Raw genomic sequence first — 72,089 nt, forward strand, 5'->3', positions numbered from 1 at the left:
AGTACATTGGGGATTAAGTGTGAAGACATGAATATGGATTCAAACTTAATTTCAGATCACAGCTCTCCCCATCTTGTAAAGATGCTGGATAAACATTGGTCAGGGGCCTTAGGACTTGTCTGTGGCATCAGTAAAGAACAAAATGGCATGAAAAATAGCAAAGAGAGTTCTTACAATTTGCCAACTGTGACTTCACTGGGTCAAGGACACATCCGTTTATTTCCCTTGGTGGATCCCATTTATAACAGGGAGAAGTCAGGCAGGGTAGAAGAAAGCGCTTGCTGCCCCCATGTATGTGGGTGTGGTTTCCAAATGTGAGATAATACAATGAAAAGAACAACCTGGAAGCCCTCTTCCCTTGCTCCTCTAGGAAGGAATTTTCTAGAATACTCTTTGAAAGTGAGCAGTAGCTCCCCTCTCCCTGGCTGTATAGACAGCGGTGACATCGGAACAACGTTTCTTTAATTCTTTTGCATAGATTTCCAAGGGACTTTTTATAATATCATTTGTTCAATTCAAGTCTAATGAATATAGATTCATTTTCTGCATTATAGCTATTGATCTTTGGCCATTGATCTGGGGAAGGGAGTGTTGCTGCTCATAAATCCCTCCATTTGGATTGAGGGTCCCTCTGGGGCAGAGATGGGGAGATGCAGGCAGCAAGAGATGGAAAAGATAGAGCATTGGATGAGACTAGGGAAATGCTTTGAGGATGGAGATAGAGAGGTGAGGAACAGACTGGTCACTGCCCCATCCGATTAATCCTTTGATTTATCCTATCCAAGCCCTAAGGTCTCCCATCCCTTACTTTTCTGGTGCCTACAATTTTTCTTGTTGTTGTTGTTGTTCTTCTTCTTCTCCTCCTCCTCCTCCTCCTTCTCCTCCTCCTCCTCTTCTCCTCCTCCTTCCTCTTCTTCCTCTTCCTCGTCCTTTTCCTCCTTATCCTGTTCTTCCTCCTCTTCTCTACCTTTTCAGTTCCTTTCTTTCACAAAGCCTTTTCACATTCTCTTCTCATATAATGCTAAAAATCTTCTCACTTCCCCCTCAGCCCTCATTGTTTAACCTCTTAGGCCACTGACACTTTGCATTGTGTACATGTCTTCATTTCTGGACTGTAAAACCCATGAAACCCAGAGAGCACCCCGATTCTCTTTTAGCACTATGGACCCATCGGGCCCAGCAAGGCTCACTTGTTTAATGAATGAAAACTTTAAGGGGTAAAGAGTGGGTCTCACATGGTCTCCCTCTTCTTCTCCTTCAATCCATACTACATTCTTCCTTTAATTAGCCGTCAAGTTTCACCAGTTACTTTTTATAACGAAGTGGAGTGGATTGAGGACAAGCTTATCCTGGGAGACATTCTCTTCTTTCTCATCAGACTCACTGTATCAAGTTGCCAATCAAGTTGCTCTCAAATAAGAGAGCCATAGTATTCTGTTAGCAGAACACATGAACAGAATTCTCTTTCTTTTCTGTCTCTCTAGTCCAGCAGACGTTAAATAATTAATTGTGTCCAGTTATTAATGAGAGCACCCTGGGCCCAACTCCCATTTCTCCTCTCATGAGCTTCCTTCTTTTCAACAATTTCTTCAGGTCTTTGCTCCTAGGAGTTTCTATTCCCCTTTTCTCAATCCTCAACTTCCTTAGCTAACTACCTTGCTTTCCTGAGGACCGAGAGATGCAATGGTAGTGATGGTAGCTGAAGTGTGGGAGTGGACAGTGTCTCCTCTGGGTGTCAGACAGAGGCAACCTCACCATTACAGGTGCCCTGGTGGGATGGAGAGGAAGTAAAGGCCGTAGAGTTTGCGGGCATCTTTTCCTTAACAAGAATCTTAGAATGGGATAATAAAACTGATGGATGAGAGAACATTCTAATATAGTTCCTAAAGCAGCGCTATTTCCACAAGACTCCTGAGTTTAAAATCTTTCCAGGTATGTCGTCTGGATAGCATAAAGTCATATTCTTGGTGCTTCATTCAAAGCCTGGCTTCCTCCATGTCTCTGGGTCCATTTCACTGTTCACCATTGGTCAGAGAAGTGGTCTTGCTATGATGCTTGGAGTGGAACACAGAACACAGATACCAAAATGATAGGTGTGCAGAGAGCTACACTCGAAGATGCCAGAGCATCATGTGTGAGCAGGTGGACTAGGCTCAGACATGTGTAAGAGCTTGTAAAAAAGACACAGCTTAGGCCATACTCCACCTTTGTCCATTATTTAGTTTCTTCTTAAGAGTTGTGTTCATCAGGGTCTCATCAGAAGATGGGGTCCATTTTAATCACACAGGACATTTTAAATGTGCCTAGTTCACATAGAGACTGCCAGGTAGCCAAAACCTTCAAACTACTAGTGAAGACAACAGAAAACAGCAGAGAATCACGGACATAGCTTTCAGACATCTCAGAGGGAGACCTGCCTGGCTCAAGCTGGTGTTTCTGCATTTGCAGAATGGCCCTGTGGGGATAAGACTCAAAGCTTTCAAGGAGGTAGGGAGTCTATGTGGCTGAGGGGCATCATAGACTGTGTTGGGAAAGCTTCTAATTGTATCAGCCAATGGCTGCTGTGAAATGACTGCTGCCCAGGGTTAATTTACAGAAACAGGAAGCAGATGATAACTCAACAGGAAGCTCAAAGTCTTTTCCTCCTCTTCCTCTTTCCCCAACCTCCCATGTCTCTCTCCTCTTTTTCCTCCCCCTTCTCCTCGTCTTCTTCCTCATCCCCCTTGTCCTCCTTCTCCTCTTTCTCCTCCTCTCCTCCTTCCCCCTCCTCCTCTCCCTCTTCCTTCTCCTCCTCTCCTTCCTCCTCCTCATTTCCCTCCCCCTCCTCTTCTTGTCTTTTTAGTCTTCTTCCTTTAGTAGCCCCAACTGAGAAGCCTCTTATGACAGGAGCAAGGCAGACTTTAGAAGGATGTACTTCAGCCAAAGGGACAACAGTTCCACAGATTACCCCCTTTGGATGCTCAACATTCATGCACTCTTTCCACATGATTTGAATTGATCCAAATTGTGTTAAAATCTGTTCTTTCACCTACCAGGATAAAATCACTGAGAAAGACATTCTCATCATTTCCTCAAAGTAAAGACATACAGAGTTTCAGCTTTCACTGTGGCCATCTCTGGGTGACAACTAGGCTAATACTAGGCCATTTTAACTCTTCTGCAAGGCAGTGCACGTCCCCCATTAGAATATTTTTATTCTTTGAAGAGTAAAAGTGAAGGTAATTTCCAACATATTATAATGCAGTAAGTGAAAGGGGCATGCAATAAAATACTCCACACACAGAAAGGAGCAAGTAGACATGGCTGCTGTCAGCCTTGTTGATGTAACTGGTCATAGAGTGAGTGTGTGTGTGTGAGTGCGCGCGCGCGTGTGTGTGTGTGTGTGTGTGTGTGTGTGTGTGTGTGTGTGTGTGCGTGCATACATGTGTAATCCTCCTTTCCCCACTACGTGTTTTTCTGACAAGGTGCTCTCCAAGTGTTCATTCCTGAGAGGTTTGGACCTTAGAGTTCTGGTATATTTTTGGTTGCTACACTTTCCATCAGTTTTTACTCTTATTATTAGTTGTAGGAAGTGTGGGATGCCCACAGCAAATGCCCTGAGCTCTCCAGAGTCTTTTCAGAAACCGTAGTTATTCTTTAGACCAATCACCCTGAACTAATAGAGGAATACCCCTTTCTTTTCCTTTGTGTGTGCATGTGTGTAAGAGAGATTTTTGAGATAAGATCTCACTATATAGGCCAGGCTAGCCTTGAACTCCCAATCCTCTTGGCTCAGCCTCTGGAGTACTAGGATTACAGATGTGTGCCGCCATGCCTACCTAATCCCCTTTTCTTATCTGTTGATTCAGTGGCACAAGGAACATAATAAGCCAGGGAGGGGATCTCAGTTCCTAACTCAACAACACCATGATTTTGTGTTTGTTTTGATTCCATTTTTTTTTCCTTCTGGTGGAAGTTTTTCTTCTTTAGGATCCAAGGTCTCCAGAGGAGCAGAGCTTAAATTTCTAATGATGGGGAGCAAAATCTTAAGAGCGGAGTGAATTATTGGGGTAATGATGAGAGGATTCACTCCCATAGCTACCCTTTGGCTCTGAGATATATCGGTTCTGGCTATGAGAGAAATAACACTGTATCTTGGTCCTTGATTCCATATACTGTATTCTGCATGACAGAGCCCCATCACTTCAGAGCACTGTCTCTCAACTGGAACCATAACTGAGACATTAGATGTTCACCCCACCATTCTTTTAGACCAGTTGTTTCTGGGTGATGAGGGATATAATAAGAGGAATTCCATAGTCCTGAGCCCAGGGCCACACTTCTTTTGCTGAGAAATGAATTCCTTGATTAGAAGCAATGTTGTGAAGAATACCATGATGGTGAATAAGATGTTTCTGAGCCCACAGTGCTAGCAGGAGCATTATAAGCAAGGCCAGTGAATCCATAACCTAGAATATGCATCTATCTCAGTGAGGGCAATTCTGCTTGCTCCTTGATGGAAGAGATCCAATGTAATCAACCTGCCGCCAGATAACTGAGTGGTACCCCTTGGAAATGGTGAGTGCTGACATCTGCTTCTAGCTGGTTAGGTATCTGATGAGAGGTAGTTCAATCCCATGAATAACCTTCATCCTGCAACCACGGCCTCTTTGTACTGATACTGGAGTGGGTAAGAAAAGAGTTGACCATCCAAAATTAGGTTATACTCTCCTGCTACCTATCAGGGTCTGATTTGCACTGGAAGCCTTTGGGCGAGATTCAAATGGGACATAACTAGATCTCCCATGTGTCACAATTGGCACGCAACCACGTTCAATGAAAGGTCACTGCAATGACAAATAAAGTCCGCCCCAAATGCAGCTTCTGAGACTGTGAGTGTTGGAAAAGCCAAGTTCAAGCTCAAGCCAGACAGGTGGGTGTTTTCTTACCTGGCCTTCCTCATGGAAGTGTTTCTTCCTCAGGAGTCCCTGCAATATGATATGACTATGATTTTCCTGGCAGTTAGTCCTGGCTTCCTCATGTTACTTTTCTTTACTTGAAAATATATGCTAAGGACAAGTTTAAATTGGTTCTTGCATGTGGCAGAGTGTGTACATTTTCACATCAATAAAAGCTAACTCCGTGGTTTTTACTCAAATTAAATAGCAAGATTACTCAAATTAAATAGCAAGATATGGAGGCATGGATGACTTATGAAGAGAAACTCTAGGTTTGAGACCTTCTTTTGGGTCCCTCTCTATTTTCCTTTAGACAAATCTCAGCACTTCTCCCAGCATCCCATCCCATTCAATATTCTGCCCTAACAGCACACTACTGCTTGATATTTCCTGCTTCTGTGTTTCTGTTAGTGTTCCATTTTTATGAAAAGAGGTACCTTTGTCTTCCTTAGGGGGAGGTACAAGCCCAGTCAGTCAGAGTTCCCCTCAAGGTAAGAGCCTAGTTACAACCTCTGAGAATACTCAAAGCTGGAGTTAGCACAAGGTGCTTTGGTGCCCCAAGCTTCAGCTGGTCCCAATGTTCTGGTTGATAGTCATCATTGCCCTCCTCCTGAAGCATTCTGGAGGATATTCCTCATTCTAAGATGATCATTCTCACTGGGCTTGGGAGAGCATCAAGTCAAGTCTTTCACCTGCCTTAGTTAGGGATTCTATTACTGTGATAAAACACCATGACCAAAAGCAACTTGGAGGGGAAACAGTTTCTTTCATCTTATAGCTTGTAGTCCATCATCCAGGGAAGACAGGGCAGGAAGTCAAGGCAGAAACTGAGGCAGAGGCCATGGAAGAGTGCTGCTAACTCTCTTGTTAGCTGTGGCTTGTTCAGCCTGCTTTTTTTTCTAATGGTTCTAATGCCCCCTCCAGAGTTCATGCTAAAATTTAATCATTATTGTAACAGTGTTAAGAGCTAGAACCTTTCATAGGTGAGAGGACCATGAGCAAGGAGCTATAGGGAGAACTGTAAGTAGAGGGGTTAATGTTGGCATCGTTCTCTCAGACTTTCCAGCCTCTGGAATTGTGAGCCTTAGCTCAGTTTTCTGTAATTTACCCACCTTGAGATATTCTGTTATGATAGCAGAGAACGAACTGAAATGGAGGACAAGTCCAGTGGGGAGTCCAGTCCAGTGAGGACACACTGATGTCCTTCCTGAGAGTAAGGGATCTCTAAGTGTTCGGGTGGTCCCCTTGAGAGGCTGTTCTGCAGCAGGGTGGGTTTCCACAGCTGAAATGGCAGTCACTGGTGAAAACATCTGTGTCAGTGATGGTGAGAAGGAGGATGTGCTTTGGGGGCTCCCGAGCAGCCACCCCCTTTTGACCACTGCTGCTTCCTTCATGGGATCTCTGCATCAGCACCGGAGGAGACTGGATGCCCAATTCCCCCAGGGAAACCCGTCTCCTGTAGAGATTTCCTTCAGTAGAGGGTCGTCTCTAGTGGGTGTGAGGAGAAACAAAGGTCTGCACGCTTGCCACCTACTGTCATGGGTCTGTTTACATATTTCTTCACCAGGCCTCCTTGATGCTCAACTTTTAACTGTGTTCCTTCCTGGCTTTTATTAGCCAAGCCAATTGCCACTCAGGAGTGCTGTGTATATGTAGCTCAGGCTTCTTTTCCAGTATTTCCAGTACAAGACAAAGCCCAGATGCTCCCAGTGGGCCCACCACGGATATTTAACACTAGAAATATGCTCTTCAGTCACTCCTGAGCACTCTTAACTATACTTTTCGGCTAGTATTAATGTACTGTTCTTTTAATAAAGCATCCTGAGGGCTTCCATTTTCCCTCCTTGGCCATAGATACTATGAGCTTGTAAGTAATAAATGTGAATTAAGCATAAGTGAACAGGGGTATGTATGGCTGATAGAGATGTCCCACATACTGGCTAAGGTAATTGTGACATAATGAGAAATATACATTGGGCTCTTCTCTTGGTTCCTAGGATGGAGCTTCTAAGGCACTTGGAATCTCCAGAGTGATAAAGGGGCTTTATATATAAATGAGATAATGGTACCTAAGAATCCCACTAGGTTCAGGATGAGGAAATGTTATCAGGGGAATCGAACTTTCTTAGAGAGTTAGAAATTGCCGTCCTACCCCTGGCTCCCAGGGAGAGAGAAGTTGGATGTTCAGGAGAGGAGAGTTAAGTTAGATATTCAATTCAATCACCAATGGGCCAATGATTCAGACAGCTGTGTTTACACAAGGAAAGTGCCACAAAACCCATAAATACAGCACTTTCGAGCTGGTGAATACATCAAGTATGAGAGTAGAGCCTGAGAGGACTAGAAGCACGGACCCTTGCCTACATGGTACTATTCCTTATCTAGCTGTTTACCTGTATGTTCTATATCTTTTGTAATCATGTAATGATAGTAAGTAATGAGTTTCCTGGGTTCTGTGAGGTGTTATGGTAAACTGTGTAACCCCTGGCAGTGGTGACTGTGTGAATCCCCAATGTTTAGCCAACTGGGTCAGATGTCTCAAAGCCCCGAGACTTAGAATTGACATCCCAAGTATGACAGTCTGTGGGACCGAGCCATTGACTCATGGAGTCTCATGATGTCACTCTACCGTGTTGGGCTTGAATCAAAGGAGGGAGCACTACTTTGTGTCTAAGGAGTTGGATAACTGGTTTTTGATATGGAAGAAATGCTACACATTTAATGTCAAAAGTGTTGTGAGTAGAGAAAAGGAGAACAGTTTTTTCCCTTTAGTAATTCCCTTTAGTAATCCCTCATCTGCTCTGGCTAAACCTAAACCATGTTATGTCTATTGTGTGATGTCATGTCCGGCAACCCATAACTTGGTCAGTCTGGCAGTACCCAGATCATTACAGATGTCTCTTGTATATTGTTCCCTGATCTCACATGAGCTCGGTCTGAAGTATGGCCCAGTGTCATGACACGAGTCACTTCCATTAGTACTTAAAAAAAAAGAACAAAAACAAAAGCAATCTCTCCAAGACATCATTATGCACGTTGGTTCCTTTCTGCCTCTCTGTGTGGCCTGAGCAACCGATCAGCTGGCTCACACACAGCTGGGTGTGCTGAGAACCTGTTCCTGTTGAAAGCCTTCTGTGATGGTTAGAGTCATCCACTTTATTGGACTAAGAATGTCTAGGAGATTAAAGAAGCTCCCGTCTGGATGTGTCTGTGAGGGCATTTCCAAAGGACATTAGATCATAAGGGCTATGAGCTAACGGTTGGTTTAGTCCATTGATAGATTCAAGGTTTGAACATACTTTTGGGAGGTGGTAAAATTGCTGCAGGTGGTGGGGTCAGGTTGGAGGAAGAAGGTCACAGGGAGCAAATCCTCCAGGCTCTGTCTTTTCCTGGCTTCTGTTGCTACTGTTCTCTACTTCCTGTCTACCATGATGGGTGCTTCCCTGACACACCGTCCCTGCCAGGATGCACTAAAATCTCTGAAACCAGAAGCAAAATAAACCTTCCCTCTCTTCCATTGTTTCTCTCAAGTATTTGGTCCCAGGGACAACAAATCTAATATACTTTTGATTTGAGAATGGGTCAAAGCCAAGTTACCCAGTGAGATTCTCATTTCAAATGCTTTTCTCATAATGGTAGGAAGTGTGAGTAACAAGAACTTGCCTTATGTCTTAGACAGAATGTTTCTGTCTGTTGCAGGCACTGAAATCCTAAAACCTTCATCTGCATACCAGAAATCTGATCTTCATGGAATTTTTCTCAGTGCATTTGTTTCCCTTACTTTAGAAACTTTAGTAGCAATGTGACATTGTTGTGACATCTGTGTTAGTAATGACCAGTGCATTTATCTCACTTAACCAGGTTAGTTCCATCATGGTGTGTGTTTGAACTCACATGGAGAGTAGTGTGTGATACTAACTTTTGTAGGTTAGTTTGCTGTCTGTAACCTCTGAATTTATTGCTTTCATTAAAAAGAAGTCTAAAAGAAATGAAAAAAAAGAATCTGAGTTTACTTATAAGTTTATAAGTCAGCGTATTAAGATTGACTAATGAAAAGCTGAAGAATGAATGATCCAGAAATGAAAATACTGCATTCTGTATTCTGGATTACTGTTGAAAACAAACCCTTGATCTCAAACTTGCTTCTTTTCCTTGTGAGGTTGAGATTGATTTCCTCACAGTGAGTGTCATGTCATTAAAATAAGTCATAGAATATTACAATATTACTTGTGAACAAGATCGTTATTAGCCCAGCCTAGTTTAGATAATTTTACTAAAGGGAATCAAAGGCTCTTAACTATATTTAATATGGGGAAAATCAGTATTTCACCCATAACCTTTTATTTAGTTATAAGTGAAGAATGACACAAAATCTAAGAATCAATTTGTAATAAACTGGAAAAAAATCTCTTACACTTTACAGAATGTTTGAAAAACAATTTTTAAGGGTAATTTCTACTTCAGCACAGCAATGCAATCATTACAGTGGACCCCTTAACAGCCTGTAGAGTGTCGAGGTCCTGTGTAAATGTAGCTCTTGGAAAAGACTGTGTGGGTGCATTGCTACCTTTACCATGTAAGTGCAAATCTTAAATCCCGTTCCTACTAACGGGATCAAAAATCTGTTGACCAGGTTTGTAGTTATATTCCAAGGTGAGTTCATAATCATGTACAGAGACTACATGGGCCTCATCAGCTGTAATCAGGGCTACCATCTAGTTAAGCTTGGAGTAGTTCATCATCACCTATCACAATCAACTAGGTTTTCATAGGACCAAGATAGGTCAACTACAAAGGAACGTAACATAGACTGTCAACTCAAACACTATAAATAATCATTGTTGTTGGTGGAAACTTTTTCAGTTCTCCTAGTTGCAGCTTTGTTTCTGGAATATAGTCATGTGACAGATGACAATCTTTAGGCCAACAAATTGTGCATATGCTGGTGGCCCCAAAAGTTAATATCACCTAGTGATATTGTAAACATCTTAGTTTATATAGGTATAATCTACAATATTTGAATAATACTAAGCCACCTAACGGAGTAATCTCTCTCTCTCTTTCATACCCAGTTTCAATATTTGCCTATACCCATTATAAATTAGAAAGACATAACCATCATAATCTTTGTAAGGTCCTAAGGGCACAGCTGGTATCTACACCTACCTCCTCCCACTACCCAGTCCATATCCCTTTGCCTTCAGTGAGTATCTTCACTAGCAAGGCAACTCAAGATTTCATTTCTGAAGAGTTTGTGTCCTTAGCAACCCTCCTGAATCAAGTTGTAGTTTTGAATTGACTTAAATCATAGGGCATGAATGTGCTAAGAGAGGCCTTGTAGGCTCTCCTGTCTTCCAGATGCACTTTTTCTTATCTCTGTTGTATATCAACAACCCAGGTTCCACTTGGTAATTAAGATTGATCATTTGGGCTATGACATTTGCATATTCTCCTTCTGTTGGTTCAGAGATGTGAGGTTGTGTAGCAGTTGTTAGCAATGGAATCAGTGTTTTCTTCACTTGAGAAGCCTTGTTCCCTTCCGATGTGAGACCTCTAGGCCACCAGAGCTAAAGTTACAGGGTTGAGAAACAGACATTTTGACACCTCTCAGAGTGTAACAACTAATGAAAACACTCCCACTTTCACTCCCTGATTCCCACGTACATGGATCTTGATTAGAGGAAGGACACTGCCATTTATTAGGCTTTGGTTTAGAGCACAGCCTTCTGATGAACCTTGCTTGGCCCAGCTCTTCATGAAATTGCCATCTAAATGACTCCATAAACCAAGCACAGATACCTGTGATGACCCATTGCCATTCTCTAAGATCCCTCCGTGTATTGAATAGGTAAGTTAAACAGAACTCTGGTGGGAAGCACCTACATCCTTTGTGCCTTAGAACAAGGTAACCTAAAAAGCAGTATGTCAGAAGGAGAAAGTGCAGGCTTTGGGGGTCACCTCTGACCCTCCCTCATAGTTCTCCCCTGAAGCATGGCCATCAGGGAGTTCTCTGACTCATCTCACTTGAAGTAAGTCATAAGGATCCATTCCAGAAGGGCTTTGCTTTATACCTAGGGCCATGGTTGGTATTGTTGATTTGACAGAGTCTAAGAATCACCTCTGAGCATGTATGCCTTTGAGGGATTGTCTTGACTGAGTTAATTGGGATGGGAAGACCTGCCTTCTGTGGATGGAATTATTCCCTGCCTGGAATCCTGGACTGGATAAATGGAAGACAGGAACTGAGCAGCAGCGAACACTATTCTATGCTTTCAGATCATGGGTGGGATGTAAGCTTCAAGTCCAGCTGCTTTGACTGCCCTACCATGACCGGCTATTGTCCAGAATCATTCTTTTGCTCTTAAGTTCCTTCCATCAAAGTATTTCATGACAGCAACAGGAGAAGAAAATAAGATCTGTCCCTCGTGCCCTGTTAGTACCATTAGTCCTTACCATACCTTTGTTCAATTGTCAAACTCTATTGCCTATTGCTTGTTTCATGAGATTTTATATAAACATACCCAATTTTCTCAAGGCCTTTAGATTTTTACTTCCAAGGGCTCTCGTGTTCAGTAATATTTTGGTTACATGAATTGTTAGCCTTTCTTGTTGCTCTGTTTTGTTACAGGGTGTTGGCATGACCCTTGCGATGGGTGAGAGGCATCTCTCTCTCCCCTATAGCATTAGTCTTGGACTTCCTCCAGAAATGCTGATGACTCTTGGTTCACTGCTTCTAAAGGGAAGTGCAGTTCTAGTAGCTTCCACTTGACCTTTCCCACCATAATATTCTTCCCTCCACAAGACAGGGAAGATTGTGGGCATTCTGCCAGCTCCCGGGTATGTCTGTTTCAATTGCAAATCCCAGAACTGGGAAAATAACTATAAGACCAGTTCAGGGCTTGACTGGACCCACAGAGAGATGATCTGGCACTCAGATTTGATCAGTTATCTGGTTTCCATAAGATCCTGCCTTGACTGGTTAACTATAGTGACATTTTTGGTTCACTGAAAATGAGTGTCAGTTCAGAACCAATACTCCCAAATCCCTAAACACTATGATTATTTGTTTCTCTTTTCTCAGTGCACACCCCCCTTGTAAAAGGCTGTGTATCCTTACAGGGAATGCTGGGAGAAAGATTAGCACAATGCATTTTTGGAGAACTGTAATAGGATCTTTCCTTAAAGATACCTTGGTTCTTCTCTTTCATTCAGAGTCCTGAGTCTATAAACTGGCTCTCATGGCTCGAAAAATGAAATGATTAAGGGTCCATGACTATCTGTACAATTAACATAAGAGATCTCCTCCTTAATCTTAAAAGTCTTCTGTCCATAGGATCATGTAAGAGTTTAGTCCTACAGGTCTGTTTCTTTTCTAAGGTAATGTCATGGATCTCTGAAGTCAAACTCTGTTGCCTATTGCAGTCACCATTTCCACCTGGTCTTTGGTAATTAAGTGGTACCGCATGGGCTGTGCCACCCAGGGTCCCATGATACCCATTGCACTGAGGGATCTCAGTCCAGTGGTATCAGTGTCTACTGTAATTTCAGACCTACCATAAAGAGTGACCAATGAAGTCTTTGAAGAGCTGTCACTCCCCTCATATACTCATTTCTCACAGTTTTAGAAATATATATTATATGTATAGAGAATTATGTATTATATATCCTTTTGGGGGTAGGTAAATAGGTCGGACATGATAAATTTCCCCATGTATTTGGATATCTTCCCCTATAATATACCAAGGCAACTTTGACGTCTTACCTTCAACTGCTCTAGGTCATATTTGGATCCACATTTCAACCAGTCAACAAACCAACCGAACAACTCACCAACTCACATAATCACCTACCCAGTAAACCAACAATTAAAACCCTTTCTAGCCCATTAAGCTAAACTTGAGTCTAGACTACCTGCTTGGTGGAACCTCATCAATAAATGTAGCCTGATTCACCTTTAAATCCCTCCACCCTGCTCCCACTGTTGTAATATCTGCTTCTGCAAATATTTCCCAGACTCCTATTTGTGTATATTGGAAAATTACTGTAGCTTTAAAAATGTGTAATAACTGTCCCACAACTCATTTTGTCTCTTTGGCCTTTGGGATGGGTTGAGACTTGAGTCTAGGCTATAGATCTAGAAGTAGCGTTGACAGGGATGGATATATAGGTGAGTAGGAAGTGCCGTCTTAGAGAAACCCATAATAGGACCTCTAAGAATGTGGGAGGACCCTAGTCAAGCTTAGTAGGACTCCTATAGATTCTGCACAGTGTACTAAGAAGACTACAAAGTTTAGAGGCATAAAGTCCTCAGATGAATTATGTTCTGCCTATATACCTTTATTTCCGTTCTCAGCATCATGTGTCTTCCCATCTGCTCTCCTAATCTTATCAAGAGATACCCTGAAATTTGAAAATACATTTTGTGCTATACTTTAGCCACTTGTATGAGGTTACTCTGGATTTGGATTTCAGAATTTAGTCTTGAGGATATAGGGCATGAAGCTTCCTTTTAGGAAAGGTAAACACTTCCAGGATTTCATTCTAAGGTTAAAGAGAGCTTTTGAGAGTTTTAGGACAAGTAATTACTGTATTGATATGCATTTTCTTTAGCCCAGATGTTAATGGTATCTTGTGGGAGAAATTGAAGAGATTATTGTTGTGGTCCTTTTGTAAGACTATATGACTTGGACCAGAGTGGTGGCAGTGGAGATGTAAAGGAGTGAATCCACGTGTAATAACATTCGAAGATAAAGTCATTAAGGAATTGGTGGCAGGCTCTCAGGATAACAGAAAAAGTATCAACCATGACTTATAGGCATTTTGACTGAGCATTAGGTAGGTGGTGGTGACACTGGTCAATGTGGGAAATACGATAGTTACAGGATGAAGAGTTAAGTATAAGCAGGCTTTTATACATCCAGGTGTAGGTGTTGAGCAGGTAGCTATATTCTGCAACACATTCATCTAATTCACTCCAAGCATGAGTCCATTATTATGTAGTCTATACTTAAAGTTTGCCAGACTATCCTCTAAATGTCCCGTGGTATTGTGGTTTAAATGTGCAATGCCTCTTGTGTTTGAACTCTTGGCCCCCAGCTGTTGGCACTGTGGTGTGGAACCTTTAGGAAGTGGAGTCTCACTGGAGGGAGTGGGTCACTGGGGACAGATCCATTCCCTGGACAGGAGCCCCTGGACTGTCTAAAGTGGGGAAAATGAGTTGAGCGTTGTGTAAGCATTTATCAGTCTCTGCTCTTGGTTGTGCCCATGATGTGAGCAGCTGCTTCTACTGTCTTGACTTCACCACCATGATGAACTGTGCTTTTGAACTTGGAGCCAGAGTAAGTCTGTTCTCCTGAAGTTGCTTTGGTTAAGGTGACTTATAACTACAATAAGAAGGTAACTAAGATGGGCAGAAAATTCTTTTCCTGATATAGGGCTTGATGTGGTGGCCTATGTTGGCTTTAGCCATGGTATCACTCCAGTCTCTTCATATGGGATAGTTTCTCAACTTTAGTCTTTGACAACATTGATGGCTTCCCATGTCAGGTGTTGTATGCCTCTCTATGTTGGCTTTAGCCATGGTATCACTCCAGTCTCTTCATATGGGATAGTTTCTCAACTTTAGTCTTTGACAACATTGATGGCTTCCCATGTCAGGTGTTGTATGCCTCTTGGTGTGGTTATGTGTCAGGGTTTTCTCACAGGTAATTTCAGCTGCAGAACTGCACGGATTGTGTTATGCGCTTTGGTTTGTCACAGTGAGAAGCATGTGGAAATCAGTTCACCCCACCCCCTGACCTCCTTTACTTTGACCGCTGGTTATGCATTGTCTTCCAAACTTTCTTATAAGTTTACTGTTTTCCTCTGGGTGATGAATTAGTAATCTATGGGGAGATAGTTTGACTTCTGTACTTTGTGATCGTAAATACTCTAGTCCTCATCCAATTTGCACTTAGTGGCTTTAGTGTCTATTGACTGATCCGTGCACGAATCAATGACGTTTTGATATTTTGCAAAATGACTTTTTAAAATGAATGATTCCCCCTACATGCATTGGTTGCCATACCACTGAAAGGAAGAGCTACCACACACCACTGAACTGAACTATGCCTTACTCACCAGACGAGGAGCTCCCCGAGAGCAGACACTATATAATTCAACACTACCATAAATGCTAAGTGCAAAATTGATGCTCAGTAAATTTGTATTGAAGTGAGCTACATTAAACTCACCCTTCAAATGTGGAAGATATTGAAAATCCCTGCCTCTGTGGGGTTCTGTGAGGCCAAAGGATCTAGTGTATGAGGAAGCTTTGTAGCCGGTGATGGGCTTGGCAGTTGTTAGCTGGGGTCCTTGTGAGGTGCTTAAGTGCTGTCTGTCTTGGGCAAGATACAGAGAAGTCCTGATACCTAGGAGGAAGGAAGTGAGAGTGAGTGACTATGAACAGGATAACATCTGAAAAAGTGGAGAAGGCAGCAGGGCCCCCACCTTCTCCCTTTTTGACTTCATGGGTGGGTGGGGTGGGAACGCCTGCTTTGCTGATTCCATTTCCCTCCCATCATCTTTCTGCCTCAGCACTCTAGCTCTCCAGCTTTCTCCCCTCTAGAAATCTGGAAAGTTTCCTGCAGCTGTCTCTTTCCTTGAAGAATATCTCTAATCGCCCCGCCTGATTGGGTCTCGTTAGCAGGCTGGTGGCATTGATTGTACTCAATCAGCGTCCCTTCTGCCCAGCTGGGAAAATGTCCCATTTGTTCCCCCTACTCATCTTTCTACAACTATTTTACAGTTTTTCTGCAGGGGTGGAGGGAACCCTTAGTCCCAAAGGCCAATATTTTCTGCTGTCTTTGCTTGTGGGACTGTTTATGACTTTACTTTCACAAAGCCTTTCTGCTCTGTCTCAGAACGTTTCTGGAAATGTCCCATGGGGTTGCTAGGACACTTGCCACCCACCTCCCAGCTTATCAACAACAGTGACAAAGCATTTACTCACCATTACAGTTGGCAAAATATATTTGCATAGAGGAAATCTGTGAGTCAAACTCATCCTTCAGCATAATAGATACTGTTACCATGGTCACCAGTATTGGTGGATGAGAAAACCAAGGTCCAGGGCTGTCCCAGATCAGAGGTATAAGAAGTGGCAGAGATGAGATTCCAACTCAGATACATCATTGGTTACAAAGTGGGGTTTTATTCCAATACTCCAACCCTCACCCCAAGGCCACATGAAGGATGTCTCTTCCATGGCAGAAGCTCACTCTGATTCTGGGACGTGAAGGTGCCTCTGTGGCACAATGAGCAGATACCATTATGCCTCTGGGTGGAGCAGGCAGCTTCCTAGGAGCTTTGTGATGTACTTTACATCCCTTCCTTGATGATCCAACACCACAGAGAGGCAAACATTCGCATTATTCCTCTAAATGAAGAGACTTGAAGGTTGGCTAGTTTTTCCATGATGGGATGATGGAAAGAAAAAGAAAGTCTAAGCCATGATTAGACAGGTCCCATGACCAGTGGGCAGCAGAAATGACATCTCAAGACTTGGCTTCATGTCCAGGCAATTCATAGATGGTATTTGCCTCAAGTAAATGCAGTGTGGAGACTGAGAAAGTGGAACTAAAGCTTCAAAGAAGAGAAGGCAAAAACACAAGACACAGCAGACTCAAGATTCAGTATGTATCTTGGGTATTAGGCCAGAGTTCTAGGTGTTTCTGCAAATATGCTGCATTCTGTGGAACCTCTGACAAGACTGGAAACAAGAATTCCAAGCCCTGTGGTGAGACTCAGCCCTTCACACGTTCTGGACAAACAGCCTGGACTCACATCCTGATTCCTTTGCCATGTCCCTGCTTCTGCCGTTTGCATTGTTTGTGTCATTCCTACGATGGTTAATTGTGGGGGTATTGTGTTCCCCAAGATATTGTACACCCTAATAAACGTATCTGGAGTCAGAGACAGAACAGCCACAATATTAGACATAGAGGATAGGCAATGGTAATACACACCTTTAATCCTAACATTCCAGAGGCAGAAATCCCTCTGGATTTCTGTGAGTTCAAGGCCAGATTGGAAACAGCCAGGCGTGGTGACACACGCCTTTAATCCCAGGGAGTGAGGCATAAAGCAGAAAGATATATAAGGGGTGAGGACCAGAAACTAGAAGCATTTTGGCTGGTTAAGCTTTCAGGCTTCTAGCAGCAGTTCAGCTGAGAGCCATTCAGATGAGGACACAGAGGCTTCCAGTCTGAAGAAACAAGATCAGCTGAGAAGTAGGCCAGGTGAGGTTAGCTGTGGCTTGTTCTGCTTCTCTGATCTTCCAGCATTTCACCCCAATAACTGGCCTCAGGTTTGATTTTATTAATAAGATCTCCTAAGATTCTTGCTACAGTTAATCTTCATTGTCAACTGGATGGGACTTGGAGTCACCTGGGAGATACACCTCTGGATGTGTCTGTGAGGGTGTTTCTAGAGAGGTTTAACTGAGGAGGGAAAACTCACCCTGAGTCCAGGTGATACCATCCCATGGGTCAGAGTTCTGGACTTAATAAAAAGGAGAAGCACGTTCTGCATCAGCATGCGTGTCTCCGTTCTTCCCAAGTGATGATGTATGACCAGCTGCCTCACGCTCTTGCTTCCCATCAGGATGGACTGTATCCCTTCTTAAACTGAGAGCTAAAATGAACCCTTGCTTCCTTAAGCTGCTCTCGTGTTTTGTCACAGCAAATGAGAAATGCTAATTAGTACAGTACCTTCCCTACTTTTTCCTGTGCTCTCAACCTGTGACTGCAACTTCTTTATTGGTCACTGTGAACACTTGAAAATAACACCCAGAGAAACCTCGCACTCATCCCCCATCAATAAACTATTCAGGGTTCCGGAGACTCTAACAACACGGGCAGTAGAATTTATTCCTATCTCTCACCAACTATGGGCATTTGGGCCATGCTGCTGATACATCGCATCAGTTTTTAATAAGAGGATGATAGCACACCTTGTGCAGTTGTTATGAGAATTTAGTGAGAGGTAGTGGTCCTTCCTTATCAGCAGAAGATATACCTCAAGTCCCCATTGGTGTTCTAAACAACAGATAGAGACAAAAATCTGATATGCATTATGCTTCTGCTCTGCCCACAAAGCCAAACATAGCCCTTTTCATGTTCACCAAGCATTTGTCACACACAGTGCTCACAGTAGTTTGAGGTGTAATAGCCAAACTAGTACAACCTCTTTTTCTGTCCTCATTTTCCCTGAAGGGAGGTTAGCTCATACTGTAGATCTCAGGGATCACAGTTCCTCTTGTTTAATGCATGACAAGTACAGCTGATAACCGAAGGGCTGCTGAGTAGTTGTGGGGAGGATAGCATACACAGGTTGGGTATGTGAACTAAGCAATAAGTGATTCACACCCTAATGGTCTGGATCATGATTACTTCAGATTTCATCATGCTACACAGAACAGAGCACAACTTAAAACATTTATTTCTAGAATTTTCCATTTAATAGTTTTGGACTGCAGTTGACTATGGGTAACTATGAGACCATGAAAAGCAAAACATTGGGTGAGGGGGACTATTGTACTGGGTATAAAAACAATGCCCTCCCCGCCCCCAAAGTAATCTTACAGCTTTGGGGGATTCATCGTACTTCTATATACTTCCACATATGTTGTGTTTCAGAATTGTTTTATTACTCTTACTTGATTTCTCAGTAGCTAGGCAGGCAGGTCCTAGAATAGCTGTGAATATGGCCCACCACATTTGTAGAGAAATTGTCATAGTGCAATGTCAAAAGGCTGGATACTCCTGAGAGGGCCAAGAAGTCTGTCTTATTATCAGTATTTTCAACATGTGGCACATTTCCTAGAGCAGTTGCTGAAGAAATATGGGGTGGATGGATAACCCAGGGCTTGAGAATTAGAAGAGAGGATACTGAAGATGAAAAAGGATATGAAATTAAACAACACAATCGTGTCTGAGTTTAGCTTCTTAGTGTTCCCTACAACTTATGAGGCAAGTATCATCATTCCTACTTAATGGATGAGGAGTTGTCAACTCAGAAAAGCTCACCAATATGAAGAGGCTGAGCTAAGATTCAAGCCAGGTCCATTTCTGTGTCCTGAGCTTTTTTTTTTTTCCTCTGTCCTGGTAACACCTCAGCCACCTCAATCTATTCTACCATGGACATATCTGCCTCAGTTGGACCTCAGTGCTATAGTGCTATTCAGTTCTACAGTTTGATGATGCCCAGAGTTGAGCTTTGCTTGGGGTCCAAGCTGTCCTTATTCAGAGACTTGTGGGACCAAAGTGTGTGCAGGGTTCTAATGGCTGCAGTCCAATATTGCTTTCTTCTCTGTCCTCCGTGCTCAACATCTATTCAATTGGATGGGGCTCCTGGAAAGGTCAAACCCATTTTCTGTTTCCCATTAGAGAACTGATTTTTTTCTATATTGGCATGGGTAGCTGATTCCTATAACTAGGAAGGACTGAATGTGGCCACCAGATTTGGCACCAGATTTAAGACTTTGTTCATGAAAACAATGAAGACAAGATGCCGTGGAGGGGTGGGTTCTTTTTTCTTCCTTTTTTTTTTTTTTTTTTTTTTAAACGGATTTAGTTCACTTTATTTTTCTTGTATAAAAACCCTTATGTGGTGGCCACAGCTGGAGCCTGGGTCCTCTGAACAGACACTCTGGTGTGAGTTTTCACAAGATGGTCAGTGAATTCCTGATAAGGAGATTTGGTGAACACAGTCTCTTTCCAGAGGTTGGCGGTCAGGTAGCTGTAGGTCTTGGAGATGGCATCAAAGGTGGCCTTGGCCAAGTTGCCCGGGGTGGCAGTGCAGCCCTGGCTGACGTGTAGCTGTCATCAACACCGGCCAGCAGCAGCTTCTTAGGCACAGGAGCAGAGATGATGCCAGTGCCTCTGGGGGCAGGGATGAGTCACACCAACACAGAGCCACAGCAGCCTGTCACTTTGCACGGAACAGTGTGGGACTTGCCAATCTTGTTCCCTCGGGGACGATGGACAGCTTGGCCAAGATGATGGCCCCTGGGATGGCAGTGACTACTTCCTTGGAGCACTTAATACCAAGACCAACATGACCATTGTAGTCCCCAATGGCGACCAAAGCCTGAGTCTGCTTCTGCACTGGCATGCTCTTTAGAACCTCATCCTTTAGGGATGCGCCCAGGAAAAAGTCAGTGATCTCGGATTCCTTAATGGGAAGGGAGAACTGGTAGATCTCCTCCAGGGACTTGATCTTCATGTCCTTAACCAGGCGGCCCAGCTTGGTGGCGGGGATCCAATCCTTGTCTTCAGCTTTACTCAATGAGCCCAGGGGCCTCAACCACGACCACGGCCCCTAAGACCACTGCCAAATCCTCTGTGGAAGCCGCCCCAGCCCCCTAATCCTCAGGGTCCCCCTGGCCCTCCGGCTGCACTGGCATCGTCTGCCATTTGGTGTTTCTCCGAAGGGGCGGGTTCTTTTGTTGTCCATTTGGGTCTCCAGTTCTTCCCAATTATGTAAGCCAACGCATTTATCTTTTTGTTTATGTTCCTATGAGTTGGGACTTGTCATTGGCACCCAACAGGTGTTGACAAATACCCTTGCATTTATCCACCCTCCCACAGAATACTCCTCACATTTCATGTTAGCACACATTTTCCCGGCTGCCAGTGCAGTGATGCTTGAGAATTGGAAATGGTGCCCTGAAAAGGAGGTGCAGAGTTCAGAAACAACAACAGGTATAATTTAGCTGCTCAAATGTACCAGTTTAATTCAATTATTTCTGTATTCTTCTGTCTACTAGACTTGAAGGCACGGGCCACATCTTACTCCCTTCTGTGTCGTGTGTGGTCCTTGGTGCAGACCCTCCTACACCGATGGTGTGAATAAATGATCATCAGAAACAGCTCTTTCGTTTGGGTATTTGTCTTGATTTCCACGGGCACTTTAACAGCACCTACTATGGGCTTCAATCTGTATGCATGGGCTTTCCAGGGGTATCATGTCATCTCCGTTTCACCTCTCAGGTCTCAGAACAGGTGGGGCTTCATGATCTGTCTCTCTTTGTCTTTCTTCCTTTGCAAAGTACAGAGAATGCCCCTCCAGTCACTCAGCAAACACGTCGTCAGGATGTGATAAAAATACTTTGGATCTTTGTTTTAAAGTCTTGTTAAATTTTCTGTTTAAAAATGTTTTGTTCACATTGTGATAGGAGGTCTTTGGGCAATCAGTTCTGAGGAGCAGTCTTCCTCCGGCAGTCTGCATTCAAAGCAGCATGGAGAGAGCTGGTTGCTAGGGGCAACACTAACTTCTAAGTGGGGATCTCTGCATGTGGATATAAAACCAATGCCCTGGGCCCCTGCAGGAGTGGGGTCCTATCACAGAAGAAGAAATGAATTGAGAGTGATGGAGATGCCCGGGACTGGGCTGGTCACCCTTATTAGAGAATACTGAAGCTGCCTTGGCCACTCGTATATGATATGAGGCCATGGCTCAAAACACAGCTGGTGACCGTCCTTCTTGTGACAAGGCTGCTAGGAAGGTACAAAGGGCTCAAGTGACCAGAGTTACTGCCCCCATGCACCCCATTCCGTGCAGCAGACCCAGTCCGAGGTAGGAGTATTGTACCATTGGCTACTTATTTTTATGATAAGCATACAGTGTGCATTCATTTATCAAACCGGCATGAAATAAAATAAACTCTTTTCTCTTGAGGTGCAGCTTCGTGCATTGTAGCACATGTATGTCCTTGGGTTGTCACCACTACAAGAAGGACATGGCACAATTTTGTCACCTCTCAGAACTCCCTGTACTCTGCCTTTGCTGTCTCCTTACTTTTTATTTTCAAGAATGTCATACTAGTGACATCACAGTGTCAGCTTCCAATCTTAGCTGAGTGACACAGCACAGTGCCTTGGAGGCTGTTCCAGGCTGTCACGTGTATCCAAACTTCATCCCTTTTTGTGGCTGTATAGTATTCCATGTACTCCAAAGTCTTCAAGTACTGTTAATTGCTGTTCCCGAATTCTGTATTTGCCACTTGCCCAACTTTCTGACCTCCAAATCATGCATCTCACATTTGTAGTCTCTTGCAGACACATACAGAGTAGCACAAAATTTGAGTTGCCTGGAGCACTTGAGCAAGGTGACCCTCTGTCTCCTTCCTTCCTCTCTCACACTGAAAAACAGAGAGCAGCCTGTAATTTTTGTGATCTATTCGATGCCAGCTTGCTGTGTGTGTTTTTGCTTGGTGATTTTGTCGTTTAAAATGAGCCTAAGCACAATGATAAAGAACATTTCTACCTTGTGGAGAAAATATGTGGGTCAGAGAAGTTTGGTTTGGTCATGAATGATAGTGTTGTTGGCTTGGAGCTCAATGTTAATGGTGTGTATAAAATAAGGCGTCTTTAAGCAGAAACACAATAAAACATGGTTGTGTATTGATCAGTTAGTGGAAACGCTATGGCCAGAGCCTCCTGGAACCTAACTCTTTATTTCTCCTAGGAACAGTTCAGTATTTGCTAATTAATTCGGTGGGGCAACTCCACAAGAACATCACTACAAGAGCAATGCGAATCAGGGGTGAGATGACTCCAGGGGTCAAGAGCTTGCTGCGTGGGCATGAGGACCTGAGTTCAGATCCCCGGCACCCACCTAAGAGTCATATGTGATAGTCCCAGTTGAGGAGGCAAAAACAGGGCGATTCCAGGGGCTTGCTGGTCAGGCAGCATAGTGACCCCCAGGTTTAGTGAGAGACCTTGTCTCAAGAAATAGGGGGGAGAATGACCAAGTCAACTTATGGCCCCCACATGTGCGAACACTGGGCAACTTCCCCACACTTGTGCATACACATGTGTATGCCACATATGCCAGTCCACATGGGAATGATGTGGGAAGCCATGTCTTCAAGCTCCAGATTCAATGTCATGCCCCCTCTTTTCTGAAGCTTCCAGAATGGCACCAGGAAGAAGGCAAGGAGGCTCAGCCAGCATGAAAAACCGCTGTTTAGTTTATAAGGATACTTTGCAACGTTATTTCCACAATTCTCCGCCTTTCTTTCCAAGACAGATGGCTTTTAAATGCATGCAGATTACAGGCTCAGATAAGATTGGCAGTGGGTTGTGAGTAACCCAGTTCTACTATTCATAAAGCCCCTTTCTTACCTACGGGTACATTGAAGAAGTATATGAGAGATACTTTAAAAGGGAAGTCTTTAAAAAAGAGAGTCCACTCTCATTTCTGTGTCTGGTCCACAGCTAATAGTGACATGGCTGTTGGCCGCAGCATGGTTCTCTTGAATATTCTTGTCATTCCAACATTGGCATCATCTCTTAGTTCTCATAATTGTGTCACGGTGACTGTCTCTCATTTTCACAGGCTCCCTACAATCATCATGGAAGCAAGAAGGGACCACCCACACTGGCAGGTTCCTAGGTTCCTGTAGAACAAGCTTTTTATCCTGAACACTGGGTTCTCCAGGTCAATCCTCATAGGTCATGATGTCCAATTCACTAGTTGGTAAAGAAAGTTCTAGACTCCCTAACCTTCAGAAAATGAATGAGGCCATCTTTCCTACTCCTGTAACTTATGAACCCAGAAACAGTGGAAGTGGTCCAGTGAGATGTGTAAAGGAGAATCTGGTCCCCTGTTGTAAGAACTCTGAGGGTCAGCAGGACCCCAGGGTGAGGCAGGCTTTGTAAGGAGGGGGTGCTGCTGCTATGTAGCTCCTAATTCTTTCTCAGCCACCTGGGTGCTCCATTGTATGTGGAGAGAGGTCTTGGTTATTGCCTGGCGTCAAGCCCTTCCTGCCTGGCGTCTGCCCCAAGGAAGGCAGACAGACTCTCTGGTTAGTGATCTGGAGAGTGCACTGAACACGTCCAGCGAAGCTCCCTCCTATTGGCTTCATTTTGATAAGGTCAAATGGATTTCAGAACCTCAGTTGCCTTCTGCCTATCTGTGATATTGACCACAGCAGGGGTAGCCTTGGCCATCACTATCATGATGCAGAGGTCTGCCAGGCTGTTTCTGTCACAGCATTGGGAGTGCCCTGAGTCTGGACTCGGTCACACCCACCAACTTAGCCTTTAGTAGCCACAGAGGTCGCTCTCTATTACTCACTGGTCGTCATTGTCGTTCTCCTTTGTCTCCTTTGGGTCTGAAGGGAGAGGGACCTAAACTGTCTCCCTTGAGAGAGACAGAGAGCCCGGGCATCTGCCACAATCAGCCCCATCCCTCTTTTCTAAACCCGGTTTCAAACACGCCGGTTCTAGACAGCGCCTCTGGTGAAGCTGCAGGATGGGGCCCAGGTTCTGAAATAATGGGTTATTGTTGTAGATGGGGAACGTAGTGATGTCCCTGAAAGCCTGGCCATAGGAAAGAGAAGTGAGTGGCTTCGGTTTGGAGGTCCTGGTGTGGCCTGGGAAGTGCCACAGCCTCTGAGCATCAGTTACCTCCCTGGAAGAATGGAGGTCTGCCATTATGCCTGTAATGCTTCTCTGAGGACCCATGAGTTGTACAGGAAGCCTTGTCAATTAGAAGGCCGGCGTAAACAGAACAGCAAGCTTAAATAAATAAAAAAAAAAACCCAAGCTTTCTTGGGATTGGGGTCCAGGTTCCTCAGGGGTTAGGGAACAGAAAGCTCTAGAAAGTGTATTTTAAACCTTGGATCTCTGACTTGCTTGCAAAGTTGTGGTACTTGGGGTGAGGCCTCGGACGCCCTGTCCTCACAGGGGCCAGTTTCAGCTATTCATTCCTGTGTGTCTGAGGGGAGAGTGGGACTGCGCCGTGAGAGGAAGACCTGGAGAAGGAGCTTGGGGAAGGCTGCAGTTTCTGTGTTCACACACACACACACACACACACACACACACACACACACACACACACACACACACACACACCATGAGATTGCGGCATCCATTTCCTCTATCTGCACAGAGGCACTGTGGCTCTGATGGGAAGCCCACCAGTCCCCACAATCACTCCCCAAATCCTGCCGCTCACCCACCACCGGCTCAGTTTCCAGCTCTCACCAGCTCCTGGTGATCTGGAGTGCCTGGCAGTCCTGTGACAACCTGGACACCATATCTCTAGAGACGAACAGCGATAGAAAAGCCATCACTCCTTCTTGGGTCTCCGTTTCCCTTCTTGTCTTGGCTGCACACCGTCTTCATCTCCTCCGTGGTGCCTCAGCTTGCCAGTATCACTCTCAGAAAGTTCTTACCCAAACTAATTCACACCCCGCACTCTATCGGGTGTTGAGGCTTCTGCTCCCCGGGAGTGTGCGCTCGCATGCATGTGTGTGTACATGCAGGCTTTGCTCACATCAAACAAAGTTGTTAGATAAAAACCCAGGCTCACACTAATGATAAATTAGGGGACAATTATTCCCTTTATAAAAGGATTCCTGATAGAGTTCCCCTAGTGCGTTTATAATGCAATTCAATTTACACCACATTCAGCAGTGAAGGGAGGCTCTCTCTGAATAAACAGGAGCTTGTGTAGGCAGAGTTCCGAGCACCGTGGAAGGAAATAGAGATACCAAAGACATTTTTATTGCTGGTAACGATGAGTTATACTAGCGCCCCGGAACAAAGGCGACCCCACGACAATTTCTTCAGCTCAGGAGCACTATGATGGCTTATAGGACTACGGAGGAAGTGCCTCGCTGCTTATGTGTCTGCCCCAGGCTGGGAGCACTCAGGGCATCTAGGAGCCAGGAATATCGGCTTTGGTGTCAGGTACAGAGAGGGAAGACAAGGAAGATACCATTCCTGGGTTTGATTTTTTTTTTTATTTTTTTGAGATCATTTAGGCTCAGGGTACCTGAGCTGAGGCAGTGGGGAGACACTGACTGGAAAGGATTCCCACGCAGCTCAAGGGCCTGACATCTAGCACTTTGCAGACATCCGTTTTTCTATATTGCCCCGGTGTCCTGTGCCAGGACTAGAGTTCGAGGTGTTCTGAAAATATTGCACTCGCAGGGGTTTGCTGGCCACAGAAGCAGACAAGAATCTCCTCTTTGAGGCTCCCCGGAAAGTGATGACTGGCCTTCTCCTCAAATGTCTCCCTGCCATTTACAAGTTTCATCACTACTAGAAGTTTGTGAATTCCAGATTCCAGATGGGAGAACATCAGGAATTCCTGACTAGAGCTGTGGGGCTGGGCTACACGTGTGGCTGAGGCAGAGGTGTCCCAGGGGCCCACAGTGGACAAAGGCACTGGAGTTGGGGTGGAAGGCAGTGTGTGGACAAGAGACTCTGCAAAGACACCCTGGCGGGGGAGGCCTTCAGATGCCTGGGTCTTTTGACACACCAGGGAAAGCATGCCAGCCCTTAGGTTTGGCCTCAGAGGTCACCACTATCATTCTGCATTTGTGGGCACCCTCTGACTCATTTTTTTTTAAAAAAGATTTGTGTTTATTTGTGTGTGTATGCACGTGCAAAGAGGGCATGAGATTCCCCTGGATCTGGAGCCACCTAGTATGTGTGCCAAGGACTGAATTCCGGTTTTCTACAAGAGAGACAAGCATTCTTCACTGCGGGGCCATCTCTCCAGCCCCCTAACTTGTGATTTTCTAAGCTGTGCTCAGGTACAAGCTGTCAGCATTGGAGTACCATGCTCACAGACATGCTGAGGCCTGCAGTAAAGAGTCTGTGCCCACCCCCGAGTTCTCTGTGCCCCTGCCTCATTGCTTTGCTACAACCTCCATTTCGCGTCAGGGTCATGAGAAGGCTACACAGCTCACCCAGGCTTGGGGCAGCCTGCCTCTGCACCCCTCTACTTGCTGCATCCTCTAAGGAATCGCTGGCGTTGAAGCCCCAGTCAGCAGGGGCAGAGAGGGAGCCTGGAGCTGATTAACTAATCTGTGGTACTTAAGTAATTTATTATATTTAAGCTGGTGCTCGCAAGCCTCAGCAGTGCCTGCATGCACTGGGAAATAAATGATGGGCTGTCCAGAGATGCGTGGATCATCTATGTGATTGCTGGCTTCATGAGAGGAAGGTTCAAGGCTCTCTCTTCTTGCAAATTGGAAATTAGGCATTACTAGAACAGCAGACCAAAAAGCTGTGGTGGCGGCGGCGGTGAAGTAAGTGATGGTGGTAGCAGCGGTGGTGGTGGTGATGGTGGTGGTGGTGGGTGGTGGTGGTGGTGGTGGTGGTGGTGGTGTGGTGGTGGTGTGGTGGTGTGGTGGTGGTGGTGGTGGGGGTGGGGGTGGGGTGGGGGTGATGGTGGTGGTGGTGGTGGTGGTGGTGGTGGTGGTGGGGTGGTGGTGGTGTGGTGGTGTGGTGGTGGTGGTGGTGGTGATGGTGGTGGTGGTAGTGTGGTGGTTGGTGGTGTGGTGATGGTGGTGGTGGTGGGGGTGATGGTGTGGTGGTGGTGGTGGTGGTGGTGGTGGTGGTGGTGGTGGTGGTGATGGTGTGGTGGTGGTGGGGGTGATGGTGTGGTGGTGGTGGGGGTGATGGTGTGGTGGTGGTGGTGGTGATGGTGTGGTGGTGGTGGGGGTGGTGGTGATGGTGGTGGTGGTGGTGGTGGTGGTGGTGATGGTGTGGTGGTGGTGGTGGGGTGGTGGTGATGGTGGTGGTGGGGGTGGTGATGGTGTGGTGGTGGTGATGGTGGTGGTGGTGATGGTGGTGGTGGTGGTGGTGGTGGTGGTGGTGGTGGTGTGGTGGTGGTGGTGGGGTGGTGGTGATGGTGGTGGTGGGGGTGGTGATGGTGTGGTGGTGGTGATGGTGGTGGTGGTGGTGGTGTGGTGGTGGTGGTGGTGGTGGTGATGGTGTGGTGGTGGTGGTGGTGATGGTGGTGGTGTGGTGATGTCAGCTGTGGAGGTGGCAGTGGCTTGGCTTCAGGGTAAGGGCTGAGTGAGGAGCAGCTCCTGGTCTAGGAGAGGGGAAAATCCCAGCCATTGTTTCCATATAGTGCAGTCCAAGCGTCTCTGAGTGAAAGTGAAAGGATGGGGCTCTTCTGACCTATGTGGATAGGAGGTGAGGGTTTTTCTGCCTCCTGGAAAGGGTTAAGTGTCACGGAATGTCCAGCTGTGGCCTCAGCCTGCCACTAGTCTCCAGGCAGCAGTGGCTTCTGTGTTGAGTAAGACTCTTTCTCTTTCAAGTTTCGGTTCCCTCATCTGGGGTAAGATTCAGGGCTGATTTCTCTGCCAGGCACAGTAAACATACAATATTGTTTTAACTTCTTCTAAGGCCAGAAGAAGAGAAACATTTAGGTTGAGAAAAATATTCTAATATATATATATATATATATATATATATATATATATATATATATATGTATTAATCTTTATGTCAAATCAGTTGTAAACTATAATTTTAGGTGTGTGTGTGTGTGTGTGTGTGTGTGTGTGTGTGTGTGTAAGAGGAACAGGAAGGCACAGGTACCCAGGATATACGGGAGAGCTGCCATTGGACAAGACCATTCTAATGTCTCTCAGCTGTCCACGGGCTCTCCTTGGCCTGCCTGGGCTGTAGCCTCTGGGCTTGGGATGGCCTCTTGCTTGCTTATCTGCCCTTGCTTCTGCAGAGGGGCTTTGTGTCCAAGGAAGGAGCCGACTGTCCTGCTGAAGGGCAGTAGGGAGCAGAAGTCTACTCCAGCCTCTAGCTCTTGCTTCCTTGTTCACATCCAGGAATTAACGTAAGAGCAGCCCAGAGGCACCGAGTACCTGCTCCAAACAGGTCACGTCTATGGGCCCCTGCCTCAGCCCTTTGGACCCCTCTTATCCCCACCTTCTGCTTGTCTGTACCTACAAACACATTCGGAAGGCCCAGGGTAGGATTCTGTTTCTTTAATGTGGCAATACTGCCTTTTGGGTGTGGGTAGATGCCTGTGCTGCTGAACCCCAAGCACTGGACAGAACCACCCTGAGAAGCCCCGGCGTGTAGTTGAATGGCCTCTCCACCAGGTGGCAGGCTTGCTCTACACAGATGCCTTGGCTGGAGTACTTACCTGGCAATGGCCAGAGGGGTCTGAGGGTGCCAAATCAGCCTGCGGTCCCAGGATTGTTCAGCTCAGCATGTGTGTGGCTTCAGAGGCAGGGCCCAGACCTCTCAAACTGTCATTGGACTCCTGCTGGGTTCCGATTTCTAGGGGACGTTGTTCGCAAAGTGCCTAGAGGCTGACGGCAGGTGTTTGAACAGAGCGCCCCCTGGAGTAAGGAGGGCTGACTTGACCAGAGTGGAATCGGCTATCTTTGGTGACTTTGCACTCTGGTTCTGTAGTGAAAGGTAGCTCCTCGCTGCTGGCCCTGGCTTGGGGCACGGTGTACGCCTGTCTATTCCGGTGGTTCCTTCATTCCTACTTACTGCCCAGACATCCAGGAGTTGTCCACCTACAGCTGACAACCTGAGCCACCTTATCTACCTCACAGGAGCATGGAAGACAGCGTCCTTTCTCCAGCACCCCGGGATCTCTCTGAGGGACCCCCGAAAATGAGACACTGGCCAAACCTGAGCGAGCCTAGGATCCTCTCTGCATCAAGAAGAGACCCAAGCCCTGGGCAATGGAGTGCCAAGGAGAGAGGGCCATAGGCAGGGACAAGACCAGTGAGTCCTGGCCTGGTTCACTGGGAAGCGAAGGTGGGGGGCATGGGGTCCTTAGGGGCGGGGGAGGCACACCACACTGGCCCCTTGGTCTCCAGCAGCTCCAGAGGCCTCCGTCCCTGAGCCAGTATTCAGAGTTCCCTGCCCCATTGCCAGCCCAGCCCGCACTGCCCGAGAGCCCGTGACTCATGCTACTTCCGGCAACACTTTCTGCTCATCTCAAAAGTCAAGAGGCCCAGAAGACCTAGCTCCGTCATCCACCCGCACCCCCGCCCCGCACCCCTCCCCGCCCCCATCCCGCGTGGACTGAATCCCAGCCCCACCCCTGTCCTGTCTCACCCCTCCCCCGATGGCTCATTTGCTCACCCGTGGGCACCCTTCCCTGAGATTAGGAGAGTTGCACCAGCCTGGTTGGGGGGCGGGTCCCATTAGGGCGGGATGCTTCTATGGGGTCTGAACTACAGCAGATGCAGAGGAAGGGGAGCAGAGAAAGAAGGGTTGGGATGGAGAGTAGAAAAACAGAAGAGAGAAAGTGGGGAGGGGAAAGAGAGGTGGCGATGGGGGTGGGTGGGATGGGGGGTGGGGGAGGGGCAAGGTGGGGGAGACTCCAATGTAAATATGTTTTTCCATACCCTGATGGAAGACATGAGGGACAGGTCTGGGGAAGCCCTTGTGTGTGATGGTGTTGGGGAGACATCTGAGGGGAGACCGAAGGAGAAAAGGAAAGGAAAGAGAAAAGGAAGTAGAAGAATAAATAAAAAATGACGACAAAGGGAAAGGTAGAGATGAGGTGATACAAACTGAAGAAGAAGGACAAAAGGACACTGGAGTGAGGATATCCGGCCAACAGAAAGGGGTTAGGTGGCACCCCAGCCATGGGGTGAACTGCGGGGTGAACCTCCACACGCCTGTGCACACAGGCCTGAACGCACCCGGCTCTGAGGCATGGAGGGGGGGGTGTCTCGAGCTGCTCCGCCCTCCGAGCCCCCTGTCTTGCCTGGGCTCCTGAGGCGGGGTGGCCTCCTCAGGACGGACTCTTCTGTGCCTGTCCACACTGCCCAGTCCACAAGACTCCCACTCATGCTCAGATGTGGAGGGGCCAAAATCTTCACTCCTCACACTTGTCACCCCAAATTGGATCTAACAGCCTCTCTCCCTTCCTCTCTCTCTCCTAGTTTCCTTAGTAACTGACAGTTCCCCAGTGAATGCCAGACCCTGGGTGACAGACCGCTGTCACAGTCTCTCTCTTGACTGGCCCTCCCCAACCCACACAGACTCACAGACTTGGGCGGGGGTGTGAGGATGCCTGGGTAGGCTGGGGGTAATTAATACATGTACCATTTATTCCCCCACTGAGAGGAAGCCTTAATTACTCCACGTGAGGCTGGGGCATGCCAGAGGAGGTGGCTACTGGGGGGGAGGGATCACGGGGGGGGGGGCGGACGGGACTAAACGCTGTCTCCTTCCTTCTTCCTCTCTGTGCTTCTGTCTTGGGTGGGAGAGGTGTGAGGTGGGACTGTGGGAATGAGGGGGTACTTGTACGTGGTGGGGGAGGGAAGCAGAGGGTGAAACCTGATTGTGTTCATTAAGGCAACACAAAACTGGGAGCCGTAATAATAATTAAATTAATTATAAAAGCAATTTGCTTTTGAAAATTTGATTTGACAGCTTACTAGTGGCTCCACTCATCTAGCAGCCCTGGCTTAAAAATAGTCGGAACAAAAAAACCAACCAGAAGAAGAGGCAGCCAGTTTTAATTAGATGCTGGGGTTGGTAAACAGCACCACCCTTTTATTGGGGCTGACTTGGCTTTAAGGGATGTCTGGATTGGTTTGGAGAAAGGCAGGGAAGGTGAGGAGCTTTTCTTCCTCCTAAGAGCAGCCAGAGGCTCTGGAGGCCCAGGCGCAGGCGGATCCATCTGGGAGGGCTCCCTTCCTCCCCCACCGCCTGTCCTAGCTGCCCAGAGACCTTTACTGGGGTTTGCCCGTCGTGACCTTGACAAAGATGGCTCTGGGTTTTTGGGCTTGCTACACTTCAGCTTTGTTCCTATGTGAGCATGCATATGTGCATGCGCTTGTGCGTGTGCGTGTGTGTGTGTGTGTGTGTGTGTGTGTGTGTGCGTTAGAGAGAAAATATTATATAGACCACATCTATCAAAACTCTCCCAAGGAGGAGGAAGTGAGCCTGGTTGCAGTGCTGGTCACACTCTCTAGAAAACTCTATGGTCTCGGAAGCAGAAGTTTTGGTGAAGACCAAGGAGGCCGAATCTGACAGGCAAGGCGGCTGTCTCCTTTCGGACTTTGGAGTCCAGGCACCCTGGGCTCCAGCCTCCAGGGCCTGTGCTGATATCTTTAGTGCCTCCCTTCTCTCCCAGGACAAGCAAGCATTTCTTGCTCACCTGCCTGTCAGTCTCTCCCACCCCCTCCCTAAGAGGTGCCGGGATTTGATTCATTCCTGGTCCCACTGCCTGGCACAGAGCCCAGCGTATAATGGGCATCCAGTAAGTGTCATCTGAGTGGAACAAAACCCCAGTCACTGGCACCCTCTGACCACCCCTACCAGCTTCTGCTTGATTACGTGCCTGCCTCTCTCTCTCTCCTGGGCCCACACTCCTGCTTCCCATCAGTCCTCTGCGGCTGAAGCCTCTCTCCAAGGTCACCTGTGTTCCCCTGCCTTCTTCCTTCCCTCCCTCCTCTCCTCCTGGCTTCCTCACAGCTCTGGCTGGCATTGTTGGCCACCCTTTCGTTCAGCTGCCTGTGGGGTAGGGACCCATAGGCCTGCCTTGCTCCTGGTGATCAGAAGAGGACTCTGGCCATCTTTGGGGTGTAGGGTTATCGTCACACAGATGCTGTCAAGATGCAGCTATGACTTTAGCACCACAGATTTTCGCAGAGTCTGGTTCCTGGTCCGGCAATGCAGCTGGAGGGGGTAGATTTGGGTTTTCAGACAGCACAGAGTTCAGCATACAAAAAGGTTCTTCATGGACCTTGTCTAAAATCTCCCTGCTCCTTCCCTCCATCACTTTCTCTCTCCCCTCCCCTTCTTTCTTCTCACCTCTCTCAATAGCCACTCCCCAGGAATCCATGCACCTGTTCTCTCCCTGGCCTTCCAAATTAGAATCTTCTAGCAAAGCCCTATGTCTTTTGGCCTTAACAATTCCTCTTCTCCCTGCTCCCTTGGGCCCCTGTCCCCCTCCCCTGCCCCTGACACCCTGCCAACACTGAAGTGCATGTTGTTGAGCTCACAGCGACACTCTCCTCGGTGCCTGTAGATTATTTGATGGAGTTCTTGGTGCAGGGTTCTAGGTGCTAATCTGTTGGCTACATAGGTCTGTGATGCAAATCCTATGGGGCCATATTCCAGAAGATGTGGAGGAGGGAGGTGGAAGCCCGGGCTTGTCTGCTATGGAGGGAGTTCAAGGAGGAGCCAATGAGAGCAACATAGGAGGAAGGAAAATGGGTGGAGGTTAGGAATGTTCCTGAATCTGGAACAGGAACTGAGAACTGGGCAAGAGCCAGAGAGGGCCCCAGTAAGCTGACAAGAATCTCTAAAACTGGGGATGTGCCAGAAAGTAAGGAGAGTATTGATATCGAGGAGAGGAAGGCCAGACTCATCTCAGAGGCTGTGGGAGGGGCTCTGTACTACAGGTCTGCAACAGTGTCAGAAAATTCTAGCTTTGGGAGCATATGGGGTATGAATGAGGGTGTGTGTGTGTGTGTGTGTGTGTGTGTGTGTGTGTGTGTATGTGTTTTGATATACTGTGTACCCCAATAAAGCTTGCCTGGGGATCAGAGGACAAGCCAGCCACTATATTAAAAATAGAAGTCAGGCACTGGTAGCACATGTCTTTAATCCTAGCATTCGGGAGGCAGAGATCCATCTGGATCTCTGTGAGTTCAAAACCACACTGAGAACATAGCCAGGCATGATGGCACACACCTTTAATCCCAGCACTAGGAAGGAAGTAAGATGGCAGGGCACAGACATGTATGTAAAGTGTGAGTAAACAGGAAGTCTCTCTCTTGAGGTCAAGGATTTCTTAGAGGTAAGAACGTGGCTGGCTTGTTTTGTTTCTCTGATCTTTCAGCTTTCACTCCAATATCTGGTTCTGAGTTTTTTATTAATAAGACCATTTAGCAATTCGTGGTGTGTGTGTGTGTGTGTGTGTGTGTGTGTGTGTGTGTGTGTGTGTAGAGTGTGTTCAGAAGGTAAGGGAGAGAAGCAGATATCATATAGCTACAACTCCACTGATTACAAATTCTATGGCAATCACTTCATCTCTCTAAGCCTCAGTTGTATCATTTGGAGAATGAAGAAATTTGTAGTATCTCAAAGCTTTCTATGAGGAGGAAAGGAAAGATCACTTACAGACCCTAGCAGGGGTCCTTAAATGCACTCAGTGTTTTATAGGGTGTTTGGGACTGTCACTGTTATTAACTCAACTTCTTAGATAAAAACAGAAACTCGTGTGATAGAGCAGGAAGAGACTTTGACCTAGGCCAACAGTGTCCCTTTATAGCTGGGCCATACACAGGCTGAGCACTTGGATGACTTGTGCAAGGTTGCCTGTGGGTTCACTCGGTGCTGAGGCTGGACCCAGGCCCCCTGGGCTTCTGATCTAGTGCCATGACAAGATAGTTTGGGGTTCTGAGGTCAGTTTAACATTAGACAGAAGATGATGAACCAGGCTGCCATGGGGTGGGAGTGGGACAAATTCTAGCCTTGACTATGAGTAACCCAGCTCATGGGCTCATGGGATAGAAAGAGGATGTTTCCTTCCTTTTTGTCTCCACTCCCAGCATTGACTGAGCAGGCCTTCCTGAAGACAAGATTCTGCAGAGAACAGTCAGGTGCATAGTCCTCTGGCTGAAAACTCTTCGTACATTTCTGCTCATACAGTGTGTGTGTGTGTGTGTGTGTGTGTGTGTGTGTGTGTGTGTGAAGGGGGGGTGCAAAATCTCACTACTCCAGTTTACCATATGCTCCAATATGATTGGCAAGAAGATACCACCACCGTGGCTCTTCCTGGATTTTGCTAAGAGAGAGGACAAGAGCTGGGCTTCCCCTGAGACACGTGAGCTCATAATTTTGTCCCTAAGTCCAAATCCAAGGCAAATCTTACTTCTGCATGATATGATGTTAGACAAGTTACTCCACCTCTTTGGATTCTATATCCCCACATGCAAATTAACAAGGACAGAAAACATCACACACCCCATGACTCTACATAAGCTCCCAGAGAAGGCTGACGTGCCTTCTGAGGGACATCTTGATGGTTTGCTTCCCCCTTGATACCATCACACAGGAGTGTGGACAGTCCTGGCAGTGTGGCCTGGCTGGCGGTGTCAGAAAAGGAGACCCTGCCCCACCCAGGCTAGTTGCTGGTTGGTAGAGAAGTCAGGTACCAGGAAAGGTAGTCCTGGCCTTTATTTCTGTCTTTGACCCAGTGTGACCTTGGGCCACTATTTGTTACCTATAAAACGAGTCATTGTGTCCAACAGACTTTACTGTGAGATCCAAAAATTTTGCAATTTATTGAAAAGTTTTCAATTTTTTTAATAGCAGTCCAAACTCCACTGTGGTGGTTTGAATAAGAATGGCTCATCCATTTGAATGTTTAGTGACCGGGCAGTGGCATTATTTGAGAAGGACTAGGAGAGGTGGCCTTGTTGGAGAAAATGTGGCACTGGGGCTGGGCTTTGAGGTTTCAAAAGCCCATGCTGGACCCAAACTCACTCTCTCTCTCTCTCTCTCTCTCTCTCTCTCTCTCTCTCTCTCTCTCTCTCTCTCTGCCTGCAGACCAGGATGCAGCTCTCAGCTGCTGCTCCAACCATGCATGCTGTCATGCTCTCATCATGATGATAGTGGACTAAGTCTCTGAAACTGTAAGCCAGCCTCAATGAGATGCTTTCTTTTATGAAAGTTGCCTTGGTCATAGTGTCTTGTCACAGCAATAGAGCAGTGACAAAGGCAACCCCTGTCCTTTGACTACAAGATGACAAGCGGGGCTGGCCCAGAGCCCTGGCTTTTCCTTTTGGGAGAAGGAATGTTAAAAGTGCTCCTGTTACTGGGAAAGTGGTGGCGCACGCCTTTAATCCCAGCACTCAGGAGGCAGAGGCAGGCGGATCTCTGTCAGTTTGAGGCCAGCCTGGTCTAAAGAGTGAGTTCCAGGACAGCCAGAGAAATTCTCTCTCTAAAGCAAAGCAAAACAAAACAGAACAGAACAGATCCTGTCATGGACTGAGCCTGGAGCTGGGTCATCCTGCTCCACTGCAAGCCCCCCAAGAACTGTCTCCTCACCTCTCTGGCCACGTAGGGAAAAGCAGCCTCCAGAGCTGGGTCTTTGCCATTGGATTAGGGGCTCCCTAGATGACTAGGAAAGGGCAGAAGGCAGAGTGAAGTCATTCCACCTGAGCCTCTGGGACAGTCAAAAGTTTCCCTGCTGACCAGAGCCAGGGGACCACAGCAGCTTCTTGGCTCCAGGAGCATTACCAGCTATTCCTAGCTCAAGGAAAGCTGAAGTCAGGGGATAATCCACAATTAATTTCATCTTTGTTTGGAATTCACAAAATCATTAGATTTTCTAAAGACACTGACCTGCCCTTTGATGCTTAAATGTGATGGGGATTAAATGGGCTGTTCTGCAGCCCCTGAGAATGTCCCTGAAGTCTCACTACACCACACACCCATACACACACACACACACACACACACACACACACACACACACACACACACGCATGCATACACATACACACACACATCACGCTGAGGGCAGAGCATGCTGCTGCTGCTGCTGGAATCTACATGCTGACTTCCATAGATGCCATGTGGGCAGAGACTAAAGCAGTTGTTTGTGTTTATTATTGTCTCTGGTGCCTGAGGTGGAGCCTGGCGCCCATGGCATGTGCTTGTCCTGTGTTTGTTGAGTGGAAACAAAGACCTTGGATGGTGATACAAAGTCATCAAGAGTGCAGAATCCTGATTCAGTCACAGCCATGTCAAGAGTTCAGTCACCTCACTTGTGACAGGAGGTCAGTGATACTCCAGGAGACAGAAGAGAAGGTAGGGTGAGCAGGGAGCAGAGGGGGGCATTTCAGCAGCCCTGGGTGGGTTGTGCATGCACGTGTGTGTGTGTGTGTGTGTGTGTGTGTGTGTGTGTGTGTGTGTGTAGGTAGGTAGGTAGACCTCGAGTCTGAGGTCAATGTGGGCTACTTAGTGAGACTCTGCTTAAAACAACAACAACAACAACAAACAACCCCAAATCACAAACAAACAAACAAACAAACAAACAAAAAACAAACAAAAAAACCAATAAAATGAAAACCAAACAAAAAAGAAAATTCCTAAATAGTGCTCCCAAGTAAGATTGCTGTGGATATCAATAACAGAACTTATCAAAACCAGGCACTGTTTTGCTGCTGACCCTTAGGCCAATTCCTCAGGAATTTCCCTTCAGGTTTCATCTCTCTTCTCTCTTCTAACTCATTTCCTTCCCCACCCTTTCTCTCTTTTTTCCACCCTCCCTCCTTCCACCTCACTTCCTCTTCCTTTTTCCCTCCCTCCCTCCCTCTCTTGTTTCCTAGGGTCTCATTATATAGCCCAGGTGGCCTTAAACCCAATCCTCTGGCCTCTTCTTCCCAGGCTCTCTCAGGATTACAGGTAACAGGCCCCACTTGCCTTGAATATTAAGTCTTAGAAGGACCCCGATCCTGACATTGCACTTTCTCCCGAGGGCTGAACTCCAGTGGGTGCACAAAGCCCTGGGGAAGGCTGGCAGCCATCTGCCTCCTGCAAACGCGTCCTTGTTCCTTGTTAGGGTAGGAATGTGAATGCTCTCCCCCAGCACCCCTGGCTCATGTTGGACAGTGAGAGTTTGAACACTCCCCAGATGGAGGTACTGTTTGGGAAGCTGTGAAACCTTTTGGACAGAAAGCCCTGGGGTAGATACAGATCTACAGGAGATGGGTGTAGAGCAGTGGTTCTCAACCTTCCTGATGCTGCAACCCTTAAATACACTTCCTCATGTTGTGGTGACCCCCAACCATAACATTATTTTCATTGCTACTTCATAACTGTAATTTTGCTGCTGTTATGAATCTTTTTTTGACTTGACTTTTTTTATTTTATTGTTTTACTTTTTTTGAATACATTTTATTTTTTGACAATTTCATTTTTTATTTTTAAGTTTTTTTTCCATTTTACATACCAATCCCAGTTCCTCTCCCTCCCCTTCTCCCGCACCCCCCCAACTCCCTGTTATGAATCTTAATATGACTATCTGATATGTGACTCCTATGAAAGAGTTGTTTGATCCCCAAAGGGGCTGTGACCCACAGGTTGAGAACCTCTAGATTAGAGGCTTATCATCATCTGAGGTGTGAGAGCCACATTATAAGTTACCACCCTGAGAATGTTGTTCTGCCTTCCTCATGGTAAAACTGAGCTAAAATAAACTAACTTTTCCCCTAAGTTGCCTCTGGTTAGGCATTTGTCTATAGCCCCAGGAAAAGGCGTTTTTCTGCATGTACTTGTTTATACCCCATGTCCCACATTGTCACGACTTCCTATGTTCTTCCAGGGTCCCCCGAGACTTTCTCTAGCTGTGGAGCTTCTTGCTCCACAGATCTGCACTTTGCTTATCTTCTAATCATTGGGCACTGGAAACCCTAGTTGGTCCTACTCATCCAAGAAACCTACCTGCAGGGTGAGACATCTCCTTCACGAGTCACTTAGAAAACTGGTAGGAATGACCATGACTGAGTACCTACTATGTTCCATGAGCAGACCTGTAGTCTCTACTTGTAACCACTACCTGGTACATCATCTTAGGTGTGCCATGATAAGACCACGCATCCCCAGAGTCTGGACAAAGGCCTCAAGGTTGCCCATCGAGGAATGTCCACCAGAGCCAGGGTAGGCAGCCAGATGAGTATGTCTCATCCCTTAGCTTGGAGGTCTGCTCTTTGCAGCCCGGCTTGCCAGGCACTGGATCTTCCTTGGCTATCTTGCTCTGGCAGCCTTGTCTTCCTGAGCTGTGCATGGCCCTGGGAGGAGAGAAGCTGAAATCTCTCATAATTACCCAAATCATGGCTCCTAAATGGCTCCTGATTACAGCAAGAAAGCCCCTTTTACAGTGCGGCCACAGCTCTCCTGAATAGAGCCCTGGCCACTTTGTACAGGGTGTTTTTTTTTCCCCCTCTTTTCCCTTTTCTTTTTCTTTTAAAGTAAAGGAGATGGCTTATCCGCATGCAAAGTAGGTCAGAACCTTAGCGAAGATCCTTTCAACCACTTGGCTGTTTTGAAGTCCTGCTACGAAACTCCTCTTGTTTCTCTAGCCTTTGCCTGTCCCCTCCCACCCTTCTCCTTTTTCCGCGAGCTCTAGGACATCAAATGGTTTTAACTGGCAGGGCCAGTGAGAGTCACACATGATAAAAGCTCCATTATAAATAATGCCCAGTTAGCGCATCGGTGCCAGGGTGTGATGATAGCCGCCAGCCTCGGGCCCTTCATTCCTGAGTTCCAAGCCACCTACGATACTGTGCATCTGCCCAAAGAGCCTGCGCTGTGAGAAGCTGTGGCCCTGGTCCTACCAACCCAGTTTGGAAGGGTTGATGGACAGGGATGGCACCTACATCTGGGAGCCAGCAGCCTGGGTACTCATCACAAACCCAAACTTGCAGAAGGCTTTGCTTGACTGGATAGCGCCCCGGCTGGACCATTTTGGGTCAGTGCGTCATGGTTTGCTTCCCTGGAGGGGTGGGGTTTGTCTCTTCTTGCTTCATTAGTACCTTAGCCTTGCCATCACCAGCCATGGACAGAGTCAGCAGGCGCTGTGTCCACACTTAAGATGCTCTGCCGCAGGAATGTGTAGATGAGGCCGGACTGGCGCGGGTGAATAGCTGGATGAGTTGCCGCATTTGACCTAGGAGTTGAGCCAGGTGACTGCTGGTGTCTGAGGCTACAGGGCCTTACAGTGACAGCTCAGGAACTCAGACCTTTTTCCTCAATCCTTAGTGTTCAGAGGAAGAAACGGAGGTGTGTGTGTGTGTGTGTGTGTGTGTGTGTGTGTGTGTGTGTGTGTGATCACTATAGGAGAGACTAGTGAGCAAGGTAAGTTCACTCTTGGCGATGGTGCCATCTAGGGTGAAAAAGGATCCCTGTCACTCCAGCACTCAGGAGAGGAAAGACTCACTAAAGACTGAGGAAGCCTGGGATACATCATGAGTTCCAGGACAACCAGGGCTACATGTCAAGACCCTGCCTTATTTAATATATATAATATATATATTTATTTACTACTGCTGTATAACACATAAATAAATAAAAGATTCCCACAGAGAAGTGTATTCTCACCCACCTCCCACTCTCTCTGGGGTGACAGGAGAACACCCCCATTCAAATTCTGCCATCTTTCCTCTGGGCTCAGTTGGGTTCAAGGGCCTAGTCATCTTCTAGGAAGGCCTCTACTTTGAGAGATGTGTGGAAGGGACCTTGCTACATTCACTTGAGAGGAGACAGACGGGGAGTCTTAAGGATGTCTGCTTCACTCATTCATCAACTGGTTCCCGGGCACCTGCCCGGCTTCCAGGTATGCTTCTAAGTGTGAGGGTACACCAGCAGGACAAAAGTAAAGAACACAAAACCCAACCTTCACCTAATGGAGGCCCGAGTGAGCGATATGACCACCTAGGTGAGTTCCCCAAGGCGGTGATAGACGTCAAGAAAAAGACAGGGGAGAAACAGGGACTTAGGAGGCTGACTGTAGTTTCAGAGAAGGTGACCTGCAGGGTTCAGTGAGAAAGTAAGGTAGAAACTCTGGCCAGAGGGATTTTGGGAGGCCTGAGACATCTGGGTGTAGTCCAGGCCCAGTGAAACAAATGCAAAGGCCCTGAGGCCCAAGGGCATCATCGGAAGTATTGGGGATCAGGGGACAACTACTGCATCTCGCCCAGAAGCGAGAGCTCAGTAGTGAGTTCAGAAAGGCTGTGTGTGGATGATGTGGGGCCCTGACCTGTGGGCTCTGCCCAGGAGTGGAGCAGCGCTACCACAGGGCTGGGAAGAAAGGTCAAGCGGCGTCTGACTCAGGCTGTTAGTACGAGTGCTCCTCCGTGAGGTAGGTCTTGAGGCTGCCCCTCCATGCTGCCTCTCCTGCTGGTGGCCCGTGCTTGGCTCACGAGCTGGAAGAAGCTAGGTCAGATTGGAAGGGAAGTTGAATTGTCCCTTTTTGTTCTAAGAGAAGGAAGAGAAAGAGCTCAGATCAGACATGAGGGGTTGGTCCACTGCTGGCCTCGGACTTTTGGAGTGCTGATAATGCCAGTCTATTTGCTTCCCTCAGGACTGTGGGACTCTGGGAGCCAGGACTGCCCCCACATAGTGCCTGTCTCTCTCAAGATGCTCAAATGCACGCCTATCAGCGGCAAGCCTTCTCTTCATTTCCCACCCTTCGGGGCGTCCGGCTTCCATCCATCCTGAGGGGGTCCCTCTAATGACTGTGAGATGAGGCATCGCACACAGCGGCAAAGCCGGCAGTGTGGGCAGGTCTGAAGATGCTGGATTTCTCACCTCTTCTGCTTGCTCCCTCTCTTGGCACCACCACCCCCACCCCTCTTCTCACCCCTTTGCAGAGGAGAACCACAATGCGTGTGAGAAGATTGCTTGCCGGCTGGGGCGTCCTCCTTTCCAAACTCAGAAGCCACGGGCTTCTCTTTCCATATCTGGCTGCAGCCCCTCCTGTTCCTGGTGCCCTGACTCCTTTGTCCTCTCTGTACTTGACCCGTCCTTGAATGGGTGGGGTTTTCCAGGCTGCTGGGTAGGGGGAATGACTGCACTGTGTGTTCATCATTGAGGCACGGTGCAGTGGGTATGGGGCTGACAATACCCTAGTGTACCAACGGGTGTTGTTTATCCCTATAGAAAGGCACCTAGCCTCTAGTCCATAGCATAAGCTTTTGCTTTCAGAAGTTCACAGATTTCAACCTACACTCACAATAAGTACACGAGCTCCGCATGGGCAGCAGAGAAGGCTAACCGGTACTAGTTTCCTCTTAGCTTTTGTCCTTCCTTCCAGACCTTTCTGCTAGAGAACCCACACCAGGCTTCTCAGAGGAGGCCAGCCACTGTAGAAGGGTGGGTTTCTGATTTCCTCTCAGGGACCGAGTGGGGTGAGCAGCGGGTATAAATTGCTTCTTCTTTTTGACTGAGAACAAACGAAGAGAGAAAATGAAACACATTTGCCACCTCCTCCTTAGCTCAGGTCCCAGGTGAGCTAGGCAGCCTCGCCGTTCCTTTTGTGTGGCTGGCTGGCAGCCTGTGCAACGTCTCCATGGTGATGGCTGGAGATCTGAGCTTGGGACCAGCCTCCCTCCACTGCCGCTTTTTTGAGTTGCTTAGCATCAGGTCGGTGTGGCCAAGAGGTGCCCGGATGGATCAAGAGAGGTCTGAGTTGGGTTGGGTTGGGGCCTATACTGTTTTTTTGGCTCCTCGACTTCTTCAAGGCTAGCAGTAGCTGTGGGATAAGGGTTCAAACCTAGGAGCTCATTCAGAGTACGACATTTAAGAACATTGGTTACTTTCTCTACCCAGGATCCTCTGCTATGTTTGCCCTACTGGAGCCCGGCTTGGCCTCCTCACTCCTCTGTTCTGAAATGCCGTTTGCTCCTCCTATCTCCATGCACTTGCTCCAGCTGTACCTCTCCCCTGGGCACTTGAAGTTTCTTGGTATTTCTAGGAGTTGGCTCGGTAGCCACCGACTCTAGGTTGTCTTCCTTCTGCATCCACGTAGTACCCAATGCCTCTCTGGGGGAGCATACGATGCATGGTGCTGTTAAGCCATTTTGCATTTCCAGGTAAATGATAGTGGGCAAAGCATGAGCTGATGGCTCGGGCTTGAATCACGGCCCTGCCGCTTGCTGATGATCTCCAAAGGACCAGCACTGCTTGCCAGTTGTCTTGGAGAGCTAACAGTGTAGGAGTCAGTGTCTTCCTTTGCAAGACGGGGCATTACTAAACTTGGGGGGCCAAGTAAATGATTGCCAGCGAGTGTGTCAATGCTGGTATGGATCTTGTGCACACTCGAGATATTTCTTGACCCTGTTCCCTGCCCTTCCTGACCCCTCCCCTGCTTACAGTTTAGTTGTTAATTGTTCTTTCCTATCCTGTCTTCTCACTGCAATCCTTTTCATACACACACACAGTTAACAGTTAGCTTCTCATGCTAATTTGCTGACTATTTTTTTCTTGAGGCAAGTTATAAGGAACGGCCTTTGTTCACCATGTCTATCTCCTGTGCATTGTACAGAATCTGCACATATTGGGGTGGGTGGTGTCTTTTAGGGTTTTTATTGCTGTGAAATGACACCAATTGGGGTGGCTCACTTACAGTTTCAGACATTCAGTCCATTATCATCATGGCGGGGGAATATGGCGGTGTGCAGGCAGATGTGGTGCTGGCTACATCTTGACCAGAAGGCAGCAGGAAGTCAATTGACACACTGGGCAGTATCCTGAGCTTAGGAAACCTCAAAGCCCGCCCCCACAGTGACACACTTCCTCCAACAAAGCCACACCCACTCCAACAAAGCCACACCTCCTAATAGTGCCACTGTCTATGAGATTATGGGGGCCAATTGCAGTCAAACTACCACAAGCAGATACCACAAGTGTCAGTACACTGACCCTTTGAGCACAGAGAGAGCCTTCCCACCAACTGAATCTAATGCTCCTAGGATGTCAAGACTGATGGTACTTTATTGAATTGCTTTGGGGCCCTGTGTTTTGCAGGTGCGTGGCGAGTGCCAAGCTAGAAGATGGTCATGGTTGGATGCCATGTCACATGGGAAGGAATGACCCTGGAGCACTCTCCCAGGAAGTTTTAGACACCGGAGAGGGCCCCTGTGGAAAATAGCATAGTGGGAAGCTAGAGTTTGTGAGGAAGGGGGTAGATCTAGAGTCCTTCAGTATTTTTTTCTAATTCTGGAATGTATGATTTGAAGCTGCAGGAAGCGTACTCTTCTAAAACCTATTTATCAGGTTAGTAAGACCAGCCTGAGGCCAGGTGGAGAGGAGGGAGCCCTCTTGGAGAGCATGTCTAGAGTTAATTCCCATGAGTGTTGCTGAAGTAGAGACAAACTTGATTTTAAGGTAAGTGGAAATATTTTGATTTGAGTTAATGTACATTGGATCTGGTAAACACACAGAGTATATTACCACGCACTCTGGAAGTGTACAGTCCGATCAGCAAACAGATTAGTTTTAAGTGAAAAGACACTGGCAGACGTTTAAATGCATTGACTTGTTGAGAATGCCTAGATTTGGATACAAATGCACTGCGGCGCTAGATCAGTTTGGTGTCTCGGCCCATCCACACGGAGCAGCTATTGATTTTAGTTGATATGCATTGATTCCCAGAAAACAGGACGGCTTTTGAAAATGAACTTCCAGTAATTTCAGGGAGAAGCCAGAGCGTTTGTCTCCACGCGAGGCTGAGTTGTTTTGTTAAACGTGTCTCTGCGCCTGGAAGGAAGGGGACCAGCAGACAAATATCTTCGTATGAATTAAAATGCATCGATTCTCGGAGGGGAATGATGGTCTCTGTTAAAAGCTTCTTGGAGATGTTAGAGCGTGAAAGCTTGAATAAAACCTTTGTTCAGAGCCCCTTCCTTCCTAGGCCTTTTTCTTTCCCTAAATGGCTGCAGTTTTCAGTCTGTCTGAAGTTGGCATGGTGCTAGATGTCGGGTAGGGCATCAGTTGCCCAGGTCTGCAGAAAGTAGGAACTCAGAAGGTCCTGCTTTCCTTCTGGGAGATAAGCAGGGAAAGCAAAGGGTTAGATGATGTTGCTCTTAAACCAAGGTTAAGACAGATGAGATCTGACACCTGGGTAGGAAGGGGAAACAGTTGCCATTGCTGTTGAAACCTGGAACAGAAGGGACCTGTGGGGGGCAGGGGTAGGACACAGGGATGTTGAGGGTAGGTGGAGGGTTGGCTGAGGTCCTGGCCCCTGCTCCATAGCTGCTGTCTTTTGGAGGGGAAGTGGCTGGGGGGGGGTAGTATTGGAGACGATGCTGGACCGAGTTGTCTTGCTTTCTAACCATCTGAATGAGTTGGACATGAACCAGAGGTGTAATTTAGGCATTTCTCACCCTCGTTAATGAATAGCTCCCATGGGGTGCGCAGACAGCAGGGCTGGAAAAATGATTCCAGGAGCCAGGAAAGAAGCAACTGGCCTGGAACGTATTTTTCTTGTGTTGAGGCTCCCTGGATCTTTCTGGATCCCAGCCACTTAGCGTAACTCTGAGGGTCCGTGGTGAAGGTAACTTTTCTTTAATCACACTTAACTAGCACATCCTCAGCCTCCAGACACACCTGGGGTGGATGACAGGATTCATTCACGGTATGTTTGTTGGCTGGTGGCGTGTGTGTGTGTGGGGCATTAAATAAAGCAGCATGGTCCATGGAGGCTAGCCTTCTGCAGGAGCCGCAGAAAGGTCACAGTGTAGACAGACCTTTGAGGAGGGCCAGCTGCAAGCCATTCTCTTTGCTTATGGCCGCACTTGTTACAGATCCCAAGTACGATGGTTCACAACTACGTACCCCAGGCCATAGACTCTGCCTGTCCCCTGCTTTCCACTTGTTCCTTCTCTGCTTCGGGAGCTGGATTTACACACCATTCACCATAACTGAGATGTGGAATCCACTAAGCGGTCTCTCCGTGGGAAATGATAAAGTGGTATACACACACAGTGAACTACTGCCGTCATAGGAAAGGACGGCCTCCTATATTTCGTGACAACATGGGTAGAAATGAATAAAGGACATGTTATGTGAACTCAGACAAGTACTGCAAGTTCTCATTCCTATGTGGAAGCTAAAGAGTTACTTGCTGGAAGGAGAGACTGGAAGAGTGGTCACTAGAGGTTAGGAGGGGGAGGGAGAGAGGAGACCGATGGAGGTCAGATAACAGGTCCCGGAATACAGTGATATAGGAGTTCTGGTGTTCCGCAGCACAGAGGGTGAGCACAGTTCACAGAAATGTGTTATATATTTTATGTAGAAGAAAAGGGAGGCATTTCAAAGTTCCTAATGCATTAATGATAAATATCTAAGGAAAAGGAAATTGCTTTGATTTGATCATTATACATTACATATCTGCACCAAATGATCATAACACACACACACACACACACACACACACACACACGCACGCACGCACGCACGCACGCACGCACGCACCAACACACACAACCATTTATGTCAATTTACAACTCTGAGATAAATAAAAAAGAATTGCCTAGCTCTATGATTTGAGTGTCTGTCCCCTTGAAAACACATGTTTGCTGAGTTTTAATTCCCATTATGATGATGCTGGGAGACAGGACCTTTAAGAGGTATTTGGATAGTGAAGACTCCACTCACATGAACAGGTGACTTTCCTTAGAGAAGAAAGGGATGATGCTCTCTCCCCTCCCCTTTCTTCTTCCCACTACTGTACCATACCATATCTTCCACCACAGCCTGAGGCAAGAAGATGGCCCTACACTCCATTGCCCACACTTTGATTGTGAACTTTCTTGCTTTCAAAACTGAGAGACTAAACTTCTCTTCAACCTGAAGCATGCGTGGTGGGTTTCTGTTGCAGCTGCACAGACCTGTTAAGACAGAGCCCAGAATCAAAGCCACGGGAGGGATATAATGACTCCTGCGGTCCAATTCCCACCCGATGCTTAGCCTCCCCCTCCACGGTACCCAACGGCAAACACGGTCCTAGTTTGAAAAGGCCTCCACTGCCCTGCCCACCTACACTAATGCCAAACAAGTTTGTATGAGCTTCAGAACCCGGTGGCTCTGGTTCTGTCCCCTGGGATGGTGCAGAAGGAGTCTTGTCCTTTTTCCAGATTTGAAGATTAGGGTGTCACTGCTGAGGATTCCCTTCTCCATGCCACATTCTAAGTCTTCATACATTCCTAGTGTGACATGCTTTCAAGTCCCTCCACCATATCTGAGAAGAACTACGTAGTTTATAGTACACTTCAGTGAAGGGTTAAAAATGCAGGTCCCCTTGTTGAATAATGCTTAAGAATCTCAAGACGCTGACACCTTCTGGCATGAAATCAGAGGACCCTTCTAAGTGACTGCTCAGACAGGATGCCGGTGATGGCACCCTTGAACATGCCCGACTTCTTCTGCTCAAATTTCGGTCACTTACTATCTTTTGTTTGTGTGTGTGTGTGTGTGTGTGTGTGTGTGTGTGTGTGTGTGTGTGTGTGTGTGCGTGCAGGGGGAAGGATTGTTTGTATGTGTGGGTATGTTTGAGCATATGTGCACAAGCGTGTGGAAGCCAGAGGCTGTTGTCAGCAGCCTCCCTCGATCACTCTCTACCTTATTTTCTGAGGCAGGGTCTCTCACTGAACCCGGAACTCATCAATTAAGTTCGACGGGTTGGTCAGCCAGCAAGCCCCAGGGAGGCTCCCATCTCTGCCTCCTCAGGGCTGGAATGAAATAAGTGTATTAGTGCATCAAGTTTTCACAGGGGCTGGCACCCACACTCAAGTCCTCAGTCTTGCGCAGCAGGCCATCTTACCGATGGGCCATTTCCCAGCCCCAGTGCGCTCTATCTAAGATGCAATTCCATGGTTAGTCGGCCCAGAGTGGTAGCACAAGACTGTCGCTTCTTTCTGGATACCTTTTTTTGCTGTTATTGAAGCAGCCAACCATCACATTAACCTTTCCAGAAGTCAGTGCAGACAGCCAACATATCCACTCTAGCACATCAGCACAGCTACTCCACCTTGAAGGTGTGACTCACACCTGCGGGAGCGGAGTCTCTTCTCTCTCACTTTTGGATGGAGTTTAAAGAACCCACAGTGATGAGTCTTGTTTCATTTCTTAGATACCTCCCAGGGCCCAAATCTGAGAATTTCCCTTTGGACAATTCACTCATTCAATACATTGACAAATATTTACTGACGGCCTACTGTGTGTTGATCCAGGAGCCAGAATAAAATATTGAATATGACCCCACCTTTAAGTTGAGCACTCGAGAGGCAGAGACAGGCAGATCTCTGTGAGTTTGAGGCCAGCCTGGTCTACAGAGCAAGTTTCAGGACAGCCAGGACTGTTACACAGAGAAACCCTGTCTAAAAAAAAAAAAAAAGTAACAAAACGAAACAAATGAGGCTAAGGTTACAGGGCGTTGAGATGGTGCAGTAGGTCAAGACAGTTATTACCAAGCCCAATGACCTGAGCTCACTTCCCAGAACTCACATCCCAGGACCCACATGGTAGAAGACTGATTTCCCACAAGTTGGCCACTGATCGTCACACACATATCATGATGTATGTACTCCCCAATAAATAAATACATGCAATAAAAATTTTAAAGGAAACTGTATGTAACAACAATTGAACAAAAAGTTACCAACTCCTCTACTAGACACATACTGTGGGAGAGAAAAGCGGGCAATTACTCTGCTGGTAAATTTGTGGGGTGGGGCCTTCAAAGAAGAAATGGTATTTAAGATAATCTTGTAGGATAGTGTGTTAGCTCCTTTTCTTATTGCTCTGTCCTAAGTCCTGACAGAAGCATCACAAGGGAGGAAGGATTTATTTGGGCTCACAGTTCAGGGGAGATAGTCCATCAAGGGTGGGAAGGTATGACAGACAGAGCCGGAGGCTGCTAATTATATCCTGTTGGCCAACAGGAAACAGGACTGCTCTGTAATGTTCAAGCCTCATCCCCAGTGACTCACTTCCTCTAGCCAGACTCTACCTCCCAAAACAGTGCCAGCAAATGATGACCCACTATTCAAAGACATGAGCCTATGGAGGACATTTCTCATTCCAGCTCCAGCAGATGGTCAGGAGTTTAATGGAGAGCAGGGGGAAGAGATGGATCAGCATCTGAGAGCCCAGTTTCCTCCAGGAAGCTCCCACTCATTTCTTCTGGCCATCTTCCTGCCACAGCGAGCGTTTGTTTAGAACCTCGGTCCTGGCAGGCTCCGCACGGATCTCCACAATCTCTCCCATCTCCGACCGAGGCCTTTAAGGCAGACTCCACTGCCTCAAAGAGAAGACACTGCTGAAGTTTTTGCCGCAGTTTTAATTTCTTGACATCATCTGGGTGCGTTGGGAAAAATGAGATCTAATAATGAATGATTACAACTCTCAAGTTAAGTCTAGTTGGTTGACTAATCAATTTGGTTAAGTGAAAATCCATAGCAAATGAGTCGACCGCAGTATGACATTTCTCCATCCAATTTAAATTAAAATCACCAACCATAATAATTTCACAATTACTCAGGGAGGGCACACTGGAGACTTGACCCCTGGAGCAGAGAAATTGCAAATGCCACAAAGAATGGGCTGAGAGAGGGGTGATGAGGGAGTCACTTCGGATGAACTCTTCCTGAACTGCAGAGCCTTGCAGCTTCCCGGGATGGGGCTCTGCCAAGCCTGTCGAGCTGCAGGTCTTAGCTGTGGGTGCAGCCCTGCACCTCTCCCTCCGGAGGCAAGAATTCATTTCCTGCCTTGAAAGCCAACAGAGGGCTCTCCCTCCAGCCTTCTCCTGATGAGAGTGTGTGGAGAGAGGTGACTGTTGCTCTTCTCGGTTTCAATTCTCTCAAATTTGGGCTTTGGATGTCATGTCTATTTATCTTGAGTTATGAACGCTAAGTACGTGGAGCTGCTAATTCATGGGTTTTTGATAACGAGGATGGTAATGGCAGAGCAAAGGAAAAGATTGCCTTTGATCTAATATGACAAATGTTTATTTGCCGAGTGTTCTCTTTATGCTAGGCATGATATTGGGCACCAGGGAGAGATGAATTAAACTATAGCCCTTCCTCCAAGGAGCTCAGAGTCTCTTGTGGCTGATAGTTAAATACTGAAGATAGGTAAGATATCATTAATGTTTATTAAGTGACTTGAAAGGTAAGAATGACTTTTGAATCTGGCATGGTGGCACAGGCCTAGCGTCCCAGTGGTTGGAGGCAGGAGGATGGCTGTGAGCTTGGACTATAAAGCAAAACTCCATCTTGAAAAAGAAGAAAGAAATACAAGGGAAGAAAGAAGAAAAGAATAGAAGACAAAAGATAAAAGAATAATTTTGATCAGGGAGTTTCACGCAAAAATTTTATGTTGGTTACCTGATCTTGTAAAGGCTTTTAAAGATAAAAGTACCTCAAAAAAGTTTCATGAAACAAATGATGTGATTGATGGTGCTGGTTGTGTCTCAGTCACCTTTCTCTTTGTCATCTACAATAATAGAAATTCCAAATGTCAGTTGGTCTTACAGTTGCTTTGAAGCCAGACTACATTTCCCAGCCTTCCTTGCAAGTATGGCCACATGACTAAGTTGAAGCCAATGAAAAGCAAGTATTAGTAGGCGTTCCCTCCCAGAGGGAAAGGTCTTTAAGGAGAGGGAACATTTTCTTCTCATTTCCGTCCCTTTGGCATCAGTTCAGACCTTTGTGGATAGAGTTAAAACAGTCACCTTGAAGTAAGGTGACTTTGAGAGTGGTGGCCAGGCAGGAAGAATATCAACAGAGAAGCCGGTGACTTGGGAACTAACCCCGGCCTGCTTAACCTCCTCGGGAAAATAAACCATTTATCTTGCTTCAACCTCTGTGATTTGGGGACTGCCACCACTCTAAGCCAAGCCAACTTCTAATTAGTTCAAATGAGTTCTTACACACAAAGCACTTAGAACAGTCCTTGGCACAAAATACAGGCTCTGGAGATGGTGGCTAATGATAGTTTTAGCTCTTTCTCTGAAGGGCACTGAAGATAAGAATTCCGCTCAGTGAGCATCATGATGCTAGCCTTATTTCTCCATGAGTGTGTGGGGCTGGTAGCCAGCATTTTGCTTTGTGGTCAAATCCAGCTGTTGAGTCTCTCCTCCCACTGCCCACTATCCACTGTCATTCTCCCCGCCCACTACCCCAACGCCTCCCCCTCCTTCTCAAACCTGACTTAAATCCAACTGTCAGCCAGCTCAGCCATTACTTATAGAGAGAAGAAGCCATGGCAGTCCAGGAGAAGTATGAGCCAGGAGTCCAGTCCTGTGGATCAATTTGTAATTTTTCTTGTGGCAGCAAGAGGAGGGTGAGCGATGCCTGCTCTAAATCCTAGCAGCAGGGCAGGAGCATGTCTGGGCTTGAATTATTTATCTTTGGGTCCCTTGGCTGAATGGGAGAGGGTCCCTGGGAGGAGGGGACACAGTAAGTACATGCAAATGTTCTCCAACTTAAGCTACACTAGGAGCTGGAAGACCATGGCAGGGATGGTGGCATTCATCTGGATAGCCCTCCCTCTGTGACAGAACCCGTCTCCAGCAGAGACTAGAGGAATTCCCTCTCTGGGAGACAGAGGGACTTCCCGTATCCAGGCAGGTGAATCAGTCACCCTCTTTCCTTGCTGAGAGACTTATTAGAAAAGTGTTGAAATTATGGACTCGGAAATAACAAGTGGCCCTTTGCCTATTGTTGGCCTGTGTGCCTGGAATGTCTGAGACCTTGTTGTGCTTCTGGTAGGAAGAAACGAGATGGAGGGGGCACTCCTGACTGGGGAGGGCTCATGGTTTTTAAATGAGGGTATGAATTATAGACACTATCAGCGCTTGTTAGGATTTCCAGATCATTCCCTGTCCTGTTCACATGGAAGAGTCGAAACAGGTGTCTAGTGCTGGTCAACAGAGAGCAGTGGAAATACAGATGAATGCTGAAGAGCTGGCGTTATATTTCGCTTTGCACCCACCTCCTGCCGGGGACTCTAAACTGGTAATGTCATAATCTGGAAGACTCTGGGTCAGCCTGCATCCCTGGGTGAGTGTGGAGCAGAGCTATATGTAAAAGGGCTAGTAGACCCTTCCACATTTGTGGAAGCCAGGGTTAACAAGACAGCAACTGGAGTGTGGGTGGGACACTAGACCCTTGTGTGAGTGGCAGGAGCAGATGCTGACAGACATGTAGAACCAGAGGTGGAGGAATCTGGGAGGTAGAGTAAGAGGACCAGGTAGAGTACGGTGAACTCTGACAATGTTCCTGGGTCACATGACACTATCACGATGACTAACCTTCTGTTGTGACATAGATTATGGGAAACAAAGCCATGCTTAAGATCTTATGACAAGAAGGACAATTTCAGAACTTTCTTAAGCCTTGTTCTTGGTTGGACAGTGTCTTCCTGAATTCACGCCTGAGGTCACAGTTCCAAGTCCTTCCTGGAGATAGGATATTTATAGATAAGATGTGAAAAGAAGTCAGGAGAGTGGGCCTTGACTGGACATGGTGCTGTAGGTTTAACTGTGTCCTTCTCACTGTCCTACACTGAAGCTCAACCTCACTGTGGGACTGTGTTTGAAGATGCGGCTTACAGCAATGAAGATCAATGATGCTGTAAGGATGTAGTCTTCTTAAAAATAATGTCTCTGTGGTATGTTTGAGCATTCCTTGGGTATATGCCCAAGAGTGGTATAGCTGGGTCTTGAGGGAGGTTGATTCCCCCTAACTGGCATGATAGAAACTCTCATCCAATGATGGATGGAAACAGATGCAGAGATCCACAGCCAAATCACAGGTGGAACTCCAGGAGTCCAATTGGTGAGAGAGAGGAGGGATTATATGAGCAAGAGATATTGAGATCATGATTGGAAAAAGCACAGGGACAAATAGCCAAACTAGTGGAAACATGTAAACTGTGAACCAATAGCTGAGGAGCCCCTATGGAACTGGACCAGGCCCTCTGGTTAAGTGAGACAGTTGATTAGCTTGAACTGTTTAGGAGACCCCCAGGCAATGGGAATGGGACCTGTCCTTGGTGCATGAGCTGGCTTTTTGGAACCTAGGGCCTATGCTGAGACACTTTGCTCAGCCTTGGTGCAGGGAGGAGGAGACTGGACCTGCCTTGGCTGAGTCTACCAGGCTGGGCTGACTCCCAAGGGAAGACCTTGCCTTGGAGGAGGTGGGAATGGGGGTGGGTTGAGGGGGAAGCCTGGGGTTGGGGGGAGGCAGGATGGGGGAATCCATGGCTGATATGTAAAATTAAATTAATTATAAAATAAAAATATAAAAAAACAGTTGACACCAAACTTGATCTGAAAAAAAAATAATGTCTCTATATTTTCTTTGAGAATTTCACATATTTTGCTCATGTTCATCACCCTCCCCCAACTCCTCCCAGATCCTCCCCCACCTCCCTACCCACCCAACTTCTTGGTTTTTTCAGTCTTTCATTAACAAACAAACAAATGCCAAAAGAGAATTCACAGAGTCCAGTTTGTGTGGGCCGACTGCTCCTGGGTGTGGCACCTGTTCTGGAGTGTGGTTGATCTTTGAGGTGAACTGACTTTCCCTTTCCTAGGAGCAATCAAATGTCAATAGTTCCTTAGCTAGGGGTGGGACTTCTTACACACCCCCTCCTTCCAGGCAGTCTCAATAGAAGTGGTAGCATAAAAAGGGGGTGCCCCTCCCTTTTCCTCTGTCTCTCTGTGTGTAGGTAGAGGAATGTCCCCACAAGGACACAATGAGAAGGTGGCACCTGGAAGCTAGGAAGAGAGGCCTCACCGGAAGCAACCCCGACAGCACGCTGATCTTGGAATTCCAGTGTCCAGAACCTTGTGATAGTAAATTTTGTTGTCTAAGTAAGTCACAAAGCCAGCCTGTGGTATTTTGTTAGGGTACCCAGAGCCACAGAGGCACACATTGATCAGGACCTGCCTTCTAATATTCTTTCTTCTACTCAGAAGCTTCCAAGGTCTCTGAACCAGACTAGATAAGTCCTTGGCAGAATTTCTTGTAAAGAGTGAGAGATTTTGAGCTGAAGAAGAAAAAGAAGAGAGGAAATCACGCATGAAGGTATTGATACTTCCTTGTGCTGTTAGCAAAATGCTTTTTCCTTCACGGTTTATCTAGATCTGATTACAGCCTTGAAGGAGCAACACCCCAGGCTTATGGGTTTTAGTCAATGGCTCAGCAACATACTTGGAGCATCTCCTATGTGTTGGGGCATCATTCTAAGGGCTGAAGGGGGAGTGCCGAGCTAAGGGCTGGGAGTGGAGAGTGTGGAGCAGCTATGTGCTTCCAGATGATGGGGCAATGAGGCACCAGTTCCCCTTGACAGGGATGCTCAGGACTCCATCCTGGCTGCTAGTTCCGTGCCAAGTTCTTGGCAAAGAAGGAGGACAGCAGAAGCAGGTGGTGACAGATGCTGACAGGGCCTTGTATGCCTGCAAGCTGTCTCCCTGTTGTCCCCGTGGAAACCAGCATCACATCTGGGCAGCATGTCCAGCTATGAGCCCTCTGTATTTCAGGCAATTCCCAGATTCTTCCTTGCTGGCAGAGCCTTTACTTTGTCCAACTCTCTTAGACTCCTGTACTTCAGGGAAAGCTGGCTTCCCCTCAGGCCCAGAGGGTGAGCAATGCTCAAAGCCAGCCAAGTATACAGGGGCCGTTTTTGTTGTAATTCTAACCAATGAGACATCAAGGAGCTTGCATGAGTCCCAGAGGAGTTCTCCCCCTACAATAGGCACAAAAGGAGGACAAGTCTGTTCTTTGAGGAGTATTGCCATGTGGTCACGGTGTTTAGCGTAGCTGCAGCCATGTTGTCACCATGTGCAGATAAGCCTGCGGACTGTTGCCAGTACTCTGAGGACGGCAGAGTGAAGGAAAGAATTGAGTCTTGCTGTTGCTTGATGTGGTATGGTTTGTTAGTATACCAGATAAGGAGTGTGGTCATCCCTACCCCTTTGGGGCTGGGCATTTTACTGGCAGCTAGAAGCTTCTCAATGGATGAAGATGCAACAACCAACCAGTAAGTGTATACTGGGTGGTGCCATTAGTGTGTGATCTTAGCAGAGACCCTGACTTCTGAGCCTCAGTCGTCTTCATACATTAAGGGTAGGGCTGAGGGACCATTCTGGATATCACCCTTCGTATTGCTTTTAGGATTTAGACTCGAAGTGACACTCAGGGGATCAACTACAAATGGGGTGAGCTCACTGGAGAGGGTGGTAGGAGGAAGTAGGCTAGTGAAGAAGGAGAGCAAGAGAGTCTCCCTCTTCCTGTCTAGAAAAAAGAGGTTCTCTCGTTTGATCTCGGAAGCTAAGCAGGGTCGGGCCTGGTTAGTACTTAGGTGGGAGACCGCCTGGGAATACTGGGTGCTGTAGGCTTAAGAGAAAAAAAAAAAGAAAAAAAAAAAAAGAAAAAAGAGGTTCTGTGGGAGAAAGATCCAATGAGAATGAAAGCACATGCCTTTAATCCTAGCTCTTGGGAGGCAGGGACAGTTGGATCTCTGTGAGTTTGAGGCCAGCCTGGTCTACATGGCAGTTCCAGGACAGCCAGGGCTACATAGAGACCCTTTTTCCAAAAAACAAACAAACAAACAACAGAACAGAGGGTGGGGGTGGGGTGAATGGAAGCCAGGGGTGTGTGCTAAGTCAAGCCCTGAGTTGCATGCCCTCACCAGCAGGCACGTGTGACTCCTTCACCTACAGCGCTCCAGCCTGCGCCCCTTCTCTCCCAGTACTGTGTACTCAGAGCCTTCCTGTCTTCCTTTTCATTGGTTGTTCCAGCTCTTCCTGGAAGACCGGGTGTTTTGGAGCAGATCTTGCTGGCATTCATTGTAGGAGAGGGGAGATGGGGGCTCATGAGAGCATGCTGACACCTATCTAAGTTCAGAGCCATTGGGTGACTTTATGTACTAACTCAACTTGGCTGGGGGGTGCCCAGACAGCCATCAAGGAATTGCAAGAGCTGGTCTCTGTCAGATACTGGTGTTGAGTTGGTGATGAGGAAAGAAGGTCCCTGTACTGTCAACATCCATCTGTTAAGGGCTAGTTAGAACGGCAAGTTAGGCGAAGGACAAGTTTTCTCTCTATGACTGACTTGGCTCCTTCTGCCGTGGATCCGAACACTCCTGGTTCTGAGGTCTCCAGATTTAGAGCCCTGGGTGCCCTGGTTTGTTGCCTATAGGCTTGGATTATGTCTCACCACCCTCTTTCCTGAGCCCACAGCTTGCAGATGGGATGGTGAGACTTGTCTGTCTCTGTAATCGCATGAACTACCCCTCACAAGAAACCGATCTATCTACCTGTCTCTCATCTACTTCTCTCCTCTATCTATCTATCTATCTATCTATCTATCTATCTATCTATCTATCTATCTATCTATCTATCTATCTATCTATCTATATCTCATCTCTTTCTTCTATCATATATCATATGTATCTATCTATATCTCATCTATTTGTTATCTTCATTTTTTATTTGTCTTTATTATCTATTTTGTATTTCATTTGTTTATGTTTATCTTTATTATCTCCCATACGCACCCATTGCCTATGTCATCGATCATTGATATCATTACTACTACTGTTTATCAGTTAGCTACTTATCATTTGTTATCTATCTATCATTATTCTCTTATCTATCTTTCATCTATTTTCTATTTTCCATCAATTCTTTATCTTCATTAGCTATGATTTATCATCTCTCTATTATCTATGGATCATCTATCATCTCTGTATCTACAATCCATCTGTATTATCTACCTTTTCTTTTTACCATCTATAATATCTAGATACCTTTGTACGTATCTATCATCTATCTTTACTATCTGATATCTCTCACTTATCTATTTCTATGTCTTATCTACATATCATGTATTTCTCTATCATCAATACTTATTATCTATTACCTATTTCTCATCCATTATCCATAGATCTATCTTTTATTTTTATTACACATCATCTATCTTTCATCTATTACTTACCTCTCATCTAGTATCTATTTACATTATTATAGTCTATTTCTCATCTTTTGTTTATGTCTGCCACTTTTCTATCTACCTACTATCTATGTATCTATCCTCTATCATTTAGATATCTTTATTATCTGTCTGTCTATCTGTACGTATGTCTATCCTGTTGGTTTGTTTGCTATGAGAAGCTTGTTTAATACATGCCTGAGTAAGAACTGCAGGCTCTGTGCTCAAGCGGGTTCCAGCTTCCACTGACACCCTCATACTTCAGCGTTGGCGTGGTCCTTTATGCTTCATATATGTGGCCATCTCTTCTCACCATCACGACAAGCTAGTGTCTTTTCAAGGCTGGTGCTTGCCCGTGACCATATTGTATAGAGGAGGAAGCAGGTTGGGTTAGGTGAGCCATCATGACTGAAGTCACACAACAGCAATGGAGCAGGTACAGGAGCACAGACCTGTCTTGGTCCCCCATGTCCCTAGCCTGTCCTGAGTGAAGCCTGGGTCACTGGGATGAGCTGTATCTGCAGGTCGGTCTTCTATCTTAACACCTAAGCTTCAGCAGCCACAGGGCCGCACATTCTCCATGCTCCCCTTGCCTCTGAGAGACAGAAGTTCTTTCAGCCCCATGCCTTCCAGTGACTCGCTGTTCTGCATTCCTCTGGGGCCAGCTCTGCGGCTTCCTTTGCTTCTAGGGCTCTGAGGACATTTGCTTCTCTCCGCACCCCCCTCCCCACTAAACCAAACAAACAAATTGCTTTCCATTAAACATATAGGTCTTGGCACTCATTTCTTTTCCCCTCAATATTCATTGACTCTAATTGAGCACTTTTTATGTTCAGATGTCATCAAGTCCTGGATAGGATGAGAGTGAGCCTAAACAGACATGGTGCCAACACTCTCAGGGCTGTGGTCAAGTGCACTTCTCTCATCGAGTTGCACTTCTGCCTCTAGATAAAGTCCTGCACTTCAGCCAACCATGAGCTGAATATACAATGATGCTCCCACGGCTACCACCCAACAACCCCATTGCCATCTTAGTTTGTGTCAGTACACTCTGTGCTATTCACACCAGGGTGGAATTACCCAACAGCGCAGTTTCTGGAGCACATCTCCACTGTTAAGCAATGCATACCTGCATATCAATTATCTATCTATCTATCTATCTATCTATCTATCTATCTATCTATCTATCTATCTATCTATCTATCTATCTATCTATCTATCTATCATCATCATCATTCTATCTATCTATCTATCATCTATCTATCTATCTATCTATCTATCTATCTATCTATCTATCTATCTATCTATCTATCTATCTAACTATCTATCTATCTATCTATCTATCTATCTATCTATCTATCTATCTATCATCTATCTATCTATCTTCATCATCATCATCATTCTATCTATATCTATCTATCTATCTATCTATCTATCTATCTATCTATCTATCTACCTATCTACCTGTCATCTTTCTGTCCATCTGTTTACTCAACCTCACATGTGTGTGTGTGTGTGTGTGTGTGTGTGTGTGTGTGTGTGTGTGACCTTACCAGTGATGTGCAGTGATAATAAAACATGTCTTAGAATGCCCAGGACAATGTCTATCATGTATTAGGCCCTGTATGGAATGAGTAAATTAGTGAGGTGGGGAGAAAGGTTATGAAGGGCTAGCAAGGCACATTTCAAGGAAGTCTGGTCACCTCATTTCTCTTGCTCTGTTTTTGGAAGAAGCTAAATTTGTCTAATAAATTGCATTTTAGCCCAGGGCTCTGGAGAGGGCAGCAGACATGCCTGAGGCCCGAGGCTTATGCCCAGCCCAAACCCTTGTTGGGAAGACACATGATGAATAGAGAGGGGAGCAGAGAGAAATTACTGAACTACAGATGGGAACAGTAAGGCTTTTCTGTGGCTGCAGAGCTGGGACCCAGACTGAAACAATGCTCTGCCGAACAGCCTATGCTGGGCCAAAGAGCAACTTTTATTCTCTATGACTTGATGTCTCTTTGGTAGCTTTTGTATGCAGCTGTGCAGGCCCTTCAGGGAGGCGAGAGAAGCTGGTGATTTGAAGCTGGCGATTTCGTGGCTGACCAGTAGACTGTCCAAAGCCAGTAAGGACATTTGTTTTTGTGCTGAAATCCTCAAAAAGTCAATTCCCACTTCCTCATTTTTATCTTTGTTTCTCTATCATTCCTTTCTCCCACTCTTTTTCATTATGGAAACACAAAGCTTGAGCTGTCTTTCTCCATCATTGACTGGCTCCAGTGGAACAATGGACACTTTGGGGGGGGGGCGCACAATGAAAATAGGGGACATTGGCTCAGTGCACTTGCTCTTTATTAGGGGTATCAACTTGGCTTTGAATCAATCTACACAGGTAAATTGTGCCAGCTGGGTACTGCATTAGTTACTTTTCTTATTGCTACAACAGAACATCTTACACAAGCCCCTTCAGGAAGGAAGGCTTCACTTGGGCTCACAGTTCGAGGGTGTGTTCCACTCTAGCAGTGAAAGCATAGCACAGGAGAGTGAGGTGGCTGGTCACATTGTGTTCACCATCAGGAACAGAGATGAATGCCAGTTCATTTCCATTTCTCAGCTCCGTTTCTCCTTTTCATTCAGTCCAGGACCCTAGCCCATGGCATGGGGCTGCTCACACTTGGAGTGGGTCTTTGTTTGGGTGTAGCCTTAGTTGTCCTGGAACTTGCTCTATAGTCCAGGCCTGCCTCAGTTCCCAGAGATCTGCTTGCCTCTGCCTCCCAAATGCTGGAATTAAAGACGTGTGCTGCCACTGGCAGGCAGTCTTTGTATTTCAGTTACCTTAATCTAGAAACTTTTTTACAAACATGCAGAGAGGCGTGTGTTCTAGGTTATTCTAGGTCCTGTCAAGACGATGATATCAAGCATCATAAGTGCCCTTGGTGAGACTAATGTTCCCAGATCCACCCACTGATTCGTGTACACACGCCCCGTCATGTCTGTGCTAGGGGTGAGGATTTGTGCCTTGCCCAAGGTCAAGAGTTAGCAGACTGTGGTACTGGGATCTGCAGTCAGGCTTGTCTTATTCTGAAATCTGTGGGCTTGGCTTTCCTCAACACCCCAGTGGCATCTTGCCCTGGTGGCATTTATGATGTCCCTGCTGGTGAAAAATGTCCTCATTGGTAATTTCAGAGTACAGGTCTCCACCTGGCTGGTCCCAAGACACAGAAACATCTTGAAGTTTTAACAAAAGCATCTAGTTTAGAGATTGAAGGGACCTTTGAGACTCTTAATTCATTCCCTTTTCCACCTCAACTCATTTTATAGATAATGAAACTCAGACTAGAAAATTTAGAGACTGGTCCAAGGTCAGAGCCAACTCTAACAGCAGGCTCAGGAGTCTCCGGGTCTACTGTCCTGTCCATTTTACCTACAGCAACAGTTAGAACCTAGTTTGGCTCTAGCAGACACCCCAAAATTGTGACTCCACAAAGTCAGACTATATTCTGATAAAAAATAAATGAGAAACAAGCAAATGGGGTATGAAGTAAATCAGAAGCAATGAGGAAAACTACTCTGATGTAAAGTAAACTAGAAGTTATGACAGCTTCACAGGGACCAAGAGTCTTTCTCTCATGTCACTGTGTTATGGATGGCTTCTTTTCCGAGCTCATCTCGTGGTCCAAGATGGCTTCTGAAGCTACAATCACTGAACCCAACAGCTGTAAGGAGACGGTGTTCTGATTAAGTCTCTTATGAACATTTCACATTGACCAGACTTTAGTCTACGACCCTAGTAGTTAAATTGGAGGCTGAAAAATGTGGGCTTTTAACTAGGTGATTACTTAAAAGTCAGGATTATAAGTTTAAGATTAAGAAATGATAAGCGAAGCTATTGAGAAGCAACTAGCATGCGTTTCTCTGGCTCACTGGCCACCACACTGGTTGCCAATGTCATACTTCCACATCTGTAACCCTGGAAATGCCCACCCAATGAGCCAGTGAGGCAGCAGAAAACCAAGCTTTCATGGCTACATCTTCTCTGAATAAAGGAATGAGGTGTGAGGTCTTGAGGGGTCTGTGTTATGAGATTTTTTTTAACCAATTAATTTAGTTAAGATTGTTTGAAGGCCCATGGTTGAGGGGTCATTTATAAGAGATTGGGCATTTTGCCCCTGGCTAAACTACTGAAGAAAATGTCTCCTGTACTTTAGCAATCACTGACTCTATATCCTCAGGTAGAGGTGGGGTCTCATGAACCCATCCGTACTTCATGACATGATATTGATGGTCTTAACATTGTGTAGGTAGTATAGCTAATTGTTAGTTCAAGAGTACAATTTCTGAATCATGGCCTGAAAATAGTGTTTCACAGCTGTCTTAGTTAAGATTATCATTGCTGTGATGAAACACCATGACCAAAGAAACTTGGGGAGGAAAGTGCAGCTTACACTTCCACATCACTGTTCATCATTGAAGGAAGTCAAGACAGGAACTCAAGCAGGGCAGGAACCTGGGGACAGGAGCTGATTCAGAGATCATGGAAAAATGCTGCTTACTGGCTTGCTCCCCATGGCATGCTCAGTTTGCTTTCTTACGGAATCCAGGACCACCAGCCCAGGAATGGCCCCATTCATATAGACCGGTCCCTCCTATTGTGAGATATTTGTACACTGTGAAAATGTATTGCTGTGATTAGTGTGATAAACAGCTGAATGGCCAATAACTAGCAGGAAAGATAGGTGGGACTTCTGGGCAGAGAGAAGAGGATAATTGAGGAGACGCCATTGAGATACAGAATGAGTTGCGCATATAGAATGGGATAAAGGTAAAAGCTACATGGTAGAACATAGGCTAATAAAAACATGGGTTAATTTAAGTTATAAGAGCTAGTGGGACAAGCCTAAGCTAAGGCTGAGCTTTTATAATTAATAATAAGTTTCCTTGTCATTATTTGGAAGCTGGCGGCCCAAAGAAAAGTCCATTTACACCCTCCCACATCAATCTAATTAACAAAGTGCTCTGCAGGCTTGTCTGCAGCTTGATCTTATGGAGGCATTTTCTTAATTGAGGCTCCCTCCTCTCTGATGACTTAAGCTTGTGTCAAGTTGACCTAAAGCTAGCAGGCACAACAACGCTTCACCCCTTTCTCCATCTCTTACTTCAGCCTTCTCTTTGGTGATGTTTCCTGAGCTTTGTTGAGAATGACACTGAGCTCGGGGCTTTTTAGCAGACTCCGTGTAGTGTAGGTGTATTGGTCACGGCTCTCTAAAGGAACAGAGCTGATGAAATGAACACATACATCAAAAGTGGGCTTTAAGATTGGCTTTTAGATGCCATGCAGGGACCTCAAAACTATGGCCAACTCATGCCAGAGAGGCCAAGACTCCAATAGTGGTTCAGTCCATGAGGCTGGGTGTCTCTGCATTCCCAGTCTGATTCTGGAGGCCTGGGAGAGATCTGGAGGATTCCCAGAGAGCTGATGGTTTTCAGTACAGATTGGAATCCGAAGAAGTGAAGGATGGATGAGCTTGTCAGTAACAGTAAGGGCAAGCAGGCCCAAAGCAAAGCTGCTCTCTTCCAAGCCCCACCCACCCCTTTCTGGACTTTGGACTTACAGCAGGAAGTGATGCTCAAATTTAAGGCAGATCTTCCTGTCTCAAATAATATGACCAAGAAAATCCCCACAGGAGATTTTCTGGTTGGTTTCCGATGTAGTTCAGCTGACAACTGAAACTAACCATCACAGTAGAGTTTTTGGTTCTAGTAAAATTTGGTCCATTTCTGAGACATTATTGGTGGAACTCTGGTGACTTGGTAGATTTTGCATAGTATGATGGTAGAGAATTCATAGACAAACAGATAAGACATATACTCATGTACCAATGCTCTATGTACATATATGTATGTTTTTTAAAAGGGGCCATAGAAACCTCATGTCTTTAATCCCAGTCCTACCCTAGGTTGAAAAAGCAAGAAACACTGATTTGGCTCCTGGCCAAAGCTTCCAGTCCTGTGGAACCAGGCTGCAGCTTTGAATGCCTTCAGGCAGTTAAAGGCTTAGAGGAAGAGAAACAGAATGTGAGCTCTGCGGATCTGCATAGAGATGGCTGACTCCAGCCACCTGCTCTTTACAGCTGAAAAGCCCCAGGCCTAGAGATATAGTACAGGTCTTCGCAGCATGTGCAGGTCCAAACCCTGGGTACTGCCCTTCTAAGACTATTTTACCTCTCTGAAGTACGTACATTGTGTGCTTCTCTGTCTATTGGATTCATGTTCCTATTGTTTCTGAACCTCTGTGATGGTCAAAGAGGCATGCAAGGCTCTGGGGGAAAGGAGAATAAAAGGATGGACAAGGTACAGCCCTTCACCCTTAACTGATTCAGTCTAGAGAGAAATACAAATATATCAGCAACTAGTGAGAAGGTTGGGGGGGGGGAGGCACCAAGGGTCACATGACATACTTGAGGGGAGCTGCTGCGGAAAGACTGATGGAAGACTGCATGGAGGAGGTCTTGAAGAAGAGAGAACCCCAGGAAAGAGGTAGTATAGATGGGAGAAATCACATATGGGGTTTGAGAGTCTTCTTGTGAGTACCTGTTTGCCTTGGGCAATATGCCTGGGATTCGAAAGGGCTCAATAGAGGAATTTCATCTGCCTCCAGGAAGGCCCTTAAGGCCTGCTGACTTGGACAGTTCTCCATGCTGTTTGGCCATTATCATGACTGAGATTAAGCAAGCTGGTGCTGGGGGAGGGTCTGAGAGGGGGAGCAGGGAAGCATGAGTGAATTCTCAAAGTCAATGAATCCAGATCTTAGCAGGTGATACCCAAGCCTTTATTCCTAGCTCCCTGGGTAATTGTGAGCCCCAGCTGGGCATTTTAGAGGCAAAGGAGTGGATGGTAGAGGAGGGTTGATGGGTTTGCTAGCTGAACTATGCTGCTGAAGTTTCTCAGGGGTGGTCACAGGTATGATTCCCACTATGCAGATGAGGAGATCTGGAGAAGGAGGAGTCCAGGTCCTTGCAGCTTGCTGGTGATGACATCCTCATCCTTCAAGCCTCTGCACCTCTTATCCAGGGAAGAGCCACCCCCATTTAGCACACCATGCCTGTTTGTTGCTCTTCATAGAAACTATGGAGAAAAGACTTGCTCTGCCTGTGGCTGCTTCTCTCATTGGCGAGCAGGGAGGTCCTGATGTTTTGAAGAGTACCCATTAGGAAGCTGATGCACAGTGCTACTTGGATTTCTTCTTGCTTTGCATCAGACACATGGGACTGGGATGCAGGGATACAATGGTGATGGTAGAGTGGAGGTTCCCAGTCCACCATCCATGCTTGGGGATAGGTGTGGGGGCAGATGGGCAGAACTCAACAACTAGTGGGTTAAGGGTTAGCAGGAGGGACTTTGGAGGACCATTCCAGTATGTGCCATTTGGATGTGGCCAAGGTGCTTCTAGATGGAAGGGCAGCCAGCAGCCAGCCTGCCTCATTTCTCTTTGGTTTCTGGGCTGTGGTGAAAGGCTTTGCTTGTTATTCCAGTCCTTGCCTTGGGCTCAATGGAGTCCAGGCGTATGTATTTTTTGTATACAATGCCCGAGTCTCTGTACTGCTTCTGGGAAAAAAAAATTGCCAGTATTTAATGATCTATAATAATGTGTCTGGGGCTGAGGAGATGACTCAATTAGTAAGGGGCTTGCCATGCAAGCAAGAGGGCCTGAGTTTGGATTCCCAGTACACACACAAATGAGTCAGATATAGAGGCACAGTCCTGCAGTTCCAGAGCTAGGGAGACCGGCAGTCCAGCTGAATTGGTGAGCTCTAGATTCAGTGAGAGACCCTGTCTCAGAAAATAGGATGGAAAAGCCAATATGGTGGTTTGAATAAGAATGGCCTCCAAAGGCATATATGTTTGAATGCTTAGTCATCAGGGAGTGGCATTATTTGAAATGATTTGAAGGATTAGGAGGTATGGCATTGTTGGAGTAGGTGTGGCCTTGTTGAAGGAAGTGTGTCACTGGGGGTGGGCTATGAGATTTTAAAATCCCATGCCAGGCTGAGCGTGTCTCTCTCTCCCTCCTTCTGTTTGTGGATCAAGATGTAACTCTGCTCTAGTGTCTGCCTGCATGCCTCCATGTTCCCCACCATGATGATAATGGGCTCTGAAACTGTAAGCAAGCCCCCAATTAAGAGGTTTCTTCTATTAGAGTTGACTTTGTCATGGCGTCTCTTCACAGCAATAGAGCAGTGAGTAAGATAGCCATTGAAGAAGACCCCACCTCAAGGATCTGATTTGTCCTGCCCTGAATCCTCAACATTTCACTCAGAACCAAGCATGCAGCAGACCCTTGGTAAATGTTTGTGGACACAGAGCTCAGCTTGCTGATTGGAGAAACGCTTGGCGGGTCCTGTGAGAGGCAGGTACTTACCCGGCCCTGTCCCAGTGCTTTGGGGATCATGGGCAAGCCACTTCTTTCTGTCTGCTATCTCTACAGTGATGGCAAACAGGCCAGTACTGCCGTAGACCGTGGTGCCATTTCTCAGCCTTCCAAGTTTATCAGGCCAGATGATCAACTTGGCTTCAGTCCCAGATATGTCCCTTACGAGGGTTACCACCATGGAACTCTGTGCCCCCTGGGGAGCATGGCAGTCCATCCACACAGAAGGCATAACATGCTTTTGGAAGTCTTGACTTACTAAACATTCGATTTTGTTTATGAGAAGGATGACTTGCATTTGTTTTGGCTCAATGGAGAAGAAAGTCTATTCAGAGAAGATTGGAGGCATCATCAGCCCCAACTCATCCAGAGGTAGTCCACACAGACCTCAGGACTGGAGGTGAAGGGAGGAAAAGGTACTGATGTAGGAAAGGAGTCATCTCATTTATGGGGCGGGGCTAGGTGTGTGTGTGTAGGGGGCATGGATTAGAGCTGGTCTTTCATGGATGAAGGAACTGGGTTAGAGATCTCAGGAGGACCTATTGACTTCCAAGGTCAATGACTATGAACTTGGAGACATAGAAACGTTTTCTGCTGGCTTCCACACAGCTTGGGCAGTGTCGTTTATAAGGCTGAAGATTTCCAGTGAACGCTTGCTGGCAGTCAGTCCTGGCCTTGGGGAAGGCTCCAGCAGGATCTGGAGCATTGGGGAGAAGCCCACCTGGCTGGCAGCTCACTCTGAGCATCCTACCGCATTCCCCAGACCTCGCTACAGAGGGTCTGGAGGACCCAGCTGTCCCTTCCAAGATGTTCCATCCTGCTTAGCTCCTTTCCCCACCAATGTGGGGCTCATTCCTCTCTTGGCTCTTTGTGGCTCGGGAGGGACCCAGCCCCAATCATCTCGGCTCCGAGAGAGAAGGAAGAACATCTGTTAACACAAATGCTTTTCTAATTTCTTTTTAAATCTCACTCAGCATCTGCGTTAAACAAGGCTGATCGGCTTGTACAATATTTAATTTTGGAACCATTTCAAAAGGCGCTTGTGAGAGGGGGGCAACCGGGAGATCAGCAGCCTCCCAAATCTTTAATAGCACACTGGTTAGGAGCTTCCGCTGGGCTCCGTCCTAATCACACAGAGGAGGAGAAGCAGAGACAGGATTTCTTAATAACAGATACCTTCGCAGCGCCTCATTAAATCACTGCATTTGAGACACACAGCAGGACACTCGGGTGAATAAATAGTGCAATCTCCCAGTCTCAAGCATCCTCACATCTGAGTTATTTCTCCTGCATGTGATCAGTTCTTTTTCTTTCTCTTCTTAAAAAAAAAAAAAAAAATTCTACAGATGATTTTAGCTGATGAATTCAATTAACTAAGATGTTAGAGGCCAAGTTGCAAAGAGTCTCTTTCTTCTCCTCCCTTCCCATCCCTTCCTCCCTGCACTCTGTAGCCACAGAACCTAACCTGGGGCTCTACTGCAATGCTGCCCTCGGCCCTACCAAATGGAAGGTGAAAGAGAGAGTGGGAGAGAGAGGGAGAAGGGAGGGAGAGGGACAGACAGAGGGGGTAGGGAGGGCTCTGAAGATTGCTGTGAAAACAAGGCCTTCCCTGGGGGTGCTGTTGGGAGGGCAGCTGAGGGAGCCTGGCTGGGAAAAGCAAGCAGAGACAAAGGTTAGAAGAAGCAGGTCCTTGGCCCTTGTAGGTGCAGATCCCTTACTGTTCACAGCCACACCCATCTCAGTGGGGTCTGCAGCAGAGCAAGGTAGCAGGAGGGAATCATCAATCTCTTCAGATGCACTTGCATGTTTCCTGAGCACCTACTGTGTGCCAGTCTCTGGGAAATAAGCCAAGTTAATGCTCACATAAAAGAGCTAAGCCAGTACTCATGTATGGAATTCCATAATAATAATGATGATGATGATGATGAAACTGGAGCTAGAGAGAAGGTTCAATAGTTAAGAACACTCCCTGCTCTTGCAGAGGACCATGATTTAGTTCACAACACACACTTGGTGCCTCACAACTGTTTGTAATGCTGGTTCCAATGGATCCTATACCTCTTCTGACCTCTTTGGGACCCTACCCAAATGTGATGTATAGACATACAGTCACACACACACATACATATAAAATAAAAAATACAAACAAAAACTAAGCCAAAGGGACTGTTCCTGGTCCTACTGTCTTCTGGAGAAGTGTGCTGGCATGTTAGCCACAGTGCATATCTGTTCCTGGTCCTCCTGTACTCTGGAGAAGTGTGCTGGAATATCAGCAACAGTGCATCAAGCTTTGTTGAAGGGGAAACAAGCTGGACTGTGTGCAGCTCAAAGTCATCTTTTGTTTGTCCCAGTGCAGCTGGCTGCACACTCTTGCTTGTTTGTAGAATCAGATACTGTAATGCAGTACTTTGGAAACTGGTTTACAACCCTGCAGTGGGTCTTGAAATCAGGTTAGAAGAGACCCCAAGTTGCCCATGCTTAAAATTTGATTTGGGGAAGTATCTATTATCAAGTACTTAATTAGTGTATTTTTTCGAGTCTCTTAATACATGGGCAGTTATTTTTCATACTTTCATAAATAAATACCACTTGGGAAAAAAAGTGGAATGGACTAAGTAAGGCAGGATAGTGTGGCAGGGGACACGATAAAAGAGAATAGGAGACATGGGAAGAAAAGCAGAGAAGAAGATGGTAGATAGGAGGGGAGGGAGGGGGAGTAGAGGAAGAGAAGAGGAGAAAATGAGGGGAGAAGAAGGGAGAGAAGAGAAGAAGGGAGGGAAAGGAGGGGAGGGGTGGCCACCAGCTTACACCGCAAGCTATTAGTGTCTTATTATAGTTTTGTATATTGGAATATGGTCTAAAATGCATCTCTCCCAGTGAGTACTACTTTGGATACAGGGATGGAGGGCGCATAGCTACATGCCTCTACAAAGCATCCCTAGGCACACTCTTCACATTGGTAAAGAGTGCAGCACAGCTCTGAGCCTGCCTGCTGACTCTGAGGCCATGCCAGCCATGTCTCTGTATGACCTTGGTGTTGGCATTCAGTGGCTGACAGTCATGTAACCCCGAGTAGCCACTGCTGTCCCTGGGGTTTGCAAAAGGCAGGCCCTGCATCCTTCCAGCTCTACCTTTCCCTACCAATTTTGATTTTAACCTTCTCTTTAGTGAGCTCATCACATTATTACAATAAAGAATTTCTTACCAGTCAGTTACTTTCTTTGCTGGCAACTAAGAACTCAGACTTCTGAGCTTAGCAATCAAGAGACTTCATACAAAATCTTAAACCACCAGTTTCTTTGGCAGAGAGGGATGCAATCTCTAGTCATAGGACCATTCCCCCAGGGAAAGCCCAAGATGTCTGAGAGTTTCCTGTGCCTGCTAAAGCATTTCCCAAAAAGTGGGTAGCTTGGAACAACAGAAATAAACAAACAAAAACAAAACACAACAAAACAAAAAAACCCAACAAACCAGAAGTGAATTCTCTCTTAGGTCTGCAGGCCCAAAGTCCAAACTCTGCTTAGGGCCTCGTGCTTCTTCCAAACTCTCAGGAATAGTGCCCTCCCTGCCCTCACCCTACTTCCAGAGACTCTCAGCATACCTTGGCTTGTAGCCACATCACTCCAGTCTCTACTCCATATCCCCACAGCCTTCTCTCTCCTGCATGTTCACATCAACCCTTCTGCACGTCTCCTATAAGGCACTAAGATGGTTTGGGGGGCCACACTGACAGCCAAGTTGACCCTTCATCTCAGGATCCTTCACCTAAGGACATCGGTGAAGTCCTTTTTCCCATGAAGTTTACAGTCACAGTTCTAGATATTGGCGTGAGGACACACCTCTTGAAGAGCACCATTCAGCCCTCTGCAGACGGGTTTCTCAAGCTCCCTCAGTCTGCTGCCTCCATCCTCACAACCTCCAGGGACTGCTGCTGTGGGTCTTTCTGACCTTCCCTTCGGGAACACCAGATCTAGGCCCAGGCCGTGGGGGAGGTGGATGCGCAAAGCTAACTTTCCACCCCTAGGCAACCCCGTCTCCCTGAACAGAGACGTTCAGGAAGGTGAGACGGAGAAGGCATCCACAGGCTAACAGAATTCCTGGGGGACTTCTGGGCTTTAGATGAGGAGGGAGGGTGTAGGCTGAGGACCAGTAGTTCCTTAGTGTGAACTTGTCATGTGTCACAGTAATGGCTGGCTCAGCAGAGAAAAAAAATAAAATAAAACAACCCACACTTGTCCTAAGACCTATGGAGTTCCCATCTTATGGGTGTGGGGGTGGGGGAGCAGGGGTAGAAAATCATTCTGTCTAAGTCAGATCTCATATTCAGGATGGAGAGAAATAGCCCAGGAGGTGGGAATGTAAATAATAGGGGGAAGTGGTGGGCAAAGGAACTTCTCTAATTGCCACATGACTTTTGAGATTTAAGCCAGGCCCTAAAAGAAGGTAGAGAGGGATCTGTGTATGTTTTTCTGGATGGGAGTGAGCATGTATAAAGGCCCTGAGGCCATTGAAAGCTCTTTGCATCCAAGGAGTAAGCAGCAGGCCAGCGTAGTTGGGAAGGAGTAGCCTAATGGGCAAGCTGTGAAGGACAAGGTCTCTGGTGCTGTTAGAGTTTTGTTAGACTCAGGAGGAGTTCAGGGCCGAGTGTACACGCCCGAAGAAGTCTTTTAGGCAGAGGTGCATAAATAGAGATGAGGAAGAGGTTTCCTTTTGACTAATCTCTGAGTGAAGCTTCGAGTTTTAATTATGAATACAGTTTCTCTCCACAACATCTAACCCACAGCAATTTCGTGAGCGACTGTGACTTTGTCACCAATAGAAATCACGGGTATTTTTACACCGCATCACAGTTATTAAGGTTATCTTGAAATATTGTTTTCTCTCCGCACTACTTCAAAATTATGTAATTAGACCTGCCACTAGTACTTATTATTTAATGTGTTAATAAAAAGCTCATATATTACGATATCTCAAATTAGTTTTTAAAAAATATTTTCATAACTGCACTTCAATAAAATTTATTTCCTATGTAATCCTATGTGTTTTATTTTATACCTTGAGAGGCAGGATTCTGGGCAGGAGTCCAAAGGCTTCTGCAGACTGCCCAAGGAGCCTGTGGTGCGCACCCCAGTGAAGGCCTTTGCCTAGCGCCTTTGGAGAACTGCCCTACTTCGCCTGTTGGAGCATCTTCGGCTGCCCCGGGCCCTGTCCAGTGTCTCTGTATATCACCCACGCTGAGCTGCAGAGAGCTCCTCCAGGCAGCATGCTCTCATGGCCATGAGCTGTTTGCAAGTGCTGTCCCCTCCGCCACCCACACTCCTGCCCTTTCCCGAGTCCTGCTTCCTTGGAAAGTCTCAGCTTTGCTGTCTGTTCCTCCAGGAAATCTTCCTGACTGCCTCTCGACGCATGGGACTTAATGGTGCTCAGGTGGACCCTGGGCTCCCCTGCCTTCCCCACTGGCTGGAGTGTGACCAAGGTTAGAGTGCCTGGATGAAGCAGATAGTCCACGTTGTCACAAAGCATGGAGTATGTCACCTCAGTGGAACCTACAGCAGTCTCAGGGCGGAGTTGGGATTGGTTACATCATGTAAATGAAGAAAGATCAGGTGGGGGGTGGGCAGGAGAGTGAAGGAAGGACTTGGAGACTGGGCACCAGGGAGACCCTCTTTGGAGCAAGGACACTAAGGGGCAGAGGCTACAGAGAGGGGGGAGGGGCCAGTGGACGTGGAGAGTTGGTATAACCCAGTTGACAGGAATGGAGATACTTGAAGTCATATGCCCTTCCCTTTGACTGTTAGACCATCGAGACCCGATCCCAGACTGGAATTTCACCACACAGAAGAAGGCAGAGGCTGGGACCCTTGGGCCATCTGGGAGTGGGGATTGTCTACTAGGGAGAGATGTCACAGATCTGACACCTTACAGGACAGACTGGAGATGAGACAATGATGGATCAGCAATAGGCAGGACCATCCATGTCTTGACCAGAACTGCTTAGCTACGTATACTCCTTACCTTCTGTTGAAACCTGAACTTCATATCAGAACCTTGAAGATGGTGTGTGTGTGTGTGTGTGTGAATCTCTTTGTTCCTCTTCTCAATGTGGCCACATCAAATAAATCTCCCTTTTTTCCCTACATGTCACTATTCCTTGTATCTTTAATTGGCCTCCTGGGGATAGGGTGGCCAAGCCTGACTTCTTGGGGCTTCCAGGACCCAGGCTGTGACCCAAACAACTCTAGTTACATTAAGGGAGGGCAGAATGGAGAACTCCAAGTGTCTCTCCCTGCTCTCTTAGACCCGCTCTGGACCTTCCAGAAGGATGGTGCTCTTTCCAGGCCAGCTTCTCTGGAGAGCTCACTTATTGTTCACAGCCCCCAGTGCAGATGCTAGTCTTTTTAAATAGTCTGTGGTACTGTGTGGCACCGAGGGCAGTTACTTGATTTCCCTGGCCTCAGTTTCTTCATTTGCTGCCCCCCCCCCAACACACAAAAGAAAATATCATGGAAGTCAAATGGGCTATTAACATTAAGAGGCTTGTGCCCAGGAGGTGCCTCCCACTGCTTCTCTTGTCCCCTCCCCAGGTGTCCCGAGAGGGCCTCCGACTGGCAGGTGTGATTGGAGCCCTGCTCATGTCTCTGTTAACATGGCCAAGTCTGTAATCACCTCTTCTTTAGGCCGTTTTGTCCCCAGGCACAGGCGCTTTCTCGCTGTTCTGCTGGCCTTCTTCTTGCTAAGTCCCACGTGGCTCTCCACCATAAATCTTTCAGCATCTTCTTCATAAGCAGTGAGGCTGCAGGCCAGGCCCTGCATCCATATCAAAGGGTTTTTGGGGGAGCTGAAGATGAAGCTATGGGTCTTTGGAGGTAGCAAAGAAGCCTCTCCATTTGCTTGTGCCTTTGGGGGCCAAGGCCTGGGGCCACCTGTCTTTATCTGAGTTGGCTCTCTGGGTAAAGAGTAAATGAGACCAAGTGGGCTGTCTATACATCCTCTGAGAAGGGGGCTTAGGATGGAGGCTGAGTGTGTACAGAGTACCATTAGAGGTGGGCATTTACCCACCTTGGCTGCACCTTGGTAGATCACCTGTTCTTCATGAGAGGTAGTGTTACCTCCCATTTCACAGACTAGAAGGCTGAGCCTCAGAAGGCTAGAAGGATTTTCTTCAGGTCCTACAGCTTGTGAGGAACACAGCTGGAAATCAACTAGGTGGAGGTCTGCCTCCAAAGCCTTCATTCTCACCAATCCCCTCTGTCTGCACAGCTCCTCACCCTAGTCAGCAGGAAGGGACAGAAAGTAGCCCACCCTGTGACTGGGGTGCAAAGGTGGCATGTGTTCCAGGTTGCACAAGAGAGACGGAGAAGGGATTCCAGGAAACTGTTCCAAGGGCAAGAGTGAGGGATGACGGGGGACCCAAGCAAAGTGGTCCAGCATT

At 46.7% G+C, this 72,089-nt stretch overlaps 1 pseudogene; it reads right to left on the reverse strand.

The window, feature by feature from the left end:
• Positions 1-19,555: 19,555 nt before the first annotated feature.
• On the reverse strand, positions 19,556-20,392 carry LOC102916407 (small ribosomal subunit protein uS5 pseudogene; annotated as a pseudogene).
• Between the last annotated feature and the right edge of the window lie 51,697 nt (positions 20,393-72,089).

The sequence above is a fragment of the Peromyscus maniculatus genome, chromosome 7 (assembly GCF_049852395.1).
Source record: "Peromyscus maniculatus bairdii isolate BWxNUB_F1_BW_parent chromosome 7, HU_Pman_BW_mat_3.1, whole genome shotgun sequence".
Taxonomy (NCBI): Eukaryota; Metazoa; Chordata; class Mammalia; order Rodentia; family Cricetidae; genus Peromyscus; species Peromyscus maniculatus.